The sequence below is a fragment of the Bombina bombina genome, chromosome 2 (genome assembly GCF_027579735.1).
Source record: "Bombina bombina isolate aBomBom1 chromosome 2, aBomBom1.pri, whole genome shotgun sequence".
NCBI classification, from domain to species: domain Eukaryota; kingdom Metazoa; phylum Chordata; class Amphibia; order Anura; family Bombinatoridae; genus Bombina; species Bombina bombina.
In genome coordinates, this window is record NC_069500.1 from 921277338 (window position 1) to 921349426 (window position 72089).

The window sequence follows — 72089 nt, forward strand, 5'->3', positions numbered from 1 at the left end:
GCTGGAATGCTTGAGAGAAAAAATCTTCTCACAGGTGCTCTTTCTCTGAATCCTATTCTGCATCCCTGACAAACAATACTCTGAATCCATTGATTTTGGACCGAATTGATCCAAACATCTTTGAAAAATCTCAATCTGCCCCCTACCAGCTGAGCTGGAATGAGGGCCACACCTTCATGCAGATTTGGGGGCTGGCTTTGATTTCTTAAATGGCTTGGATTTATTCCAATTTGAGGAAGGCTTCCAATTGGAAACAGATTCCTTGGGGGAAGGATTAGATTTCTGTTCCTTATTTTGTTGAAAGGAACGAAAACGGTTAGAAGCTTTAAATTTACCCTTAGGTCTTTTACCCCGAGACAAAAAACTCCCTTCCGCCCAGTGACAGTTGAAATTATTGAATCCAACTGAGAATAAAATAACTAATTACCTTGGAAAGAAAGAGATAGCAATCTGGACTTAGAAGTCATGTCAGCATTCCAAGATTTAAGCCACAAAGCTCTTCTAGCTAAAATAGCTAAAGACATAGATTTAACATCAATTTTGTTGATATCAAAAATGGCATCACAAATAAAATGATTAGCATGTTGAAGCAAGCGGACAATGCTAAACAAATCAGAATCTAATTCTTGTTGTGCTAAATGTTCCAACCAAAAATTTGATGCAGCTGCAACATCAGCCAAATAAATTGCAGGCCTGAGAAGATGACCTGAATATAAATAAGCTTTCCTTAGATAAGATTCAAGTTTCCTATCTAAAGGATCTTTAAAAGAAGTACTATCTTCTGTAGGAATAGTAGTACATTTAGCAAGAGTAGAGATAGCCTCATCAACTTTGGGGATCTTTTCCCAAAACTCTAAAGAAACTGCAGGCAAAGGATACAATTTTTTTAAACCTTGAAGAAGGAATAAAAGAAGTACCAGGCCTATTCCATTCCTTAGAAATCATATCAGAAATAGCACCAGGAACTGGAAAAACCTCTGGAATAACCACAGGAGGATTATAAACAGAATTTAAATGTTTACTAGTTTTAATATCAAGAGGACTAGTTTCCTCCATATCCAATGTAATCAACACTTCTTTTAACAAATATACGAATATACGGATATAATCCATTTTAAATAAATAAGAAGACTTGTCAGTGTCAATATCTGAGGCAGGATCTTCTGAATCAGATATATCCCCATAAGAGAAGGATAAATCAGCATGTTGCCGGTCATTTAAAATGTCATCAACTTTATGAGAACTTTTAAAAGACCTTTTACGTTTATTAGAAGGCGGGATGGCAGATAAAGCCTTTTGAATAGAATCAGAAATAAATTCTTTTAAATTTACAGGTATATCTTGTGCATTAGATGTTGAAGGAACAGGAAATGAACTACTACTGATGGATACATTCTCTGCATGTAAAAGTTTATCATGTCAACTATTACAGCAGGAGATATAACCTCCACAAGTTTACAACAAATGCACTTAGCTTTGGTAGAACTGTTATCAGGCAGCAGGGTTCCAACAGAGACTTCTGAAACAGGATCAGATTGAGACATCTTGCAAATGTAAGAGAAATAAACAACATATAAAGCAAAATTATCAATTTCCTTATATGGCAGTTTCAGGAATGGGAAAAAAATGCAAACAACATAGCCCTCTGATAGAGAAAAAAAAAGGCAAGAGTCATATAGGAATAGGGTCTTAAATAATGAAAATATTAGTGCCAAGTATGACACACAACAAACAGAAAAATATTTTTTGGTGCCAAAAACATCCGGAATGACACACTCGTGTCACGGATGGCGCAACCTTGTGAAGGACTCAGCGTCAACTAAGATGCCGGAAATTACAAATTTGCGGCAACAAACGTAACTTTGTGCCAAAAAAATATTGCGCCAAGAATGACGCAATAAACTTTGGCATTTTGCGCCCTAGTGAGCCTAATTATGCCGGCAAATTTAAAAAACAGCCAATTTGAAAAAAAAGACTAAACCCCAGGAAATATATATATATATTTTCCTAAAAAAACATTTCCCAGATATGAAACTGACAGTCTGCAAAAGGAAATATACTGAAACCTGAATCATGGCAAATATAAGTACAATACATATATTTAGAACTTTATAAAAATACATAAAGTGCCAAACATAGCTGAGAGTGTCTTAAGTAATAAAAACATACTTACCAAAAGACACCCATCCACGTATAGAAGATAGCCAAACCAGTACTGAAACTGTTATCAGTAGAGGTAATGGAATATGAGAGTATATCGTCGATCTGAAAAGGGAGGTAATCGATGAATTTCTACGACCGATAACAGAGAACCTATGAAATAGATCCCCCGTGAGGAAAACCATTGCATTCAATAGGTGATACTCCCTTCACATCCCTCTGACATTCACTGTACTCTGAGAGGAATCGGGCTTCAAAATGCTGAGAAGCGCATATCAACGTAGAAATCTTGGCACAAATTTACTTCACCACCTCCATAGGAGGCAAAGTTTGTAAAACTGAATTGTGGGTGTGGTGAGGGGTGTATTTATAGGCATTTTGAGGTTTGGGAGACTTTGCCCCTCCTGGTAGGATTGTATATCCCATACGTCACTAACTCATGGACTTTTGCCAATTACATGAAAGAAACAGAATAGGGTAAAATATAAAATTGTAGAGACAACTTTTGAATGAGATCACTGTAGTAGAATGTTTGTTGAAAGAAATGCCAAGCACAGATGAATAGGGAATAAGGCACTAAGCAATATTCTGTCAGTACATTAATGTGTCGTATGGTTTGTGTTTGGCAAAATAGACTAAAAACATAATCACTTAATGTCCTGTCATAATCATTTATCTCTGGCAACAGTAGTTCAACAGCATAGTGCTATTAGCAGTAATATAAAATGCATTAGTACCATGGGAAATCAAGGCTTTATTAGACACATATATGTAACTTTCTTTTCCATATTATTTTAGTTTAAAGTTAAATTATTTAATACTGTTGTGAAAGTAAAATGTTCTATGCATAGAACAATGTTAATTTAAAAGAAAAAAAAATTTCTTTGTCATTTATTAAGGACTATCTTTTCAAACAAACAGGAATTAGAACAATTTACTTTTAATGTTGTATATATACTGCTATTTATGTGTGTACAGATAGCCAGGAACATGGGGTAATACAATATCTAATACATGGGTATATCTATAACTCATATAATATAATTCCAATCCACTCTCTAAGTATACTAACATTAATGTATTCCTTTATCCTGAGAGATATACTGCATAGGCAAATGTATGTTCATAATAATATAGATTGTGGTAAGTTTGAGTATATAACATTAACTGGCAAAATAGACATTAAATGTGTCAATATAATACCTGTTATAATTGATACATGTTCCTGAGAGACTTGAATCTTGCGATGCATTGTTTTTTGTTTTTACATTCTGCAGATTGTTTTTTCACGCTTGCCTGAAAGGAACGAACAAGCTAAGTCTATAGCAGCTTTTTTTTCTCCTTTCTCATTTATAAGCTCCAGGCTGGGAGTACTGTGATAAGAAACACTCGGCTAGATTACGAGTTTGGCATTAGCCATAAAAAGCAGCATTAAGGGGTCCTAACGCTGCTTTTTAACGCCCGCTGGTATTACAAGTTTGGCAGGTACAGGTGTACCGCTCACTTTTCTTCTGCAACTTTTCCATACCGCAAATCCCCTTACGTCAATTGTGTATCCTATCTTTTTATTGGGATTTTCCTAACGCTGGTAATACAAGTCTTGGAAGAAGTGAGCATTACAGCCTCTACCTCCAAGACCCCTACCGCATATAAAAGTCAGTAGTTAAGAGTTTTATGGGCTAACGCCGGAACATAAAGCTCTTAACTAAAGTGCTACAAAGTACACTAACACGCATAAACTACCTATTAACCCCTAAACCGAGGGCCCCCACATCGCAAACACTATAATAAAATGTTTTAACCCCTAATCTGCTGACCGGACATTGCTGCCACCTACATTATACCTATGAACCCCTAATCTGCTGCCCCTAACATCGCCGACACCTACATTATATTTATTAACCCCTAATCTGCCGCCCCCAACATCGCCGCCACCTAACTACAATTATTAACCCCTAATCTGCCGACTGGACATCGCTGCCACTATAATAAATGTATTAACCCCTAAACCGCCGCACTCCAGCCTCGCAAACACTATAAAATTTGTTATTAACCCCTAATCTGCCGTCCCTAACATCGCCGCCACCTACCTACAATTATTAACCCCTAAAGTGCCGCCCCCAATGTCGCCGCTACTATATTAAATGTATTAACCCCTAAACCTAAGTCTAACCCTAACCCTAACACTCCCCTAACTTAAAGGGCCATAATACCCAAATGTTTAAACACTTAAAAGTGATGCAGTATAGCTATAAAAAGCTGATTAGAAAATATCACCTGAACATCTCTATGTAAAAAAGAAAGATATTTTACCTCAAAAGTTCCTCAGTAGCCACATCCCATTGTAAAGAATTTCTAAGCAGCATTTTAGTGTGTCTGTCCTGGGAAAGCTTAGGGGATGAGCCTTGTGCACTCTCATATTATTTCCCTATTCAGCATACTATGAAATCTCATGAGAGTTAAGTCAAATCTCATGAGATCACAGTAAAAGAGTTCATGACCTCAGCACTGCTGATGCTGATTGGCTGCTGTTCATTTCTTCATTATTATTTTTTTTTTACCTGCAGCTGGGAGCAGCTGAGTATAACTTTTTAAACAGAAATTACTCTGCTGAGCTGAGGAGATTGTGAGGTAAAATATCTTCCTTTTTTACATAGAGATGCTCAGGTGATATTTTCCTGTCAGCTTTTTACAGTTATACTGCATCACTTTCAAGTGATTTAGCATATGAGTATTATGTCCCTTTAAATCGATTTTTAATAAATCTAAATAAAATTACTATAATTAAATAAATTATTCCTATTTAAAACTAAATACTTATCTATAAAATAAACCCTAATATAGCTACAATATAACTAATAGTTACATTGTAGCTATTTTAGGATTTATTTTTATTTTACAGACAACTTTGTATTTATTTTAACTAGGCACAATAGTTATTAAATAGTTATTAACTATATAATAACTACCTAGCTAAAATAAATACAAAAGTACCTGTAAAATAAACCCTAACCTAAGTTACAATTACACCTAACACTACTCTATAATTAAATTCATTTCCTAAACTACCTACAATTAAATACAATTAAATTAAATAAACTAAATTACGAAAAAAAAACCCACTAAATTACAGAAAATAAAAAAGAAATTACAATATTTTAAACTAATTACACCTAATCTAATCCCCCTAATAAAATAAAAACAAAATAATAAAATTCCCTACCCTACACTAAATTACAAATAGCCCTTAAAAGGGCCTTTTGCGGGGCATTGCCCCAAAATAATCAGCTCTTTTACCAGCCCTTAAAAGGGCTTTTTAGCTATCTTAGGGTTTATTTTATAGGTAAGTATTTAGTTTTAAATAGGAATAATTTATTTAATTATAGTAATTTTATTTAGATTTATTAAAAATAGATTTAAGTTAGGGGGTGTTAGGGTTAGACTTAGGTTTAGGGGTTAATACATTTAATATAGTAGCGGCGACGTTGGGGGCGGCAGATTAGGGTTTAATAATTGTAGTTAGGTGGCGGCGACGTTGGGGGCAGCAGATTAGGGGTTAATAAATATAATGTAGGTGTCGGCGATGTTAGGGGCAGCAGATTAGGGGTTCATAGGTATAATGTAGGTGGCGGCGGTGTCCGGAGTGGCAGATTAGGGGTTAATAATATAATGCAGGTGTCAAGGCTATTGGGGGTGGCAGATTAGGGGTTAATAAGTGTAAGGTTAGGGGTGTTTAGACTTGGGGTTCATGTTAGGGTGTAGACTTAGAAAGTATTTTCCCACAGGAAACAATGGGGCTGCGTTAGGAGCTGAACGCTGCTTTTTTGCAGGTGTTAGGTTTTTTTTCAGCCGTCTCAGACCCATTGTTTCCTATGGGGAAATCGTCCACGAGCACGTTTTGACAGCTTACCGCTACCGTAAGCAACGCTGGTATTACAGTGAGAAGTGGCGCTAAATTTGCTCAACACTCACTTTTCTGAGGCTAACGCAGCCATTCAGAAAACTTGTAATACCTGCGTTGTTTAAAGTGAGCGCTGGAAAAAAAAGGCTTGTTGGCAACGCAAGTTTTTACCGACAAAACTTGTAATCTAGCCGACTGTATCTGATGACATGTACATTTTTCTTTCTGTGTGTTTTAATTGTTGTTTTTGTTCTCATATTTAAAAGCTGTCATGTGCAGTAGAGAAAGCACGAGGACAAACACACCTGGCCTTTGAGTCCCTACCTGATCTGCTGTGCAGGCAGAAGTGGACGTGGCCGGGCGTGAGCGAGGGGCGTGAATGGGTGTGAAGGGGGTGGGGCCGGACATGAAGGGGCGTGGTTGAATACGCAAGATAGAGGGGAGAGAGATAGAGAGGAGGGAGAGATAGAGAGAGTGGGGGGAGAGATAGAGAGAGAGGGGGGGATTGATTGAGAGAGAGGGGGGATTGATAAAGAGAGAGGGTGGAGATAGAGAGAGAGGGGGGAGATAGAGAGAGAGGGGGGATAGAGAGAGTGGGGAGATAGAGAGGGGGGAGATAGAGAGAGAGAGGGGGGGGAGATAGAGAGAGAGAGGGGGGAGAGAGAGAGAGAGAGAGAGAGAGAGAGGGGGGAGACAGATTGAGAGAGGGGGGAGAGAGAGAGAGGGGAAATAGAGAGAGAGGGGGGATAGAGAGAGAGGGGGGAGATAGAGAGAGAGGGGGGAGATAGAGAGAGAGGGGGGAGATAGAGAGAGAGGGGTGGAGATAGAGAGAGAGGGGGGGAGATAGAGAGAGAGAGGGGGGAGAGCGCAAAAGAGAGGGGGAGAGAGAGAGCGCAAAAGAGAGGGGGAGAGAGAGAGCGCAAAAGAGAGGGGGGAGAGAGAGAGCACAAAAGAGAGGGGGGAGAGAGAGACCTCAAAAGAGAGGGGGGAGAGAGCGCAAAAGAGAGGGGGAGAGAGCGCAAAAGAGAGGGGGGAGAGAGAGAGCAAAAGAGAGGGTGAGGGAGAGAACGCAAGGGTTAGGACCCCTGTACTGTAAAAAATGGCCTGTGTGAACGGACTTTAGGACTATTATATATATATTATTCCAGTATTGTGAACCACATGCTGTGAGGTCTAACACTTTATAATGATTCATTGTTGTTAGCACTGCTAGGTGTTGGTATTTTCTATATAATCCATATAGGTGATAATGCACTGACGAATTCAAATAGAGGTGCAGGCAAGCCCGGGAACCCTGCATTAAGTTCCCAAATGCAGTCACATAAATAAACGAAGACTGCAGCTTACTTCAAATCCATTATTGGGTCAGAAAACATCAAACAGCAACTTTTCATGTGTTGCCCCTTAGGAATTTTCACTACTCTTGTGTTTATTCATTCTCTCTCTGACTTTGCGGGTCCTTTCCCCTATATAAATGATCCCACATGGCATTTGAGTAAAGAAACAGCAAAGTCAGTATTGCAATTGTAATGTCTCAACATGTTGAACCAGGGCCGGACTGGGACCAACCCCCCCCCCCCGTACCATTTCTTATTTAATTGTATATTTTGTCCATTGGTTGGTATGAAAAATTAAGTAAAATATAAATAAAAAAAACACAACAAAAACAAAAATAAAGTGCTACTTTTTTTTAAAAAAAATAATATTTTTATTGAGAACAAGAACAAGAGTTACAAGCAAGTGAGTACATACAAATTTCAAACTCACAGATACGTAAATGACAGATGTAGAATTCAACAAGTACATGTGTAGTTGCAATAGGTAGTACAATAGCACTCTGAATCAGATTCTTAATCCACCCTTCCCTGTCCTCTTTTCATCCTCCCCTAGTGGGGGTGCATTATATATTTTACTATAACACCAAACATCATCTGATTAACTGTTATAAACTATTCAACCAATTATTGGTTGGGTCTCCGGAGTGAATTGTAGTAGTCTTGTTACATGCTCTATGGTATGGGGAAAAAAAAAAGGGAAAAAGGGGGGGAGAAAGGGGAGAGGAGAGAAGGGGGGAAGGTTGTAGGGGACAGGATCCAAGACTCCCATGCTAGTGTTTATATGGTAATGTTTTCCCTCCCTCTCCCATCACCGCTGTGTGGTTGATACAAGAATCCCCACTTGCCCCTCAAGGATGCTGTCAGCATGTATTCAGTATGTGCAAAGGGGGTTAGAATTTGTCTCTGGGAGTCTAGGCTCAGTGATTCAATGTACCGCCGCCATTTGTTTATGAATTGTTTGAGTCTCCTATTAGTGTCCAGTTTAGTGTCTAGTTGCTCAATGAGCAGCTGTTTGTGTAGGCAATGTCTAAATGTGCTGAAGGTAGGAGCAGTGTTCTCCATCCAGACACCCAGAATGACCTTCTAAGCGATTAAAATGATAGTGTTAAGTAAGGGGGTATCTCTGAAACAGAGGTCACGCCACTCCAAGAAGCATATCTGTTCCACTTCTAGTTGGGCCCTTAGCTTAATGACACTCGCAATGCAAAAGGCAATCTTACCCCAAAACTGTTTAACCTTTGGACAGGTGTAGAAAAAGTGGAGGAAATCCGGATCACTCAATTTGCACTTGCTACATTCATTCACCGTCCCGGATCTCCACTTAGCTAATCTTCGAGGTATAATGTAATCCTTGTGTAACATTCTAATCTGAGATTCTCTTAGGGACATGGACAAAGTCGCTCTCCGAGCACTCACCACACTTTGCTGGATTAGCTCCGCAAGGTCATCCCTATCCACACTCCTGCTCCACTTACCCACCAACAGGGTTAAGTTTTTAGATTCAATGTGGCTTAAAGCGTTCTATATATTACCGAGATGGTGAAGTTGCCCAATTCAAATGAGGACACCGTCATGGCAAATGCATGTGGTTCCCAAAATTGTGGGTCTCCTCTTATCAGTTGGTCCACATAATGCCTCAGTTGTAGGTAGGCATAGAATTGGGCCCGTGGTAGTCCAAATTGAGTCTGAAGATCAGTGAAAGATTTAATGCACTTTCTAGAGAGGTCCAGAGCGTCTCCAACAGAGCACAGCCCCTTGGAGTCCCACATGACAAAGGGAGAGGAGTCTGTTCCAGGGGGGAAGCTAGCGTTGTTTCGCAATGGAATCATTCTAGATGCCACGCAGCAGCGACCAATGTGATTGAGGGCTAGTCGCCAAGCCCTCAGTGTGTCCTTATAGAGGAAGCTATCCTTAAGCGCCGCGTGAGGGCTATTGGACACGGTGAAAGGTAGGACTGAGAGGTCGAGCCCTCCCAGGGCTTGTCCCTCTAATTCAGGGGAGTAGAAGTGCATTGTTTTTAGTTGCCAATCAATCATGAGGTGGTTAAGTGATGCCCAGTTATACAATTTTAGATTGGGTAGGCCCAGCCCTCCGATTGAGGAGTGTACATACAACTTCGCAAGAGCTATTCTCGGCTTACCTCCCCTCCACAAGAATTTTGAAAGGGCCCGATTGTACCCGCCATATCCTTCCTAGTAACTAGGAATGGTAGCATTAGCAGTGGGTATAGCAGCCGTGGTAAAATTACCATCTTAACTAGATTTATGCGCCCGGAAAGGGAGACTGGCAGATTCCTCCATCCCTCCATCGTACTCGCAGCATCACGACGTGCTTGCGTGATATTATTGTGGTACAGGGCTTGACTGCTGGTGGACAAATGAATACCCAAGTAGGTCAAGGTGGGTCTAGCCTCCTGAAATGGGTAGGGGAACAGTCGGTTTTTACGCTTCCGGAGCCACAGAATTTCCGTCTTGGTTTCGTTTACTCTGTAGCCTGAGAAAGACCCGAAAGCTTCAATTGTCGCCAATATCTTTGAGATATATTTTGCTGGATGCTCTACAAACAAGAGCATGTCGTCCGCATACAATGCGAGGTGTAGTCTCTCTTTTCCAAGCCGAATGCCTGGGTATGTCGAGCGCAGCTTTATGGCCAGTGGCTCTAAGGCCATGTTAAAAAGGAGGGGGGATAAAGGGCACCCCTGGTGCGTGCCTCTTTGCAGTGATATGCGTGGTGAGAACAGGCCGTTAGCCATAATGTGGATCCACGGGGCTGTATAAATATTCCTGATATAAGTAAGGAATGAACCTGCAAAGCCAAAACGCTGTAATGTATCTATAAGATGACTCCACTCCACTCTATCAAAGGCCTTCTCTGCATCCAGGGATAGCAGGAAGGCCTCCGAATTCCCTCTCATCTCTGGGGCTTCAGGACTCGTTGCAAAGTGCGTAATGGTGTGCAACACTCTCCGCACGTTCGTCACTGATGTTCTATGGCACATAAATCCGGTTTGATCCGGATGAATAATGTCTGTCAGGATTACTTTTAATCTGTCAGCCAAGATTTTCATGAGTATCTTGTAATCTGAATTGAGAAGGGAGATGGGGTGGTATGATTCAGGGAGACCGGGTCTTTCCCTGGTTTCAATATCAGTGATACATGTGCCATCGTGAATGTCTTGGAAGGAGCAACCATCTCTTTATAATACAGGTTATAGAGCCTAGTTAAAGTAGGGGTAATTTGGGGTTTCAACAATTTGAAGAACTCAATGGGAAGGCCGTCAGGACCCGCCTCCTTCCCATTGGATATGGAGGAGATTGTTTTTTGAATCTCTTCTGGGGTTATCGGGGAGTTTAGAGCCTCAAGTTGCTCGTCCTTGAGCAGAGGAAGCGCAAGGCCTTTCCAAAAGTCTGATATACTCTCCTGAGGAGGTTTCTTTTGGCTAGCGTACAGGTTGGAGTAATAGAGTGCCAGGGCCTCCACAATGGACTCCGGGGTCCTGTGTGTTTTGTTATAGTACTTAATGGCTGCTATGGGCCTACGGGCCGTCTGTTTATTTATCAGCAAGGCCAATAGTCTTCCGGACCTGACTCCTTCTCTATAGTACTTGGCACTGGTTCGAAGGAGTTGCCCTATCACTTGGTGGTTAAGGAACACATCTAATTCGCCCTTGCTGGTGAGGTATCTGTCCTTAGAGGTCTGGCATGGTTTGCCACAGTAAGCCTGGTAGGATTCCATTATGGCTTCTTGTAGTGTCTGTAATTTGGCCTGAGCCTTTTTCCGTAGGGCGGCCACATAAGAGATGATATCACCCGTCAGGACTGCTTTCGCCGTATTCCAGAACAGCTCTGGATTGTCCTGATGGGCTTGATTATCCGTGTAAAAGTCATTCCAGGCGTGCGTTAAGTGCTTCAAGAAAGCATCTGAGGTGTATAAGAAGCCTGGGAATCGCAGTGTCTGCTTATTAGCAGTCACAGCCCCCAATGAGATCACAAGTTCTACTGGTGCATGGTCAGAGACTACCACTGGATGTATCTTGGCCTTAGTAACCCTTGAGATTATATTAGAGGAAATCATAAATAGATCTATCCGCGACACTGTGGGCGACGCCCTGGAGATACACGTGAAGTCTTTGCTTTCCGCATTCCGCAGCCTCCACACATCTACTAATTGCAAGGAGTTCGATGACCTAGAGAAAGTCTTCTTTTCGAAAGTACCAATATCTCTAGGCTGGTTGCTCCCTGTCGCACGCTCCGGATCTCGCAACCTGTCACAGACAGGGTTTGGTGCTAAATTAAAGTCTCCCCCGAGTATGATATCTAGACCAAGATAAGGGGACAGTGTTTGAATGAGTCTGGTCCAGAAAGCTGTGGATTTACAGTTCGGGGCATATATGTTGCAGATTACCAAGATCCTTTGATTTATTCTAACTTTAACTATTAGAAAACGTCCCTCTTTGTCTTTGTGAGTGTTTAAAATCTCCGTATTCCCCCTCTTCCCGAACAGGATAGCTATGCCTTTGCTAGAGTTGGTGTATGAGACGTGTTCTACTGCTCCCACCCAGTCCCGTCTAAGTTTTTCGTGTTCCACCTCTGAGAGGTGTGTCTATTGCACTAAGGCAATGTCAGCCCCCAGCCGCCGTAAGTGTGTCAGTATGGTACTTCTCTTAGCGGGTGAATTAATCCCCCCCACGTTCCATGTCACTAATCTCACAGCCATTTAAATAGCTTTGTGCAATATACGTCTAAGACGGCCCTTCGCAGGAAAGAATTGGGGGGGGACATGGAGAGCAGCAAGCGGGGGAGAGAGGGGAAAGGAGTAAAAAGGCAGGGAGAACAAAAGAGAGAAGGAGAGAGAGAGAAGGAAAAAAAAAATATATATGATACTACACTGATAGTGTGGGTTCTCTAGAATGGGGATGTCTTTTTTCCCATCAGAATTGTCATGAGTATTTAAGCTAATGAGGTCCGCCACTCCCAGGAACAGAGCCTGTGTCCCATTCTTTGGAGAGACCAGTGAATGTGCAATAGCAGTATGTATAAAAACTAAACAGATCCAATAGAGCATAGAAATACATCTAAACAAAATTAGTGCTGTGTCAGAAATGTCAATTCGGTTCCCGTAGACCCACCAATCAGTTAACACATTCTGTCTATTATATTGTAACATTAATACCATAGAAAAGAAAATAAGATACTTTACAATATGGGGTTTCTTTTCCACTTTAACATTGCTCTGAGTATTGGAGCAAAAGTAGCCCCCTTGCTCCAGTCTTGGTGTCCGGATTTCTGTCCCAGACCTATGAAAACTATATCTCAAGAATAAGAACGTTATCAATACATAGAGTAAAATTGGATCACACATAAACATAACAATAAAACTTTTTATGCAAAAAGCAGACATCACAACCTGTTAGTAGGGCTATATGACATTTCCACTGCAAATGAAAACCTAGACCTACTCAAGGCCAGTAATCCAAACCCTATCAACCCGGGTCTGAGTGTGATGGGCAAGATGGGCTACCCACTCTTCCATTTTGTTCTCTTCCCAGGTACTCCGTAACCTCTTGCGGGGAGTCAAAGAATCTAGGGCCTGAGGGAGTTAGTAGTTTAAGTCTGGCAGGGTACAGAAGGTATACCTGTCTACCCTCTGCATTAAGTCGCGAGCACATCAGGGAGAATTCTTTATGCTTCCTCATTAATTCTGAGGAATAATCTTGAAAAATAAGCAATTTAGAGCCTTCATACATTATGGGGGACATTTTCCTATATGCGTGCAGCAATTCTACCTTCAATTGGAAATGTAGCAGCTTGACCATCACTTGTCTGGGCTGCATATTATCCCGCTCTTGCTGCCTTTTAGGTCCCACCTGATGTGCCCTTTCCACACTACCTTTGAAAATATTGGGGATGAGTTTAAGCACTAGGGGCAGGGTGTTTTCTATAAAGTGAATAAGATCTCTGGGGGATCCCTAATATGCGCAAGTTGTTACGGCGGGATCTATTTTCCAAATCCTCAAGCCTCTGGTGCAATACAATGTTTTCCTTCACTAGTACATCTATCTGGGTGCCATGAGTAACTGCTGTGTCTTCAAGCCCTGACACCCTGTTCTCCACTTCTGTAAAGCGGACCGAAAATTGCTTCATCTCTCCTGCTAGGTGATCTAAGCCTTTCTGTAAGCTATCAATTCTGGGGAGAAAGATGGAGGAGAGCTGCTGCACCACAATATGCGATTCGGAAGGCAACCCATTAAAGTCCTGCACAGCAGAGGATGTATCCTGTGAGTGGTCAGCAGCCCCTCTGTTCTTTCCTGAGGACTTGTTTTTCCCTGACATTTTGCCCCCAGTCAAACAGAAATATACAGAAAGTCCGTGCAATGCAGCACTAGCTGTGTTCTTATTCAGCTGGGCACAGAAGCTCAACACAGTCTATACAGAGTCTTAGTTATAGGTTCTTCCCTGTGTGCACCCAGAAAGTATTCAGGCAAGAAACATATAGAAGAGAGTCTTTTTTAAAGCACAGCTGATTAACTTAGGTGTATGAATAAATGTGTTTGTTTTCACAGTGTGAGGCTACACCCATTGTGTTGTGGGTGAGTCAGCCAAGGAGAGTCTCTGTTGCTTGTAGAAAGTCTTTGACAGTTCCCCACTATGCGTATCAGAAGGGCTATAAAGCAAGACCCATGGGGTGGGCAAAACCGGTTGTCATGAAAAGAGTTCTCTGCTGGCTAGGCCTTTTGTGGCCTATACTGTGACTCCCCGCTGCTATTATGTCTTCTGGGCCTTACTATAACGCTGCCCAGGCCCAAATGTTGCCACCAAAGTCAGTTCTAAGGCCCCTTGTGTAAGTTATGTTCTTGTGCCTTATGTATAACAAATCTTTGTCCCACTCCGTGAGGTTTCTCCCAGTGTGAGTGTACAGGGATCTAAGATTACCTTTTCTGGCGGTCACAGGTTACGTGCTGTGGGGGCCTTGAGGTACGGCTGATTCTGCTCTTGAGCGATCCGTTGCAAGGTGTGAGACGACCTCGCTCTCAGGAGAGCTAGTCTGGTGCTCCTTACTATTTGGCCTTTGACCGCATGGTCTTAGTTTGAGTCTTTCTCTGCGGCCTGTGGTACTCAATATGGCTCCTTTTCGTGCCTTTTATTTGTGGCCTTGATGATCTGCTAGCCTCCTTTCGCAAACAGCCCCGTACACCTCAGCAGCTTCCGTAGCCGCTTCACGGTCAGATTCCCACAGGTCAGCACTTTCCGCCGGCTGTTTGAACTTCTTACCGCTGGCAATTGTGTGTGGGCTTTCCTCGGGGCCGGTGTTGTATCCCGCTACGTTTCAGGCAGGGGACTCAGTCACTGTGGCCACCCCGATTGGGTGAGGGTAGCAACCTGCTCTCCTCTAGCAGCGACCGGGTCGTGAAAGTCAGTCCGGTAGATTACGACCTCTCTCTCTCACTTAAGATGGCGCACCTGCATGTGTTGTCTATCAGCGGTGGGGGCGAGATGTCCGTCACCAGTGCTTTAAGTGCCGAACACCTTGTGTGTTAAGGCTATGCTACACTTGGGTTTAGCCAGGAATAGTTGTAGGCAAGCTGCGTGGAGCAAAATCCCAAATAAATCTTATTAAGGTTGTGACAGCTCCGGAGCTCTGAACTTCAGCTGCCTGTTCCTTGGCCCGCCCACCGGAAGTCTAAAGTGCTACTTTTTAATGACAAAGACGTTTAAAGTACTCATTTGCAACACAAGGTACTTTAAATAAACGCAGTCCCCTTCTCACCCTCCTCTCTCTCACACAGTCAACTTCTCACCCTCCTCTCTATCACACAGCCCCTTCTCACCCTCCTTTCCCTCACACAGCCCCTTCTCACCCTCCTCTCCCTCACACAGTCCCCTTCTCACCCTCCTCTCTCTCACACAGTCCCCTTCTAACCCTCCTCTCTCTCACACAGTCCCCTTCTCACCCTCCTCTCTATCACACAGCCCCTTCTCACCCTCCTTTCTATCACACAGCCCCTTCTCACCCTCCTCTCCCTCACACAGCCCTTTCTCACCCTCCTTTCCCTCGCACAGCCCCCTTCTCACCCTCCTCTTTCACACAGCCCCTTCTCACCCTCCTCTCCCTCACACAATCTCCTTCTCACCCTCCTCTCTCACACAGCCCCTTCTCACCCTCCTCTCTATCACACATCCCCTTTTCACCCTCCTCTCTATCACACAGCCCCTTCTCACCCTCCTCTCTCTCACACAGTCCCCTTCTCACCCTCCTCTCTATCACACAGCCCCTTCTCACCCTCATCTCCCTCACACAGCCCCTTCTCACCCTCCTCTCTATCACACAGCCCCTTCTCACCCTCCTCTCCCTCACACAATCTCCTTCTCACCCTCCTCTCTCTCACACAGCCCCTTCTCACCCTCCTCTCACTCACACAGCCCCTTCTCACCCTTCTCTCCCTCACACAGCCCCTTCTCACCCTCCTCTCCCTCACACAGTCCCCTTCTCACTCTCCTCTCCCTCACACAGTCCCCTTCTCACCCTCCTCTCTCTCACACAGTCCCCTTCTCATCCTCCTCTCCCTCACACAGCCCCTTCTCACCCTCCTCTCCCTCACACAGCCCCTTCTCACCCTCCTTCCCTCACACAGTCCCCTTCTGACCCTCCTCTCCCTCACACAGTCCCCTTCTCACCCTTCTCTCTCTCACACAGTCCCCTTCTCACCCTCCTCTTTATCACACAGCCCCTCACTGCAGACTCAGCTGTACAGTGTTACACAGATGTCACAGAGATAGACACTGCCAGTCTGCCAGCCCAGCCAGGCCTAGTTAGTACTGCTGACTGAGTCTGAGATCACTTACTAAGCTAAAGCTGTAGTGTAAACTAAAATCATACTACTGTATAAGTGTAAATATAATAAATAATAATAATATTAATATATTAATTGTATATATATAATATTAAGGTCCTCTGAGACTGAGACCACATCACCAGACCTGACGGTCACCTACCTGCCCTGCTGCCGGCCACCTGCTGAGTAGCAGCCTCCTCAGTCCTGACAACCTCCTCCTCATTAAATTCATCGCTGGTCCCAGCCCAAATACACACCATGATTAATATTAATATTGTATATATATATATATATATAAATATATTAATTTAAGGTCCTCTGAGACCAGACCATCTATCACCATTCACCAGACCTCGGTCACCTACCTGCCCTACTGCCGAGTGCCGGCCACCTGCTGAGTCGCAGCCTCCTCAGTCCTGACGAGTCGACGTCCTCCTCAATCCTCAACATCATGATTAGATTCATGATAGCGACGCTGGCGCTGCAGTGCTCACTGCTCTCCCCCGCCGACCTCATGGAATATGTAATGTGAATGCGGCCCGGCCGGGCCATCCCCAATCCAAACCATGATGGAGGTCAGTTCTTGCATATTGGGTAAGTTTAACTCAGGACCCAGCCCAGGGCAACATTATTTTCGGCCTGCCCTCGTTGCCACCTGCTCCAGGCAGCATCTCCCTGCCCTCCGCCTCCAACCTGACACAGACACGTGGTGGACCCGGCACGTGGCATGAGTGTGTAGCCGCGTGCAGGGCGTGTGTCTATCAATCTGCGCGCCATCTCCAAACGTTCAATCCAGATTTCATGGGCCTCCCCCCCATTCTGATTGGCCGCACTGTCCGCACATGTGCACTGCTTCCAGCCCCTGTAAGTGATGTCAGACTCTGATGTCACTCACAGGGGCCGGAAGCAGTGCGCATGTGCGGACAGTGTGTGGCCAATCAGACTGGGGGGGAGGCCCATCATGAAATCTGGATCGGAATGTTTGTAGATGGGCGGCAGCCGCGCCGGCGGCCCTGAAGGAATCTTGATTGCGGGCTGATCATCTGATTCTGACAATTTGCAATTTCACAGGCACAGCCAGAGAGGCTTATATATAATGTTAATGTAACATTTCAATAATTATTTATTAAATACTACAACAACAAAAAAGTTGTCAATTTTTTTTTCTATGATGTGGCGTGACGTCTCAGTGGGCGGGGCTAAACTACCATGCGGCCTACGCGGGGCTAAACTACCATGCGGCCTACCGGGCAAATGCCCGGTATGCCCGACGGCCAGTCCGGGTCTGTGTTGAACGTGTTTCCTGTTTTTGGATGAAAAAAATATCCCCTGACTAAGGGTCCGATTACAAGTGGATTGGTATTTAACGCTCCCGCTCGAGGGCTAGCGCTGCTAGGAGTAAGATTTTGGGCGTGTCGTGTAGCAATAAAAAAACAGTTTTCTATTGCGCGCTAACCCGACGCATAAAAAGCCGAACTTAGAATACCGCACGGGATAACCTATTCACCCATAAAAGTCAAAGGAGCAAAAAAGGTGAATAAAACCCTAACACCCTACTCGTGCGCAAACATGATTGCATATTCAGAAGTGCACTACCCCGGCATGAAAATATTAATTTCGCATTCCAATGTTCTTGACATACAAGAATATGTTCTATTTATTCATAAATACTTATTTCTACATATTTCTGATGATTTTCTGCACAAAATATATTTATAGCTATATACAGTATATATACTGTATATATATATATATATATATATATATATATATATATATATATATATATATATATATATATATATACACTGTATATATACACACACTTGATTATATATAGGTATATGTCAAATATTTACAGTAAATACCCACTATAACATTTTATTAAAAAAGAATATTGCATACATATGTTTTTAAGTTTTCATCTACTTAACTGCAACATTTATATGTATGTCTATATGTGTGTACATCTGTATTTATGTGTTTATATGTGTATATATGTCTATAAATACATATATATACACATATAAATACATAACCATATATGTACACACATATAAACATATATATATATATATATATATATATATATATATATATATATATATATACTGTATATATATATATATATATATATATACTGTATATGTATATATATATATATATACACACACACAGACACATACAGTATGCATAAGCCCTTATAATTTTTTGTGCAATATTTTTTTAAATATGTTTTATTAGCTAGTAATATTATGAGTGTAACTATAATTTTAAATGTATTTTTTATGTGTTTTGTGCCACTTTTTTTGTTTCTCAAAACAGTTTACCTGAGCTCTGAGGTCACTCTAACACAATGTGTGTTATTTTCAATTGCTCTTAACCGATCGCGTTTAGTTTCAACTTGTTATACAAGTGAAAAACTAACACGATAAACCCCTTTTCGCTTGCGCATAACAATTTAGCTCTCCACACGAAATCTAGCCCTATATTGCTGAAATTCATACATTCCAAACAAGGAAATGTGCCACAATTTTTAGTAGTCAAAAATCGCTGCACAGATAATTTCTTACTCCCCACATCTGCTTGAATAAGTTGATCACTAATTCTAAGGTCTCTTATATGCAGGCATTGGAAACTCCTGAAAATGGGGAACATTGGGATTACAAGATCTTAATATGTCCCAGTGCTTGTGAATAATTTCCAACAGGACTATAAGGGTACTCTAAATTGTTTCTTTTCACTTGTTTTCTGTTTAACACTGGAAAGCAATATATCTCTAGACATTTCCAATGTAGCTCTCATATTCATCTCTATTAAGTCTCGTGGAAAACTTTTAAAGGTGAAACAATTTCTCATTTGATTTAACCTTTTCACATCCAAAGCTTCATCAGAGACTACACGTCTTACCCTTACAAATTGACTTTTTGGTAATGAACTTAATTAAGAAGGGGCATGAAAACTCTCAAAGTGCAATAGAGAATTTCAATCATTTTTTTTTATTTTAAATAAATCAAGTAACAGGTCCATACCATTCTTCTTAATAGTGGTATCCAAAAAGTCAAGAAATTTGACAATCTCTATTTGTCACTTTTTACTAACATATAGTCACTGAACCTTGCCACCCAGACTAATATTTCACCAAAACAATATCTTCATATTTTTCTTCATCCAGCACTTACACAAAGAAAATCTCAGAAACTCACCATTACTGCTCTTCATAATTGAGTATGGAAACTAGAATAAAAGTGACCATACTGGGAAAATAGGACACCCCCAACTGTATAGCTCCATCTGTGGTTACCATGGTAACCTCATAAAAAAACTAATCTCACATCACAATGCCTTAGTATCCATCATCTATTAAACTAGACAAATTGTTTCCTTACCAACATTATGTCATTTAAATGCAAATATCATACATATTAGATATTATAAGTTAAAATTATATTCAACAACCTATTGGCCTAGGATTTTACACACTAACCAGGTTGCCAAGGCACCTCTTTGGTATTGAAAGATGATGTTGTGCATTGCTTATTTTACAATCTTCTGATCTTTTCCAATGTTTAATTACTGGGTTTTCTACCATTAAAACCTATAGTTGCGTTATGTGCCCAATACATTATATATCGTACATTGAATGATGGCAAAACAATAATTACAACTGCAAAACATGGAAAACTCACTTGCAAAAATGGTTTATGTAACTGTTTTTATTGTTAAATATTTGCATGTCATTTTGTTATGGTAAAGTAGCAGGGATAGGCAAGGTGTCCGTACACGGACACTGGTGTCCGTGACTGGCCCTTGCAGTGTCCGCCGCCCATTTTGCTGTGGGGAGGGAGGAGTAAGACAGATTAATACTGGTCCTGACTCCTCCTTAACACACGCAGCGCCCCATTTTGCAGGGTTGTGGCCACTCCCACATGATGCCACTTAGTACCAGAAAATGACTCTGAGTGAGACAGAGAGAGAGGGAAGATTCAAGAAGCAAACTGCCACTGTGTCCCTGGAGCTTTATATGCAAAGGTAAAGCACTTTAACCAGCACCTGAGGTTTATTATAAGTAGTATTTAAATAGAAAGAAAAGATATAGTAAGGTTGTGAATCATAACCTTAGTATATCTTTTCTTTCTGATAAAATAATAGGAAAGGGAAAATATTTAGTGTGAATAAAATTACTGGCTTGTCAAGAGACTGCTAGCAATATTGGGTAATAAGTTATGGAATAAATAAAGCCTGAGTGAAATACTGGATCTGTATCTTCTGCATCTGTATAATAACACCCAGCTCTATACAAAGACACAGAAGTGACACTGGCACATGTGTATAGCCAGACAAGGGCTGGTTATAGAATCAGTAGTATCTGCATCAGTATAATAAAATTCAGCACTATAAAATAATAGTTTTAATTGTAAATGTACCTTGGTGTCCTTCACTAAAGATTTTTACTTTAGAAAATGTCCGCCACAGCCTAGGCTCCTGCCTATCCCTGTAAAGTAGTCTTGCTGGAGAGAATGAAATATTACTCCAGAGGTTGGCTGTGAGCATTCAAGAGCATGCTAGTGGGTTGGTCAAAATGAATCACCTAAACATTCGTCTCGTTCAATGTGATAAGTGATTGGTTACGAGATAGATACGTCTTCCTTGATTGTAATGAAGCTTAAAGGGACATAATACTCATATGCTAAATTACTTGAAACTGATGCAGTATAACTGTAAAAAGCTGACAGGAAAATATCACCTGAGCATCTCTATGTAAAAAAGGAAGATATTTTACCTCACAATTTCCTCAGCTCACCAGAGTAAGTTCTGTGTAAAAAGTTATACTCAGCTGCTCCCAGCTGCAGGTAAAAAAAATTAAAAAATTAAGAAATGAACAGCAGCCAATCAGCATCAGCAGTGCTGAGGTCATGAACTCTTACTGTGATCTCATGAGATTTGACTTAACTCTCATGAGATTTCATAGTAAGCTTCCTTTACCTGATTGCTGAAATAATATGAGAGTGCACGAAGCTCATCCTTTCAGTTGTCCCGGGACAGACATACTAATATGCTGCTTAGAAGTCCTTTACAATGGGAGGTGGCTACTGAGGAACTTTTGAGGTAAAATATCTTTCTTTTTTACATAGAGATGTTCAGGTGATATTTTCTAATCAGCTTTTTACAGCTATGCTGCATCACTTTCAGGTGTTTAAACATTTGGGTATTATGGCCCTTTAATGCTCATTTTGCGGAAATGAAGAGGGACAAACATTGATCTTTATCAAGTCCTGGCTGTGTGATAAATTCTGGATTTATTCTTATGCCAAGTTATCAATAAGGTTATTGAGGTAGGACATTGATGCTTTTCAAACGGTCTAGTTATGGATACACTATTTCCAGCTAACTCTCACATTTATTCATTTATATTTTTTACGTATGACTGGGTTGTCAAAGGCACATGTATTTTTTAAGTTAAGGGCATTTTATGTAATTAATAAATAGAGAAACTAAATAGTAAAATTCTTCAATTAAAATCTGAATCCCCATGAAATTAATTAGCAGCTCTGGTAATATTGTTTGCAACATTTTTTAATCCATCATAAGAGATGTGATTTGGACTAATAAAACTGCTTAAATGAGTAAACAATATAGCAGGGAATTGTATTAAAGTTAAAATGAAAAACAGGAGTTTTCCAGTCTTTTTTTTTTTTTAGTTCCATCTAAAAGATAATGTTTCAGTGTGTATTACAAAAATAAAATATACCTGTACTGAATAAATCATTGCTTTTCTCTGCATGAGCTCTCCACGTCAGCCAGAGAGCAGTAAATTTATAGGACTCAGTTGTACATAATCATGCACTGTTAGTTTTGCCTTAAAGTTAAACAGATTTTACTTTATGCTTTTTATGCAAAACACATTTTAACCAATACTCTTTTGATATTCTTGAAAAAACTGAATAATATATCACTTTAACCAATAATGGACTAGATTACAAGTGGAGTGCAAATTAGCACTCCCGCTCACACGTTAACTTCACTAGAAGTAACCTTTTTGCATGTGCCGGGTAGCATGGTATTACAAGTTAAAAGTAAAAAAATTTGCAAAAATCCGGACTTCGAATATCAAAAATGTCCTAACTTATTCCCCCATAGACTTAAGTAGAGCGCGAAAAGTGGAAAAAACACCCATACTCACGCACAAACTTGATCACATTCTCTATTTATTCTTAAAAACATATTTGTACATATATCTGATGGTAATATATATATATATATATATATATATATATATATATATATATATACAGGTGGCCCTTGTTTTACAACGGTTCAATTTACACAGTTTCAGAATAACAATCTTTTTTTCCAGTCATGTGACTGCTATTGAGAAGCAGTGCATTTTTAAAATAGTCAGTAGGTGGAGCTGTCCGCTTGTGTTGCAGCAAAGCCAAGCAAGCTGAAATTAATAAGTGTGAATATGTGAAGAACATTGGAATGCAAAATATGTACAGTAAATACATAGTTAAACACTTAAAGGGACATAAAACCCAAAACATTTCTTTCAGATAGAGAATACAATTTTAAACAACTTTCTAATTTACTTCTATTATCTAATCTGTTTCGTTCTCTTGGTATCATTTGTTGAAAGAGCAGCAATGCACTACTGGTTTGTAACTGGACACGTGGGTGAGCCAATGACAATCGGTATATATATGCAGCGACCAATCAGCAGCTAGAACCTAGGTTATCTGCTGCCCCTGAGCTTTCCTAGGTAAATCTTTTAGCAAAACATAACAAGAGAAGGAAACAAATTAAATAATAGAAGTACATTGGAAAGGGGCAACAAGTAATCCAAATGTTGTGAATAATAAAATTGAAATTCCGTTTATTACGGAATACAGCATGAATAATGCACACCTCAAGAGGATTATTAGAAAACATTGTCATTTTTTTAAAAACAAAAAATTACATAATCTTGGGAGAAAAACTGAGTGAAAAACCCGATTTCATCTTTAGGAAAACAAAGAATTTAAAAATTATTCTGGCACCTAGTAAACTACCAACAACAGTAGAAATAAAAAATAAGTTGACTAAATGGATGAAAATTTAAATAGTTTCTTCCCATGTCTTTCTTTATTTTTATATCAAATTTACAGGCTTCACAAGAAAGTCATATCTCACACAAACAGACAGGTTTTTTCCCATAAAAAAAGATGATTAGATATCATGATACCATGGTCATATATATGATAGAATGTGGGTGTGGTCTACTATATATAGGCCAAACCTCACAACCCCTTAGAGACCGCATACGGGAACACCTTCTACAAATAACAGATCACAGGGATGACTTCCCCATATACAGACACTTTAGAGATAATTATAATAATAGTACAAAACATATGTGGTTTTGTGGCCTTCAGAAGGTTGAAAAAGATTGGAAGGGAGGTAACTATGAAAAGAAGCTCCTACAAGTAGAATCAAATTTTAATACTATTCTTTTCTTTTATTTTTATTTTCATTTTTTAAGTATTTTTATAACATTCATTCTCATTATGATTTTGGTGATAGTTTTATACTGAGGTTAACTCACTGGATGGTCAGCGTGTGTATATATGTATTTACACATAGGTTTAAATGTATAAGTTAATGTTCTTTCTTATATATGTATACCTTTAGCCACGCTTTATACAAATATCTAGAGTTGGGGGCCTATTTAAGAAGGTGCGAGTGGACATGATCCGATATTGCGAATAATGTCCTCTGCACATCGATAAATGCAGACAGCATACACTCTCGGTATTTATCAGTGCACCAGCAGTTCTGGTGAACTGCTGGTGCAATACCGCCCCCTGCAGATTTGCGGCCAATCGGCCTCTAGCAGGGGGTGTCAATCAACCCGATCGTATTGGATCTAGTTGATTGCCGGCGATGTCTGTCCGCCGCCGCCTCAGAGCAGGCGGACAGGTTATGGAGCAGCGGTCTTTAAAAGGCTCACCAGAAACACGGGGCATCAAGCTCCATATGGAGCTTGATAAATATGCCCCTTCTACTTATTTTATGCTTATATTTTATGCTTGGTTGTAATTGTTTGTACACACATTTTTTTTTATTTTTTATTTTTGTTCATTTTCTATCACAATCAGATACACTTTATTTTATATGTGATCATTTTCATTAGCATAATTATTTTACTTATAGCTATCCCTGCAAATAAGAAACATACCAAACTCTTATATAAGCCTACAATGTAGCTGACTCAGTTTTCAATTAAATTATATGTCCCATAACTCTTAGTCATTTATGCCAGAAGTAAACAATCAACACACCGGACATGATGTCACAGAAGGTCGATCGAAACCCGACGTCTGACCGAAACTGGATGTGACATCTGGCTGAAACCGGAAGTGACATTTGGCCGAAACTGGAAGTGAGCCACGTTTGTTGCCAAAACGCCATAATTGATACTGAATTAACATTAACACCAGGGATTATTTAAGGTGATTTACCAGATAGCCCAATAGAGCCTTGAGAAAGACCCAATAAGGTTGAAACACGTAGGCTGTCTATTGGACTATCCAGTAAGTGTTTTAACCTCAGTTTTGATATTTGTTTATCAGTGTTGCACTTGTTTTTGTTTGGAATTATATTCCGCAGGTCAGTTTTGCAGGTACCAAGGTGAGGATACTTATTTCCTGGGCATCCACTAAATGTAATTGTCTCTGGATTTCGAGGATAGGATTTTGCCCCCTCTAAGGAAGAGATTATGGAACTTTATTTGAACTCTGTACTGAGCTATTAGTGCCAGCACTTAGTTTCTTAGAGGTATCTGAGCAGGTTGTATCTACAGTATATTTGTGGGGGGTTTGTATTTATATTTATGTATAATTAAATATTTTTATGTGACACAGTATGATGTATAACCCTTTTTATATATATACTTATGCATTTTTTGTCTACCCCTTTTGGCACAGAAGGGGTTTTGGTAGTTTACAACATTTTAGACTCTTTGGGGTATTCAATACTTCTTGTTTTACTTGTATTTGAATACAAGATTCATAGTTTAAAATTGAAATCTGAGCAATCATTTCTGGATCATCCAAATGCTCTCTAGCATACTTCAGACGGGCCCGGGAATGTACTGGCTTAAGCAGGGGGACACGTCTGGCACTGCAGGATCTGAGTCCCTGGCAGCGTAGTGTGTTACTGATGGTAGCCTTTGTTACATTGGTCCCAGCTCTCTGCAGGTCATTCACTAGGTCCCCCCGTGTGGTTCTGGGATGTTTGATCACCATTCTTGTGATCATTTTGATGCCACGGGATGAGATCTTGCGTAGAGCCTAGTTCTGGCAAATACATATAAGAGGGTAACTACCACCTAATTCATACTCAAATAGATTCTATTTATATTTACTGATCTAGCTAATATTTACCCCACACAATTTTTCTACTCTTAATCCCATTAAAATAAATACAGTCATGGCCCCCCGAAGCTAGGCTATAGCCTAACTCAAGGTAACCACAAATAAATATATATGCCAGTTTTGTTTTGAATCTTATAGTGCTGTTCAATCTATAAATCTTTACCTCCTTATAGATATAACTTACTAGGTAAGCAGTGGAAACCGCATCCTTAGATAAATCTAATCTTGCTTAATCCCTCTGACAATCCCCATAGTTGACTATAACAATTCAGAGGCCCACGGATGACTTGTATATACTACACAGAGACAACAATTCATTAGCTGTCTATTTATCTTAGAGGGGATATAGTATGATAATATAGAGATCTCATTAAGGATTCTGATGTCATTGCAGCCTGCATAGATTTATACAGTAACTTCCATTAAGTTTGACTAATTGTTAGGTATGAGATATACTAAATATGACTGATAAATTATGCCATTATTGTTATTCATTGTTTGTTTATTATCTGTTTATATGCTCACTACATATAAGAATGTGGAATTAAGGTTTATTTTCAAGAAGGGTAATATCTGCAACTCCTCTAATCCCTTACACTTTGATTAATACCCTACCCCTTGCAGGTTTGATAACTCCCCTGAGACACTAACTGTTTTCATCAGATTTAATCTTATTTTTGGCCCTCCGGGGAGATAGGCTCCCCCTGCTCTATATTGCTTTTTATAGCCATAACCTCATCCTTCTCCCATAAATCCCAAATAAAACCCCGTAAACTTCTGCTGGCTCTGCCCTCCCCCCCCCCCCCCCCCTTTTTACCCTTCTTTTCCCTTCTCCACCTCTTTCAATCTCCCTCAAACTCCAGAAATTACTTAAAGACCACTAGAAATTGTACTTTACTACCAGACCATGCCCGTACTCCCTATCCCTTCTCTACGCCTTGGAGCTTACTACGTAAGCAGCGGAAAATATATCCTATAGAAAACTCCACTTTTGTTGTTCATGTATGTCTATAATCTTCATCATCCATTAATATTGTATTTAAATGATGTTTGTGGTAGATTTTTAGTTTAATCTTTTATTTGTATCAAAATATTCATGACAATAAAACAGTTTCAAACAATAATTATTACACTCCAATGGTCAAAACATATTACATGGTAGGTTCTTTAGCATATTGCATGGTTGAGTTTTTTAACAGTCCCGCAGAGTCCAAATTTTGAAAGTCCATATGAAAAATTGCGTGTTCACCTGAGGCGATTCTATAAAAGGTAGGGACTGATTCTATAATGCTAAAATCTTATTTCACACATTTCGACAACAATATTTAATATATTTAAACTCTAAGAATCAAAGTAGATTACACATAAGGTTCTCCGATAAGTTTGCAGAGTTCATCTGGTCGGGGTACATATAGTGAGATCTATGCTCATACACCGATAATGCAATAGCAATTTCTTGTATGTAACTCCTAAGCCATCACTGATTATGAGGTAAAGTTGGGTGGTTAGGTGGTTGTGTCTGAGATGTGTAGTTGGTAATGGAGTTATGTTATTTTAGTTCTGGTACAGTCTACTTGCTGTGTTCGGCTACCACTCAGTTCTGGCTGTTACTTATGTGCCTAGAGAGGTATATAGTGTGTTGGGAAGTTGGGTGGTGTGTGTCTTCTTGTTGGAGAGGAATTTCCCATGCACAGCCTTGTAATTTGTCAATAGAGAGGAGCGTTACAAGAAAGACTTAGTTCTGTTTTGTATAGTAGTATGATTCCCAAAAATATAGCATCTCGGCATAGAACTCCAATCTTCCAGTTTTATAGTAAAAGAATCTCTCCATGGATAGATTCGTTTCCATTTGTGTTTTCCACATTAATAGGGTTGGTGTGGACTCGGATTTCCACAGCCTCGGGATTATTTGTTTGGCACTGCATATGGCTAAGTGGAATAGAGATGCATACTGCTTAAACTGGAATTTGGGCAGGATATGAAATAAATATATCAAGGGGTCTAAGGCAATCTCAAGATTTAATAACCTGCTCATTTCTTGGTTAATATCTATCCAAAATTTTGAAATCTTAGGGCATTCCCACCAGATATGGTAAGGTGTACCTACTCCTGAACATTTCCTCCAGCATCTATCCGATGCTTCTGGGAATATATATTTTAATCTATGGGGAGTGAGATACCACCGGAGCAAGAATTTGTAATTGGTTTCCAATAAAGTGGCTGAATGTGCGGATTTGCTGGTATGTCGAAAGATATCGAGCCACTCTTCTTCGGAGAGAGTGTATGGAAGTTCTCTATGCCAAGATATTATTGTGGAAGTTTGTTTGGGGTCTGATGGCGTGAGTAGGATTTGATATAAGGTGGATATAGCATGAGTTGGGGGTGAGCTGGAAGTGCAGAGTTTTTCGAAAGTGGTGCAATCTCTTGTCATGTGATGTTTGAGTTTATGGGTGTGTGCAAAGTGTTTAAGTTGTAGATATTTAAACCAATCAGTGAATTGTGTGATTCCTAGATCTACTAATTGTTGTTTAGGTATCAGTTTGTTCTCCTCTTATAGTGTATACAGTGGGAGGAGGTTGTCAAGAGTGCTCTGTGATTTAGGCGTGGCTAACATCCCTGTTGGGAAGTCTGGGTTAGACAAGACAGTCGTCAGTCCTTTACAATGGGAGGTGGCTACTGAGGAACTTTTGAGGTAAAATATCTTTCTTTTTTACATAGAGATGTTCAGGTGATATTTTCTAATCAGCTTTTTACAGCTATGCTGCATCACTTTCAGGTGTTTAAACATTTGGGTATTATGGCCCTTTAATGCTCATTTTGCGGAAATGAAGAGGGACAAACATTGATCTTTATCAAGTCCTGGCTGTGTGATAAATTCTGGATTTATTCTTATGCCAAGTTATCAATAAGGTTATTGAGGTAGGACATTGATGCTTTTCAAACGGTCTAGTTATGGATACACTATTATATATATATATATATATTGCAGATATGTGGGTTTCCAGCTATAGTCCGAGACCAGATGTTGAATGTTTCTCGTATTATAGGGTAGAGTTTGATCAAGGCTGGATGGTTCCCAATCGGTTGCCAACAGTATGCACCGAGTTGGGGGGACCCGGTCAAGTCGTGTTCTAACATCAACCAAATCTTCTCGTGTTTGTTATGGGTCGTGCACCAGTCTATCAGTCTCTTTAAAAAAACAGCAGTTCGATATTTATTTTAAAATACTTTTAATTGAATATTTTTGTAATATACATACAAAGAAAGAAGTACTTTTATCATGACATTCTCATCCCTTCTGGCATATAAGTATTTGGGGCCAATCAACCGTCCTTATGCCCACCTGTATACCTTACCACAAAACAGAGTGCAAATCTCTAGCTTGGGCTAACATTCCTTAGTAAATTTTCCCTTTGATCTTAACCCATCTTATATAACCAAAAAGATGGGTCACGTAATTGTGGGATGAGTAGTATTCGTTGCAAACATAATAAAGTCAATTAGTAAAGTACTAGTTGTAAACAAACCAAACAATTCAAACAATTTCTCCCTCCATTCATATATAAAACAGTGTCTCTTTTTAAGAATAGTATAGTACCTGAGGGTTGGAGACACTTCTTCCCATGGCGCACTCCCGTCAACCCCATATCAGCTCATGTGAGTTTCAGACTTTAGACGTCTGTTCCTGTCTACCTATCCAATATAGCCATACTTTTTGTACTGTTTCCCTATTGTTTAGAATTCCTGCTGCTTCCTCGTACATGGTGTAGGTAAATTGTATTTTATTATATATTTCTGTCCATGTTGGTGCGCCTACCTTCCAGTATCTTGCGATACATATTCTTGTGATTGTGCATAGAATTCTAATGAAGGTGTTCATGTGTCTGTGATAAGTCTCTATGGGTTCATGTAGTAGTGCTTGTTGTATGGTGAGGGTCACCTCCTCATCTATCAACTGGCCTATAAACGAAGATAGTTTATTCCATATTTCTTGCACAGTTATGCAATCCCACCACATGTGTCTGTATGTGCCTTTTTGTCCACATCCTCTGTAGCACAAGTTACTCCCCTGGGGCTTGAAGTGTGCCGACCTAACTGGGGTCAAATACCACCTGAAGGCTGTTTTTAGTGTGTTCTCTTTTAAGTCAACGCTTAGTAACCCCTTATCTCCCGATTGAAAAATTAACTCCCGCTCCTGTTTATGTTTTACTATATCCAGCTCCCTCTCCCATGCTAGCATTACTTGTGTTTTTGGTTCAGAAGGGGGGGATTGGATAGATACATATAGCTTGGATATTGAGCGTTTGAGTCTATGTGGGCAAACACTAGAAATTTCTAACGGAGTGGATACCTTACTAGGTGCATTTTTGAGGAACTCTCGGAGAGAAGATTGCAGTTGTAAATAAATGAACCATTGTACCTTGAGGTGGGCGATCTTCTCTTGTAGGTGAGAGAAAGGTATCAGTGTGTTCTTCTCTATAATGTCCGCTACCCTGTAGAGACCTTTGTTTTCCCATTTTTCTAGATGTTTATGTGTATCTCCCTGCAATAGGTATCTAATTGGCATTAGCAATGAGTTTTTAGGGAAGATGTCCTCTCTTTTCCTAGTTGTTGACCATACCTTAATGGTAAGGTTTCTTGTATGTGAGTCTGAATGATAGCTATCAACCTTATTCTGTTGTGTGGCCCAAAGAATGAAGTCTGGGTATGACCTCCCCTCTAATTCCGCTTCTAGGTTAATCCAAACAGCTTCTCCCTCTCTTTTCAGTATCATTGCATCTTGTGCTAATCTCTCTGCTCTATAGTAGTCCATTAAATTAGGTCCCCTGACCCCTCCTAGTGATCTATGCCTATGTATTAGGTGTCTAGAAATTCTTGCCATTTTAGTACCTCTTATGAAGGCTGAGAGATCTGTCTGTAGTCTTTCGATGTCTGCATTGACAATCTTTATTGGTAGCGCTCTAAATAGGTAGAGCAATCGGGGTAATATGGTCATTTTGACGGCAGCCAGTCTTCCCATCCAAGAGAAGTTATATTTACGCCATTTTGCTATATCTTGTCTGATTTTTTGAAACAGAGGTAGGTAGTTGTATTTATATAGGTGTTGTGTTTGTTGTGAAAGATGAATCCCTAGGTACTTAAGTGTGTGCTTAACCCATCGAAAATCAAAGTTTAGCTCCAGTAGCTTCTTAGTCTGGTGAGGAATAGCAATAGGGAGGACCTCACATTTGTCCGAATTAATTTTGTAACCTGAGATGGTCGAAAAGGATGTTAAAACTGCATATAGGTTGGGTAAGGAGATGAGAGGTTTTGTAATGGTCAATAGGATGTCGTCTGCGAATAGGGTCAGTTTGTATTCTGATTGTGCTATCTTAACTCCCTCTATGTCTGGGTGCGTTCTAATTCTTGCTGCCAGAGGTTCAATACAGAGCGCGAAAAGCAGGGGTGACAGGGGGCACCCCTGCCTCGTGCCATTAAGTATGGGGAATATAGCAGATCTGTATCCTCCCGCAGTCACCTGGGCTTGGGGTTGCGAGTAGATAGCCTGGATAGCTGTCATGAAGGTGCCCTCAAAGCCCATTCTCAGTAAAACCTTGGTCATATACTGCCAGTCAATCCTGTCGAACGCCTTCTCCGCATCCAGCGATAATAGCAGAGAAGGCGTCCTCTGTCTTTCTAGATGGTAAATAATATTAGTAATTCTGCGTAGGTTATCTGGGGCTTCCCTATCTTTCACGAATCCCACCTGGTCTGGGTGGACCAAACTGGGGAGAATCTCCTTAAGGCGATTCGCTAATATCTTAGTAAACAGTTTCAGATCCTGATTTATCAATGAGATTGGGCGATAGTTCTTACATCTTTTGTGATCTCTTTTGGGTTTGGGGATCACCACTATTTTGGCTAGGAGCAGCTCACTCGGGATAGAATTCCCTTCTAATATATAGTTACAGAATTTGGTTAGGTGTGGTATTAAAGTGCCACGGAACAATTTATAATATTCTCCCGTGAAACCATCGGGGCCTGCTGCTTTACCAGGCTTAAGGTCTTTTACTGCTTTCACCACTTCTAAGGCAGTTATTGGGACATTTAGGGTATCCTTTTGTTCTTTAGTAAGAACTTTTAATGGGCTGTTTGCCAAGAATGCATCAGTGTGTTTATCTGTCTCCGTGTTATGTAAGACTTTTTTCCCATCATACAATTTGCTATAGAAGGTGGTGAATGTGTCAACTATATCTTGTGGGTTCGAAGTCAGTGTTCCCTGTTCCGTTTCTATCGCAGGAATGAATGTAGCTTTGCCTCTTTCCCTAATCTTGTGTGCCATAAATTTATCTGGTTTGTTGGCATAGATGAAATAATGTGCCTTCAATTTTTGGATTGCTCTTGCAGCTTGGGAGTTTAAAATTTTTGCTAGCATGGTTTTCTTGGTTTGGAGGGTCTGCAATGTTGTCTTTTTCCCTGTTAATTTATGTTGTCTTTCTAAAGTTTCTATCTCCTTTTGTAATTGTTCTAATAGATGCCTATTTTGGTGAGTTAGTCTGGCTTTCTCTTGTATCAGTTGTCCCCTGACCACTGCCTTGTGTGCTGCCCATGTGTTTATAGGGTTATTTGTGGTGTCTATATTTATTCCCCAGTACTCCACCAGTGACTGCAGAATTTTGTCATATCTCTGCGGGTGTTTCATAAGAGTCGGGTCAAAAGTCCACGATCTTTTTCTATTGCTATCTATCATCCCACTTAACTCTAATAATAGAATAGAGTGGTCTGACCAAACATGTGTGAATAGTTGAGTTCTGCAGTAACGGGTGGAGCGCCTGACTAACATAGATGTAATCCAATCGTGTATAGGTTTTATGAGCCGTGGAGAAAAAAGTGGTGTCATTTGTTGCTCCGTATAGCGTGTGCCAAGAGTCCATCAGGGAGTGTGGTGTAAGAGAATCCTGTATCGATTTAACTAATCTATTGTGTCTGTGTTGTTTGTTGGATAAGGGAATATGTTTAGTTCCCACTAGTGGGGCCATAGATATATTAAAATCCCCCGCTAGTATAATTTTAGTTTGGGACCATTGAGTTAAGAGATTGGAAACGTGTCTGAAGAAATCATGTTGGTTTTCGTTGGGGGCGTAAATGTTACATAATGTAACCTCAGTATCTAGCATCTTTCCTCTGACTATTAGGTATCGGCCCTCCGGGTCTGCCGAGATGCTTTCAAGGGTAAAGTCAATAGAGGAATGTATAAGGATTGAAACTCCTCTTTTTTTTGCGGCTGCAGTGGCGTGAAAGTGGGTGCAGAAATGTTTTGACCAGTATTTTGGGATATTGGTTTTGAGGAAGTGTGTTTCCTGAAGAAACAAGATATTGGCCTTTAGGCGTGTATATTGGGACATAGCTACCTTTCTTTTGGTATCAGTGTTGAGCCCTCTGACATTGTGTGAAACTATATGTATATTAGTAGGCATTATGAATTCCCCTGTCCCCTATGTGCGCCCTGAAAGTGTCATGCGTGTCCATGATTACCTTCAGATGTAAAGTCTTACTTGCAGTGATGTTTTGTTTCAGAGCTTGGGGTCCACAGGAGTGCGCCATGGAGGTTTCACTAGAAGGAGAAAAAACAACAAGGGGGGGAAACAAGTCCCATTATTGGGGGTAATAACTAAAACTTTATCCCTAACTTTGGGATTGAACATTTGATATAAATAGCTGGTTAACTGTTGTGAGTTCCCTGTTTATCCCTTGATTAGAGGGAAGGGCTGGGAGGGCCCATCTAGACATATCAGCTTTATCTTATTAATTAAAGAAAAGAGAGGGAAGGTATTACAAAACAATAGACCTAGAACAATAACATTAACATAACCCTAGCGTCTCATGGGTCCTGCAACTGTGTAGAACTTTTCTTGTAACTTTTAAAATGTCAAACATGAATGATACATAGCCTGTACTTTTTGTCAGCTACTTCTGTCACTTAGGCATCCTGTTGCAGGAGATACCCAGAAAAAGTCTTGCTGTCCCTCTTTTAATTGTTATGCTTCAAAATTCCTTGTCTCATAAGGTTGAAAACTGAGATCATTGTCAAAGTTCTTTATCTCTGAGTTCCTTTGTCCTCCGTTTCTTGTATTTTGATGTGTGCCATTTAGATTGGTCCTCTGTCCGCATAGATGGTGGTTTAGATATTAGGGTTGATTCTCTCTCAGGTAGCGAAGGTGTATCCAGGCCTAGCACCTCACATACTTCGGGGATATCTTCTGGTTCCTTAATAGTTATGACTTTAGTGTCTTTTGTTATAAGTAATGCGAAGGGGAAGCCCCATCTGTATGGGATCTGCTTTTGTCTCAACAAGGAGGTAAGTGGACGTAGGGCGCTTCGCCTCTGCAAGGTCTGAAGGCTTAAATCTTGATAGAATTGGATCACATTGCCTTGGAATTTGAAAGTGGGTTGTTTTCTAGCAGCCTGGAGAATCTTCTCTTTGTCTGGAAAGAAGGTCATTTTGATCACGACATCTCTGGGAGGAAGGCCCATCTTCGGTTTAGCTTTCAATGCTCTATGAGCTCTTTCGACATGGAAGGTGTAGTCAGAGGGAGAATTTGTGATCTGGGTGAAAAGCTGTGTTAGGTAGGCCAAAAGTTCTCCCCCTGTTATTTCCTCTGGGACTCCTTTCAGTCTGAGATTGTTTCTTCTGCTCCTGTTTTCCAGGTCATCTAGTTTATCCTGGAATTCTAGAAGTTGTTGTTGCTGTGATGAGACCGCTTGAGATATTTCATCCACATTCTCAACCATAGCATCTTTCTGGTCTTCGAGCGTGTCTATCCTATTCCCCATATCTGTGAGGTCTGATTTAATCTCTGAGAGACTGCTAGTGACCGAAGAGTGGATGGAGTCGATTTTCTCCCAGAGTTTCTCAAAGTTGTCGGTGATGTCTTTTTTTGAAACTAAGGTCTGTAGGTCTGCCTTAGTTAGTGGGGTGTTATCCTCTGGTGGTTGTATGGAATCAAGATCTGAATCCTCCTCTTCCTCCATGTCTTTATTGGGTTTGGCTGGTTGTGATGATTTAAAGAAGGAAGATACTGTAGAGGGTTTAGAGACCTGTTTATCACCTTTTGTCACCCTCCTCGAAGACATTGTGTTATTAAGAGGCGTGTACAATTCTGTTGTATTGGGTGGTATATTCCCACCTATGGGAAGTCGTGTTTAGTATCTTGATTGTCTGGACCTTTACTTGTGGCAATGCTGCAGTGTTATGGAGGACAAATGAATATTAACATCTCATAGGATCAAAGGGCTACGCTTCCCCCATGCATTACTGTGCTAGATGGACCCTCTCTTGTGAGGTTATCATATGGATTACATGTCAATGGTTAAAGCACAGACAAATGAGTAAAGTACAATCATGTAGCGCCCTTTATTTATAGGAATAGTATGTAAGATATGTAGAGGCTTCTAATCTGGTGTGGCTTTTCCTCCTGTTCCCCTTCTCCAGAGGGCCTTGCTTTCAGAGAGAGTCCTTCTCCCCGGGGTGGTTGTCCTCACAGGACGATCACGGGAAAGGGTATAGGGGGTATGACCTGCCACCTGTTTAGGATGGCAGGAAAGGGAGGGGGAGAAGGCACTGAGGGTTTCTGCAGTCCAAGTAATGTTAGGCTGTATTGTAACCAGTATAGTGGCTGTGAGAGATTCTGTGGGGCTGCGTTAAGCTGTGATGCTGCCTGTGTTGCAGTACTTTGTCCTTCTGGGCTCCAAAGTGCAGCCGTGTATAGGAGGAATCTAGTATATTGTTTGTGTAGGTTTTACTATGCTTGACTGTAACACCAAGTTCCTAACCCCGCTGGCAGAACTGAATAACAGCAGAGGAAGTAATTCGTGGCCAGAGTAATCTCATGTGTAGAGGCTGGTGTTCTGTTACAAATTACAGGGGACAAATGTTTTTAATTACTAGGTAGTTTATAAGTCCTTTTTGTCAACCCTGCTACTTGGATCTCCTTGCAGCTTCGAGGTGACTCCCTCTAAGGAAAAAGGGCAGAGTGACTGGGTGCAGGGCCCTGTCTCCAGTTCCAAATGTAAGAGGGGTAAGACCAAAAGAGCTCTGCGCTTAGATCTACAAGGCTGCTCAGGGATGAAATGAGAACAAAAAGTCTTGTTATGGCTCCCAGTGAAAGATGGGTTATAATAAGGCCTGAAATCACTCCTCAAATAGCACCTAGTACATGCTTAAGTGTGACCCCAAAGATTATGTTGTAATAGGCTAAGGTGTGGGGAGACCGGGAGGGGCCAGCCAAACACAAACACTTCAGGTGGTATATTATATACTGCTATGGTATCAAATAGGCAGCAAGTTCTGAGTGCAGCTTCTGATGCAGGGAAAGAAGCCTGTGTTAAGTAAAATAGGCTGAGCTAGGGAGCACTTAAAATACAAAAATGGTTAGGTCTCACCCGTATCCTTGTGGCTGCCTGCAACACTGACCTGGACCTGTAGCGCTTTTAGGGTCAAGCCTGTCTTGCTAAGGGGATCCAACCTTGCACCAGACCTCCACCACAGTGCTCACAGGGACACAGACAGACTCCTAGTGTCTGAGGGAGTTGGGCACAGCTTCTTCGCTGTGAGGTGAGTTCGGCTCTGACACAGTTGCAGTTCCTAGAGCCTCTGGTCGCGGTCTGTGTCGCAGTTCGATATTTAACTACTTCTGGTACTCCCAAACCTCCATATGTTTTTGATAGATAAAGAGTTGTTCTAGCTATTCTAGGGGGTTTCTTTTTCCAGATATATGAGTTCATCACAGACTGGAGTCTGTTAAGGTAGGTGTCTGAAAGCGGTATGGGGACTGTTTGGAACAAGTAGAGGATCTTGGGGAGGATGGTCATTTTGGCTACCCCTATCCTGCCCAACCAGGATATATTTTTATTTAGCCAGGCAGATGTATCTCTGGTTAGGGAGTTTAAGAGTGGTTCATAATTCAGTTCAAATACTTGTTGAACAGTACTGGCGAGGTGAACACCTAAATACTTCAGAAAATAAGATTGAAATCCAGCACTCAGACCCAAGGTGTGTGCAAGCTAGCATAGGATCACTGCAAGGATCCAAACAGTATCCAAAATCTTCAAAGAATGCAGCAGCACCACTTCTCATATAAAAAGTTCCTTTATTAAACACATAGTAGGAGCAGGTAAAATAGAACGACGTTTCGGGTGGTTATCCCTTAGTCATGTTCACATACTGTTTGTTAGACTTAATCACCTTTAAATAGCCATCAGTCAGGTGAGACCACACCTTTCACCTTAATTACTTAGATATACATTTTTCTTAGCCTCTATTGCCATCTAGTGGTCTAACCCATATCAAACATATAATTTTATTATACAAAAAAATATTTTTAAAAAAAAAGAGAACAATCACATTTGTTGAAGAGCAGATATCAAAAATGTCAAAATTTAAAATTATAAAATTAAATGCCAGAAAAGGAATCGTATAAAGATAAAGATCTTTTACTTTACAGGAATACACTTAAATCCAGTTCCCTATTCATACCATTGGGGATTAAGCAATCTAATTTATTGATCCAAAATGCCTCACGTTTTTTGAGAAGCAGTTCTCTATTGCCGCCACGTCTAGGGCTCTGTATATGGTCTATTATTTGAAATCTTAGTTGTGCAATAGAGTGACCTTTACTCAAAAAATGGTGGGCAACTGGGGCCTTTAAATCTCCTGTCCTAATATTGGATTTATGTTGAATTATTCTGTCTCTCACCCTCTGGGTCGTCTCTCCGATATAAATTAACCCACACGGACATTTAATTAGATATATAACAAAATTAGCATTACAATTGTAGTAACCCTTTATTTTAAATTTCTGTCCCGTAAGGGAGTGGATGAATATATCAGATTTTATCATGTTATTGCAACTGGAGCAATTAAGACAAGGGAAACAGCCATTTCTCTCTGAAGTAATGTACCCCAATTTGGATTTCTTACTAGAACCCACGTCAGCCTTAACAATTTTGTCTTTTAGACTAGGAAGTCTAGTGTAGGCTGGCATAGGTGGTTGGCGGAATGCTAGTACCTCAGGATTACACTCACTCAAAACATGCCAGTGTTTCCTAATGATCCTTTGTATTTCTGAACTGCAAGAATTGTATTCAGACACAAATACCATCCTATCAGGGTCCTTTCTCTTATTGGTATTTCCAGTATTGACCCTTTCGTCAGGTAGTTGTATCACCTTATCAATAGTCTCCTGAATCAAACCAGGGGGATAACCACCTAAATACTTCAGTGAGGACCTCTTTATTTGATATGGTACCTGTGAGCCGAGTGTTTGGATGTCAGTCTCGTTTAAATTTATGGGGAGTAATTCGGATTTATGTTTATTAACTAAATAATTAGAATGGAGGCCAAACTCCTCCAGTGTGCTCCGTGCCGCAGGTAGAGCCATAGTCGGTTGAGTTAATGTCAGTAGTAGGTCGTCTGCATAAAGTGCCAATTTATGATGGGTGGAGTTTATAAGTTTATAGTAAGTCCAGTTATTGCTGGATTGTCACGTAGTTTAGTAGCAAGAACTTCCATTGAGAGAACAAATAATAAGGGTGACAGAGGGCATCCTTGTCTGGTACCATTTAGGATAGGGAAAGAGTTTGAAAGTGTACCATTAATTTTAATCTTGGCGGTGGGGTTAGTATAAAGGGCTAGAATTTTTTGGATAAAACTGTCTGGGAAGCCAAATTTCTGTAGAGTAACTTTTAAAAAGGTCCAGTCTAGTCTGTCAAAAGCTTTTTCAGCGTCAGTCGAAAGTAAAATAAAGGGAATGTCATGTATAGTTGCATATTGCATTAAGTGCAAGATTTTTTACAGTGTTGTCTTTAGCTTCTCTCTGCGGCACGAAGCCCACCTGATCTGGATGGATCAACGAAGGGAGTACTTTATTAATTCTGGTGGATAGAATTTTAGCATATAGCTTAATATCTATATTCAGGAGAGATATTGGTCGATAGTTTGATGCAATAGTCGGGTCTTTACCTGGTTTCGGTATGAGTGTAACTACTGCCTCAAGCATAGAGGAGGGTAGGCCATGAGATTCATCTATATAATTAAAAACTGAAAGTAGATGTGGGATCAAAAGATGTTTGAATTTTTTGTAATAGCCGCTAGTGAAGCCATCCGGCCCGGGGCTTTTCCCCTGTTTTAATGAATTTATAGCATTGGTGATTTCTTCAGCTGTTATTGCTGAGTTAAAGGGGCTAAGATCTTCTGTTGGCAGTTTAGGTAGTGTAACAGTGTCCAAATACTTGCAGCAGTCAGTAAAATGTGTCTTAGTGTTCCTGTGTGGCGTCAAATTATATAACATTGTGTAGTAATCTCTGAAGATTTCTGTCATCCTCTTAGTCTCCACTGTTAATCTACCAGAAGGGTCTTGTAACATAGGAATGTAGTGGGCTGATTGTTTGGTTTTAAGTGCTCTCGCTAGGAGTTTCCCGGGCCTGTTTCCTTCTAGAAAAAATTTCTGTTGCAATTTTAGTGCTTGTTTCTGGGCAGCTAAATCTAGAAATTCTTGAAGTTTCTGCTTAGCCTGATCTCTTGTTGATTTTAGGGAGTCATCGCATAGATTGTTCTTATATAAATTCTCTGCGCTTTGGTAAGAAGCAGTAAGGTCTGCTTGTTGTGATCTATTAATTTTATTTTGCAAAGCCTTCATTTTTATCATTTCACCCCTAATGACACACTTATGAGCCTCCCAAAGTGAGAATGGGTTTATGCTTGGGTTGCTGTTGTGTTCAAAGTAGTCCACTATCGACTTCTCTACTTGTTGTAAAAGTGGTAGTTCTTTAAGTATAGTGTCGTCAAATCGCCATTGAAATGGTTTAAAAGGGAGTGAGGACCAGTGTAACCGGCACACAACTGCCGAGTGGTCAGACCAGCTGGTCGGTGTGAGGTCAGATGAGGTCACTGAGGAGATAGTGTTATGGTCTGTGAATATGTAATCTATACGGGAGTGAGTGTTCTGTGGTGCTGAGTAATAGGTAAATTTCTTATTATTCGGGTGCTGGACTCGCCAAACATCATGGATTCCCAGTAGTGTCAGGTCCTCTCTAATGGACCTAAGTGACTTTTTCGACACTAGTGATTGTGCAGTAGAACTATCCAACATTGGGTTCAGTGGGGTGTTTAAGTCGCAGCCTACAATGAGGGACCCTTTGTAAAAAGCTAAAATGTTATTAGTTATCTTGCGAAAGAAGGGAGCTTGGTGCGTGTTAGGGGCGTAAATATTGACCAATGTAATTGGTTTCCCTTGAAGTAATCCCCTTAGGGCTAAATATCTCCCCTCACTGTCCCCATCTGTTTGTTGGACGTGGAACTGTAATGAGTTATGAAGTAGGATACTGACTCCTGAGATTTTTTTGGATGGGTGACTGCTGTGATAGTGTCTGGTGTATGTGGAGGTGAAAAATCCTGGTTCTTGTCCTGCTATGTAGTGTGTCTCCTGTAAGAATAAGATGTCTGCTTGTCTATGTTTAATGTCAGTGAATGCCATGCGTCTTTTATGAGGTATGTTGAACCCTCTTACATTTTGTGTCATACATACAATTGTTGTTTTGTCAGCCATTACCTGTTTAATGGGTCAATATCTGTCTGAATGCTAAATCTATCCATGAGACTCTAAGAGCCATTTAAGAATGTAGTGGAAGGTGCATATACCTGGAGTTTGTTAATTAAGGGTAGGTAGAGTGTAAACAAAAGTATCAATATAAATAGTGTTGAATCAAACTGAAACCGTGTAAACAGTAACCCAAACAATAACAAGAGTAAAAACAAGAACAAAAACAATAACAAATAACAAATGGTTTGACATAACATGTCCCAATTCAGGGGGAAATTAGTTTGCCCCTAATAAAGAAAAATCTTATAAGTACATTTATGAACAATTACAAGGACATTGTGTCGTTTATCGACTATTAATATAGGACTGTGTCAAATCTTTATGTACACATATTCAGTCTCTTTACTTGAGAGTCCAACAGATGAAAGGATGCTAATGTTCATAGTGAAAGGAAGGAAAAGGTAATTTAACATATAAACAAAATGTATTTATCTCACCCATGCAGATCCTATCAGCGTCATCCTGGATTGTCCACAGGTGCAAGATCTTGGGATTTCTTCGGTCTTTTAATTTTATGCTGCTGCCATTGTGCTTTAGGAGGTCTCGCTGGTTTGAGTGTCACTTCTGATTCTTCATCTTCTCTTGATATTGTTGGTTGAGGGGGGTCTATCCCTAGTGCCACACATAATTCTGGGATATCGTCCAAAGATTTACATGACAGCTTATTGCCGCCATGGGAGATGTTAATAGAACATGGAAAGCCCCATCGGTATGGTATTCCTTTGGCTCTGAGAAGCGTTGTTAAATGTTGGTATTCTTTTCGCCTTTGCAGAGTACGAGGGGCCAGATCTGTGAATATTTGCAGGTGGCAGTTCTGGAAGTTGATATCCTTAATTCGTCTGGCAGCTTTCATGATGTCTTCTTTTGCTTGGAAGTGTGTCATCTTGAGAATTACATCTCTTGGGGGTGCTTGATCTGGAGGCTTTGGTCTTAGAGCCCTATCCATTGATAGATCTGTAGAAGAAGTGGGGCCCAGTAGAAAAGAGAAGAGGCCTTTAAGGAATTCAGGAATGATGTTGGGCAGAGTTGTTTCTGGGATCCCTCTAACACGAAGATTTTGCCGTCGCTCTCTATTCTTTAAGTCTTCTAGTTTGTCTTGCAGTTGCGAAAGCATTGTGTCGTTTATATTAGCTGTAGTTTGCAAATTGGAGAGTTCGTGACTCATAAACTCGTTATCTTCCTCTAGGGCTTCTACCCTACTACTAATTTCTGACATATCTTTTCTTTGATTGGCTAATTCCTCTTTTATACAATCTCTAACCTTGACAACTATGTTATCCAGATCGTGTTTAGTTGGTATAGTTGCCAGGAAGGATTTAGTTATTTGCACAGAGTCTTCCATGTCACTGTCCTCACTGTCTGAGGGTGACATCTCAGGTCTCTGTGGTGTGGCTTGTTCAGATAGGATAGACTGTGAGGTTTCTGCAGGTCTAAAGAAAGAGCTCACTGAGTGTTTTGTTGCAGCAGGTTTTTTTGTATCTCTGCCCGGTTTAACTATCTTTTTTTGGTGACATTTTCATGCAGTATTATAACCTGATTCCTTTCCTTTAATTTGTTATCACTTTCATTCAATAAGAATTAGGCCAAGATGGAGGATCAGTTCGTATAATGATGCTTGGAGAGAAAGTTAGAAAGCTCCCCAAGCAATTGTGAGTTGTGATTGTATTAAATGAGGCAGTATGCTAGCATGGCCAGTATTGTGCTCCCTTTCAGTACTTAGGCAGTTTCCATGTGCTGTATAGTGTGTTTAGTCAAGCAGCCAGGCCATCTGTAGTTGCTGTAAATAAAGGATATCGAAACCTTTCTTGTTTCCAAACCATGCTTTCTTTTCCAGATCCCAGTTTCTGTTGTGAAGTGTGTCTACGATGCTGCTGCCTGTTATGTCACAGATCATATGAGCCTAGTCATTGACAAATACATATCAATAGCGAATATATTCGATTAGTTTAGTATAATGCCTGTGGAGATGGAATTATGTATATTCTTATGCAGCGTGTCACGTCTCAGGGCTATGGAGATGGCGGTTATGATAAGGTTCTGTGTCTATAGTATCTCACCTGACCTGCTTTCTGCAATCAGGGATTACCTGTGTGCCATAGTCTTCTCCGGAATCCTCTGCTTCACTGTGCTGATTGAGATGGAGATCCGGAGGATTCCGGTGTTACATTTCAGCCCTAGGCTCCAAAAATGGCGGCCGCGACTTAGGCCTCAAACCTTAGTGGCATCAAAGATCTAGCTGAGGCAGTTTGGTCGCCACCCTTCAGGTCTCCATCCGTTCCGGAGGTGAATTTAGAGTCTTGTTCCTCCAATCTGTGCTCAAATGCCCTTGCAATAGCTATCTTGGGCAGTTTTGCTTGTGGTAGATTTTTATACGGGAATGGACTCTGATAACACTCTCAGTGATCTAGTTATGGACTTGTCTTTTTAAGTCTCTAGCCGGATCAACCCCACAGCCCTCTTATAGTTACCCTTCTACAAATGCTTATAGATATAGGCTACATGATGCCTACTAACCTGAGAGTATATCTAACACTGTTATATCTGAATGTACTCTAGACCCGGAAAGATTAACCCATGACCAGCTACTCCATTACTCATGTTATTAATGCTCATATTGGATTTACTGTTGGAATTGTATTGATAATATGACATACAACTAATGATTGTAATGATTGTGAGCTGTTTGTTTCAGTAAAATGTAACCATGTAATCACCCAGAAAATGTTAATTTGTTTCCAACTATGTTTATTGATTACCTGTTTAAAGATAACAACATTTCAATAAAATATTATTGAAAAAAATAATAATAACTATTTAACCTCTTTTAAAAACTTGTAAAAAACACTGGAGAAGTTTAAACATTTTTGCTATCACTCCATTTAAACAGAAATAGAGCCTTTTTTGGTTATTTAAAGGGACAGTTCACCCCCAAAAAATTTCCCCTTTAAATTATTCCCAATGATCCTTTTAACCTGCTAGAGTGTATTAAATTAGTTACAAGTCGCTCCTTTACTCCTATTTCAGTATTTAAAATAGCTGATTTAGCCTGTCGTATCGTCACCTACACTGAACAAATTAATACTGGAGTATAGGCTATTGAATAGCCTAAGTATACACAGCCAGCAGAAGAGATTACACTCTCAGTGGGATAGTTAAGTAATAAAATGATCATTTTCCATTGTTCTCCCTATGTATTGAGCTTTGGAGTTCCAGCCAAATAAAAGATAAGGAAGCAAGTCTGTTTACACAAGCTTAGAACATAATGAGATCTGATATCACCTTTAAAGGGACATAATACTCATATGCTAAATCACTTGAAACTGATGCAGTATAACTGTAAAAAGCTGACAGGAAAATATCACCTGAGCATCTCTATGTAAAAAAGGAAGATATTTTACCTCACAATTTCCTCAGCTCACCAGAGTAAATTCTGTGTAAAAAGTTATACTCAGCTGCTCCCAGCTGCAGGTAAAAAAACTAAAAAAATGAAGAAATGAACAGCAGCCAATCAGCATCAGCAGTGCTGAGGTCATGAACTCTTACTGTGATCTCATGAGATTTGACTTAACTCTCATGAGATTTCATAGTAATCTTCCTTTACCTGATTGGTGAAATAATATGAGAGTCCACGAAGCTCATCCTTTCAGTTGTCCCAGGACAGACATACTAATATGCTGCTTAGAAATCCTTTACAATGGGAGATGGCTACTGAGGAACTTTTGAGGTAAAATATCTTTCTTTTTTACATAGAGATGTTCAGGTGATATTTTCTAATCAGCTTTTTACAGCTATGCTGCATCACTTTCAAGTGTTTAAACATTTGGGTATTATGGCCCTTTAAGTTCAACCCATTGTAATAGGCTGTAGTTTCAAAGCACAAAATCAGCTACTTCATATACACAAATAAGCATGAAAATGGAATTTCTCAAATATTTTATACTCTGCAGTTGGTATAACAAGTCACTTAAAAATACATTAATGGAAAAACAATTTCACAGTGTACTGTCCCTTTAAGTATCAAAACTATATATATATATTTTTTTTAAGTAGACAACCCAAGTTATTCATTTAGGTCAATTTTGGTATATTTCCTGCCACCATTTCACCGCCAAATGCGATCATAAAAAAAAAGGTTAACTTTTTCACAAATTTTGAAATTTCTCACTAAAATTATCATCCTCTTTTAAATGGGCAGTTAAGTTGTTTTAAAGAATATTCCAAATTATTTAAAAAAAAACAAAAAAAAAAACATTTTTATTGCTTCTCAGTTTGTGGAACTTGTCCCATAAATGTCAAAGCAAAACTTAATGTTAGTTTCAAAATTAAAATAAAAAGCTTTACCATGCAAAGTATATATTTAGCATTTTAAATATTGTTCTTGTAGGTTCACGAGTCATAATTTCTTTAGTTTAATACCTTTTAATTTTACAGCAAAACATTCAAGTGAAAAAAATATAAAAGTCATTTCTTACGTATGTACTGCTCCTGCTGAATAACAAACACATTAAGCTAATAGCAAAACATCCAATTTGTTAAATATTTTCATGAACACTAAGTGCATACATCTTAATCTACATCTGCTGCTGTCACCAAGGCACTGATTATATAAAACTGCTTTATTTTCGCTGTGATATAGCATAATTTACCAGATGATGATAAATAAGATTGTACTTATTATAGAGAATATAAGCAATGTGTCGCTGGTGTTGATAAATCATTTAGAATATTTATATAGAAAACTGCAGCCACACATATCTACGTTAGCCAGATAATGTCAAAAAACTATTTAGAAAGAAATAAAAAATACTAAGCATTGCTAATTAATAGACAAGTTCTAAATCATTATGCTCTCATGGAATCGAGATACAATTCAACAAAATATACCTAGAGAAGGAAATATATTAGATCATAGAAGTGTAACGGGTTTTTTTTGTTTGTTTAATTTTGTGCTTTATCTAAATCATCCTCTAGCGCAACCTATACTTTCGATGAAGATCACAAACACGCTAACTTGAGCTCACATTACAAGTTATAGTTTGTGCTCGAGCTAAAGCCAAAACTGCAGTACAATATTTAGAGCAACTTGAGACTTGAAGTAAAGTGTAAGGGTAAAAAAAACCACATAACTATTAGGCATTTCATCAGCACCCCCATAGAAGTCTATAACGGAAAAGGAGTTAGCATGGTTGCGAGCTTGAATTTAGCACACATCAGTCTTTTGCTCGCTTGCTAAATTTTTCGTTTCAACTTTTTTACTTTGAGTGCAGTTAGCACTCAAGCGGGAGAAAAATAGTGCAAAACTTGTAATCTGACCCTTTGCATGTGTGTGTGGTTATGTGGTTATATATTTATATTTATATTTATATATTTTTATATATATATATATATATATATATATATATATATATATATATATATATATATATATATATACATACAGAAGAGAGAAGCGCTCTAACAGGAACGAACAACAGCTCATCAGCTAGTTCTCTGGCGATTTACCACCTGGAGCAGCCTCTTTTTGACCAGTGTGCCTTTCACATTAGAAAACTATCCTGAAGCATATCAGTCTGATCCGGCCAGTTAAGGTCAGTCCAGCCCCGAAATACCAGGCAATTCTCCTTTGAACAAGGAACATGACAACCCCAGACGATCGTTTTGGCCTATTGGGCCTCATCGGTGAGGTGCAGCCACATTCCTCTAACCAAGCACTGGCCAAGGAGTCCATATCTGGTTGCCCCCATCACCCATAGGGAGAGTTCCCCAGGGTCATAATTAATTTGCATACAGAAGAGAGAAGCGCTCTAACAGGAATGAACAACAGCTCATCAGCTAGTTCTCTGGCGATTTACCACCTGGAGCAGCCTCTTTTTGACCAGTGTGCCTTTCACATTGGAAAACTATCCTGAAGCATATCAGTCTGATCCCGCCAGTTAAGGTCAGTCCAGCCCCGAAATACCAGGCAATTCTCCTTTGAACAAGGAACATGACAACCCCAGACGATCATTTCGGCCTATTGGGCCTCATCGGTGAGGTGCAGCCACATTCCTCTAAGCAAGCACTGGCCAAGGAGTCCATATCTGGTTGCCCCCATCACCCATAGGGAGAGTTCCCCAGGGTCATAATTAATTTGCATACAGAAGAGAGAAGCGCTCTAACAGGAACGAACAACAGCTCATCAGCTAGTTCTCTGGCGATTTACCACCTGGAGCAGCCTCTTTTTGACCAGTGTGCCTTTCACATTGGAAAACTATCCTGAAGCATATCAGTCTGATCCCGCCAGTTAAGGTCAGTCCAGCCCTGAAATACCAGGCAATTCTCCTTTGAACAAGGAACATGACAACCCCAGACGATCATTTCGGCCTATTGGGCCTCATCGGTGAGGTGCAGCCACATTCCTCTAAGCAAGCACTGGCCAAGGAGTCCATATCTGGTTGCCCCCATCACCCATAGGGAGAGTTCCCCAGGGTCATAATTAATTTGCATACAGAAGAGAGAAGCGCTCTAACAGGAACGAACAACAGCTCATCAGCTAGTTCTCTGGCGATTTACCACCTGGAGCAGCCTCTTTTTGACCAGTGTGCCTTTCACATTGGAAAACTATCCTGAAGCATATCAGTCTGATCCCGCCAGTTAAGGTCAGTCCAGCCCCGAAATACCAGGCAATTCTCCTTTGAACAAGGAACATGACAACCCCAGACGATCGTTTCAGCCTATTGGGCCTCATCGGTGAGGTGCATCCACATTCCTCTAAGCAAGCACTGGCCAAGGAGTCCATATCTGGTTGCCCCCATCACCCATAGGGAGAGTTCCCCAGGGTCATAATTAATTTGCATACAGAAGAGAGAAGCGCTCTAACAGGAACGAACAACAGCTCATCAGCTAGTTATCTGGCGATTTACCACCTGGAGCAGCCTCTTTTTGACCAGTGTACCTTTCACATTGGAAAACTATCCTGAAGCATATCAGTCTGATCCCACCAGTTAAGGTCAGTCCAGCCCCGAAATACCAGGCAATTCTCGTTTGAACAAGGAACATGACAACCCCAAATGATCGTTTCGGCCTATTGGGCCTCATCGGTGAGGTGCATCCACATTCCTCTAAGCAAGCACTGGCCAAGGAGTCCATATCTGGTTGCCCCCATCACCATAGGGAGAGTTCCCCAGGGTCATAATTAATTTGCATACAGAAGAGAGAAGCGCTCTAACAGGAACGAACAACAGCTCATCAGCTAGTTCTCTGGCGATTTACCACCTGGAGCAGCCTCTTTTTGACCAGTGTGCCTTTCACATTGGAAAACTATCCTGAAGCATATCAGTCTGATCCCGCCAGTTAAGGTCAGTCCAGCCCCGAAATACCAGGCAATTCTCCTTTGAACAAGGAACATGACAACCTCAGATGATCGTTTTGGCCTATTGGACCTCATCGGTGAGGTGCAGCCACATTCCTATAAGCAAGCACTGGCCAAGGAGTCCATATCTGGTTGCCCCCATCACCCATAGGGAGAGTTCCCCAGGGTCATAATTAATTTGCATACAGAAGAGAGAAGCGCTCTAACAGGAACGAACAACAGCTCATCAGCTAGTTCTCTGGCGATTTACCACCTGGAGCAGCCTCTTTTTGACCAGTGTGCCTTTCACATTGGAAAACTATCCTGAAGCATATCAGTCTGATCCCGCCAGTTAAGGTCAGTCCAGCCCCGAAATACCAGGCAATTCTCCTTTGAACAAGGAACATGACAACCCCAGACAATCGTTTCGGCCTATTGGGCCTCATCGGTGAGGTGCAGCCACATTCCTCTAACCAAGCACTGGCCAAGGAGTCCATATCTGGTTGCCCCCATCACCCATAGGGAGAGTTCCCTAGGGTCATAATTAATTTGCATACAGAAGAGAGAAGCGCTCTAACAGGAACAAACAACAGCTCATCAGCTAGTTCTCTGGCGATTTACCACCTGGAGCAGCCTCTTTTTGACCAGTGTGCCTTTCACATTGGAAAACTATCCTGAAGCATATCAGTCTGATCCCGCCAGTAAAGGTCAGTCCATATAAAAAACAACATTTTAAATTAGGGGGAGATAAAAGGTGAGTTTAAAATCCTCCACTATGCACAAAATATAGAAAAATAACTCATTGTGTAGTTCATTAACAAATCTAGACAGGCCCGAAGGCTTGTTTTCCCACAGAAAACCTCTGAATTACATTGTTTCCAATGCAGCAAAGGATTCTGGGTACAATATGCAAATTAAGAACACAATGACACACCTTTTTACTTCAGTCTGCTTTTAAGCAGATTCCCTTTATGCCAAAGTATCGCTGTTCACACAGCTTATAAACTTAGCTAGGGTTAGTGCAGTGATTCATAACCATCCCAGGACAGAATGAGTTATTTTTCTATATTTTGTGCGTAGTGGAGGATTTTAAACTCACCTTTTATCTCCCCCTAATTTAAAATGTTGTTGTATTCTGCCCAGAATCAACATCACCCAGCAGTGATTCAAACCTTCTCCCAGCTGATGAGTAACAACAACTACAAAACAGTCTGTCCTGGGATGGTTATGAATCACTGCACTAACCCTAGCTAAGTTTATAAGCTGTGTGAACAGTGATGATTTGGCATAAAGGGAATCTACTGAAAAGCAGACTGAAGTAAAAAGGTGTTTCATTGTGTACTTAATTTGCATATTTTACCCAGAATCCTTTGCTGCATTGGAAACAATGTAATTCAGAGGTTTTTTGTGGGAAAACAAGCCTTCGTGCCTGTCTAGATTTGTTAATGAACTATACAATGAGTTTTATATATATATATATATATATATATATATATAAAAGGCCAAAATGATCGTCTGGGGTTGCTGTGTTCCTTGTTCAGAGAGGAATTGCCTGGTATTTCAGGCGCCGGACTGACCATAATAGGCGGGATCAGACTGATATACTACAGGAAAGTTCTACTCTGTGAAAAGCATTACTGGGCTAAAAGAAGCTGCACCCAGGTGGTAAATCACCATAGAACAGGCTAATATTTAAAGAACCATTAACTATCGCTTCAACACTGATTTTAGAGCAAAAATATACTATTTGGTAAGGAAAAAAAGTGACACCCAGAGCCTACAGATAAATCCCTAGGCTAAGTACAGAGGAATCCCTTATTCTATTATACCTGGCAAGAGTACAATGTTTAGCAAAGGGGTGGGATAGCGCTAGAAAAGGATGTACTTGATGCAGAACCCAAAAAAATGTATATACAGAATGCAGCAAATGTTAACCTGTAATTGTTAGCAAGATAACAGATGTTACAATAACCAAAAAAAAAAAAAAAAAAACATAAAAATCATACAGTTCATGTATTAATCTGATTCTTATAATTCTATCATGACGTTTTGTGTTTAGCCTGTCAGTAACGAACGTGTCTATCTACTGAATTCTGTAAAGCTAGGTTACTAACAATCCTTACTAGCTCTCTGGATCCATTTTATTATGGAAAGTGTGTTATTATTATTTGAACTGTTGCCGAACTATATAAAAGTCTTTGGTAAAGTTCGGCTGCTGAAAGATTGTTGTTGCCTGTGTGTTGTTATGGCAACCAGCGCACACTATTACCTTGTTTCTGAAATATTTGTGCTGGTTAAAAAAGGGAGAGATTGTAATTGGCTAGATCGTGACACGCCCATTGTAATATACTCCCATCAGCTGAAACAAAGCAGCATAGATAAACTGTGTTCTCTATAGTAAATAAATATAAATTAAATTCCCATATTTTACACATAAATATATGCATGTCTCTTTGATGTCATGAAAAGTGGATGGATTTTTGGTCTGGCGAGTAAAGCAAAAAGGGAGGAATATTCCTATTTGTTGCTATAGCAAATTTCCGTCACTGTTTGTGTATATCAATATACTGTATATACTGTATGTGATCTGTATCCTAAAATTACAAGTATTTTAGTGACATCGATCTCTCATGTGAATGTATTTGTCTCTGAATTTTAAAGAACATTTGCACATATATATTTGTTTTTCGATCTATTTTTTTTTTTTTAAACATTTTTTATTGAAGTTTCAAAACAACAAAAACAAATGCAATATACATAGTTCGCCCATCAGTGGTAAGTATTATAGAGCACTACATACATTATGGTGACATGATGAACAGCTTGAAAAGGAGAACTAAGAAAACAACTTTGCCTCACCTGTTTGTGCTGGAGCTATAGAGAGGCAGGGCTTACCCACCTGAATATCAAACAACATGTTTTAGGTTTAATATAATTGTATCAAGATAGGAGTAGCTGCGTGAGGCGAGCTTATATAAATGGCATCGCAGACTGTGCTCTGGTATTGTGAAGAAGACACTATGGGCTATATAAAATGAAACTTCCTTTTTTGTAATGTTAACTAGAGGAGGATCCCCACGACTATGTTGAGAGTATGCAATACTATTCTAGTGTATGAATATTTAGAAGTGGGGAACTAGCATTTGTGGCAGTCATACTTAGTTCATAGGGGATAGAGAAGAGAGGAAAAACAGCGGGCCAGAGCCGCTCATAATACAGAGAAAAGTAGAGAGATAGAGATGGTATCCTCTACAAGAGAGCAGTAGAGTAACCAGATGGGAGGGTAGATAGCGTGGGTGGAGAAGTAATTATTTCTATTGGTGGGTGTCAGGGGAAAGAGCCGTTCATTGTAGAAAACCAAAACTACATACTCCAGCATCCAGTCGGAGCATTCAATCAGGGCCGAAACTAGTATGTCACCTGACGTATGTACTTAAGTGTAAGCGTAGAGCAGAGTATGCGAACATTGATACACCAAATTTTAACCTGCTTAGCTGCAATGGTGGGAATCATATACATTGATATAGTCACCTAGTACTAGGAACCATAGTGGAGTAACCTCTTATAAAGCAAAACATATGAAAAATAGGCTTCCAAGTATCAGCATTCCCATGGTTAATTGTCCTGTAGTATGAGTAGGTGCATGCACAGCCCAACATATATAACATAAACAAGAACACATAATATGCCCTGAGATGGGTAAAATATGGAGAACAGAGCATGGTTATTGCAGGCATACCCTCATATACCACCATGTCTACAGTTATAGGTCAAAAGGGCAGACTGAAAGCTATGTTAAATGCGGCTAGAAATTATTCTACATTTCCTTCTGCCCCTGTCAAACTGTCAAACCATACGGAGAGAAAGGAAGGGCATGCAAAAATAAAGAAATAAAGAAAAGTAATCAGCAATTAGCAATTAGGCCCATAATCAGCAGGCTATACATGCGGACCAGAACCTTCATCCTATACCAGATCTTGGGCTTAGGAAGCAATATAATAGGGATTTTTCTATATCTCTAAAATGCCCTGTCAGGGAGGTGAGAGAGTTTCAGATACAGCAGTGTAATGAGCTGCAGTCCGTCTTAAGTAGAGTCAAAACCTTTATACAAATGTTCTTCGATTCCTGTCTGGGGGGCTCCTCTAGTAAAGCACTGTATGTCCCATACTTAGCTGCTCCCACGAGTGACTTCATCTTAAGGTGGTAGTTAGGACGTGCTCCACTGGTCATAGTCTCAATGTGTGGCGTTATACTTGCGATCTTTGAGGTGTGTTGTGGGGTGCTAAGATCTCTTACTCTCATGTGGTGTCTTCTAACTGGTTCTAGGAGGGCCACAACACGCCTCTGTTGCGGGATCTCCCTGGAAGCTTGAGGCAAATGTACAGCCAGATCCCTGAGGGCTTGGAAGCTTTGCCGAAGGGCAATGTAATGGGCCGCCGATCTTTGCAGTGTCCTGTCCTCTTCTGTTATCTCAAGCGCCATATCTCCAGTGGGAGTAAGGGGAGAATGTGCAGACAGCGTCTGGGCAGTGTGACAGTCTACAGGGGCTATCACCTATTGCTGCTCTTTAGTAAGTCACAGACCCCGACACCTGATGTAAAGTGAGTGGGGGGGGAGTAGGGCAAAAGAGGGGGGGTTCCACAGCTCTGAGCGCAGGAGGCGGAAAAAAAGAGTCGCTATGCCAGGCAGGTGCGGTAGGGATTAGACTAGAGAAAGTCTGGTTACCGGTCCGAATCTTGAGACGTTGATTTGTAGGCATGGGGCCTGCAATACGATCATGGTTTGGAGTAATCCACCTTAGTAGGTGCGAAGATAGGGTTTAAGATAGCGGCTTGGTTCCTCCGTGGCTCAGAGATGATTCATACCGGAGCTCTATGCTGAAGCAATCTCCCTCCAATCTCTGCCATATGAGCTGGATCAAGTACTTCTTTGTAAAGTATATACAGATCAGCTTAATATGATATTAGCTTGGAGAGCTCAGTGTAGATGCGTCTGCTCTGCTCTGGGGTTGGCTCCGCCCCCGTTTTTCAATCTATTTCTATGGTATCTCCAAGTCAAATTTTTGGAAACCAAAAGGAAACAAACGTTCATATATAAAAAATGTTCATATATAAAATGTTGTCCTAAGTATGAAAAGTGGTAGATTCCATTTCTTTTTACTCGTTCTATATGTAGGGTTGCTGCTAACTTGGTGTATGTTGCTATCACCTATCTACAAAAAATTAACTTGGTATTTTTTAAAAAAAAAAAAATAAAACAGCAGAAGAAAAAAATCCAAAAAAAAACAAAAAAATACAATATATATTAAGGATAGTGGTGTTGATAATCTTCACTCAAGTGAGTGTATATGATCTATACTAGATGATTCAATTGGTAGAAAAGGAAGGATGTAAATGTATCCATATGTGTTTGTGTTAAAATGCCTACACTAAAAAAACTGCTAGGTCTAAACAGAGGCCTAAACAAAGATATAGACCTAGCAGCTTTTTTAGTGTAGGCATTTTAACACAAACACATATGGATACATTTACATCCTTCCTTTTCCACCAATTGAATCATCTAGTATAGATCATATACACTTGTTTGAGTGAAGATTATCAACACCACTATCCTTAAAATATATATATATATATATATATATATATATATATATATATATATATATATATATATATATATATATATATATATATATATATATATATATATATATATATACATAAATATATATACATATATATATTTATATATATATATTTTGGATTTCTTGCATTTTTTTCTCCTGCTGTTTTAAAAAAATTACCAAGTTCATTTTTTGTAAATAGGTGATAGCAACATACACCAAGTTAGCAGCAACCGTACATATAGAACGAGTAAAAAGAAATGGAAACTACCACTTTTCATACTTAGGACAACATTTTATATATGAACTTTTTATATATGAACGTTTGTTTCCTTTTGGTTTCCAAAAAATTGACTTGGAGATACCATAGAAATAGATCGAAAAACAAATATATATGTGCAAATGTTCTTTAAAATTCAGAGACAAATACATTCACATGAAAGTTCGATGTCACTAAAATACTTGTAATTTTAGGATACAGATCACATACAGTATATACTATATACAGTATATTGATATACACAAACAGTGACGGAAATTTGCTATAGCAACAAATAGGAATATTCCTCCCTTTTTGATTTACTCCCCAGACCAAAAATCTATCCACTTCTCATGACATCAAAGAGACATGCATATATATTTATGTGTAAAATATGGGAATTTCATTTATATTTATTTACTATAGAGAACACAGTTTATCTATGCTGCTTTGTTTCAGCTGATGGGAATATATTACAATGGGCGTGTCACGATCTAGCCAATTACAATCTCTCCCTTTTTTAACCAGCACAAATATTTCAGAAACAAGGTAATAGCGTGCACTTGTTGCCATAATAACACACAGGCAACAACAATCCTGCAGCAGCCAAACTTTACCGAAGACTTTTATATACTTCGGCAACAGTTTAAATAATAATAACACACCTTCCATAAGAAACTGGATCCAGAAAGAATTGTTAGTAACCTCGCTTTACAGAATTCAGTAGATAGACATGATCGTTACTGACAGGCTAAACACAAAACGTGATGATAGAATTATAAGAATCAGATTAATTTTCACTTAGTCACGTAACTTGTGACCGCAAACAACCAATAGTAAACTTTGTCTTGCAGGAGGCTTGTCACTATCTCAGGTTTAAATACACGGACACTACACTTAATTTTTAACCTTTGATGACGGACAATATTGAAAAAACTCCTTTGAAACGCGTTAGGTGAACTAATCATTACTTAATGTGACCTTTGCTTTTATTTATTCTATTTATTTTCTTTTATTTAATGTTGTTTTTGTGACGGATACCTCGGCTACCCCAACTGGGTAGCTCTGCCCAACGGGTCCTGCTTCCTCCCTGCCGACTACAGCTATGTAGCTGACAAGTGACCACAGCCTGTAGCCACCCCTGATGCCCGACAGCATCAGTACCCAGGGTCCCACCCTGTGACAGACTCCAGCTACCCAGGCTGGGTAACTCTGCCTGAGAATACTTTCTCTGCCTTGAACAGGCTGCTATGTAGCCCAGGAAAAGTGATTTTAGCTGGAGCTCACCTAAAAAACTAGACAGACTAGAATATTCAGGTGAAACAAGAACTGCTTTATTGCACAGAAAACACAGCCTTTATATATTTCCAACACATGGGGGTAGTTACTACACAAATAGAAACAAATATTATACAATGAGACAAACATCAGACAATGGATAGTTAAACAGATGCTAATCACATCCTGACTTACAAAAGGACAATGAATGACTCACACAATAACAGAAAGACACTTTACACCTAGACTAGATAACAACAGGGGTAAGGTTATAGGGGGTAGGGGTTTATTACACAGAAAACACAGCTTTTAGACATTTCCAACACATGGGGTTAGTTACTACACAAATAGAAACAAATATTATACAATGAGACAAACATCAGACAATGGTTATTTAAACAGATTCTAATCACATCCTGACTTACAAAAGGACAATGGATGACTCACACAATTAACAGAAAAACACTTTACACCTAGACTAGATAACAACAGGGGGAAGGTTATAGGGAGTAGGGGTTTAACCCTTGCAGCCTGGTATCCGTGACAGTTTTTATTTAGGCCTAGATTTGGAGTTTGGCGGTAAAAGGGCTGTTAACGCTCCGCGGGCTTTTTTCTGGCCGCACCATAAAATTAACTCTGGTATCGAGAGTTCAAACAAATGCTGCGTTAGGCTCCAAAAAAGGAGCGTAGAGCATTTTTACCGCAAATGCAACTCTCGATACCAGAGTTGCTTACGGACGCGGCCGGCCTCAAAAACGTGCTCGTGCACGATTCCCCCATAGGAAACAATGGGGCTGTTTGAGCTGAAAAAAAACCTAACACCTGCAAAAAAGCCGCGTTCAGCTCCTAACGCAGCCCCATTGTTTCCTATGGGGAAACACTTCCTACGTCTGCACCTAACACTCTAACATGTACCCCGAGTCTAAACACCCCTAACCTTACACTTATTAACCCCTAATCTGCCGCCCCCGCTATCGCTGACCCCTGCATATTTTTTTTAACCCCTAATCTGCCGCTCCGTAAACCGCCGCCACCTACGTTATCCCTATGTACCCCTAATCTGCTGCCCTAACCCCGCTGACCCCTATATTATATTTATTAACCCCTAATCTGCCCCCCTCAACGTCGCCGACACCTGCCTACACTTATTAACCCCTAATCTGCCGAGCGGACCTGAGCGCTACTATAATAAAGTTATGAACCCCTAACCCGCCTCACTAACCCTATCATAAATAGTATTAACCCCTAATCTGCCCTCCCTAACATCGCCGACACCTAACTTCAATTATTAACCCCTAATCTGCCGACCGGAGCTCACCGCTATTCTAATAAATTGATTAACCCCTAAAGCTAAGTCTAACCCTAACACTAACACCCCCCTAAGTTAAATATAATTTTTATCTAGCGAAATAAATTAACTCTTATTAAATAAATGATTCCTATTTAAAGCTAAATACTTACCTGTAAAATAAATCCTAATATAGCTACAATATAAATTATAATTATATTATAGCTATTTTAGGATTAATATTTATTTTACAGGCAACTTTGTAATTATTTTAACCAGGTACAATAGCTATTAAATAGTTAAGAACTATTTAATAGTTACCTAGTTAAAATAATAACAAATTTACCTGTAAAATAAATCCTAACCTAAGATATAATTAAACCTAACACTACCCTATCAATAAAATAATTAAATAAACTACCTACAATTACCTACAATTAACCTAACACTACACTATCAATAAATTAATTAAACACAATTCCTACAAATAAATACAATTAAATAAACTAGCTAAAGTACAAAAAATAAAAAAGAACTAAGTTACAGAAAATAAAAAAATATTTACAAACATAAGAAAAATATTACAACAATTTTAAACTAATTACACCTACTCTAAGCCCCCTAATAAAATAACAAAGCCCCCCAAAATAAAAAATTCCCTACCCTATTCTAAATTAAAAAAGTTACAAGCTCTTTTACCTTACCAGCCCTGAACAGGGCCCTTTGCGGGGCATGCCCCAAGAATTTCAGCTCTTTTGCCTGTAAAAGAATAAATACAATACCCCCCCCCCAACATTACAACCCACCACCCACATACCCCTAATCTAACCCAAACCCCCCTTAAATAAACCTAACACTAAGCCCCTGAAGATCTTCCTACCTTGTCTTCACCATCCAGGTTCACCGATCCGTCCTGAAGAGCTCCTCCGATGTCCTGATCCAAGCCCAAGCGGGGGCTGAAGAGGTCCATGATCCGGTCAAAGTCTTCATCCAAGCGGGGCAGAAGAGGATCTTCCATCCGATTGAAGTCATCATCCAGGCGGCATCTTCTATGGTCTTCCATCCGGAGCGAAGCGGCAGGATCCTGAAGACCTCCAGCGCGGAACATCCATCCGGACCGACGACTGAACGACGAATGACTGTTCCTTTAAGGGACGTCATCCAAGATGGCGTCCCTCGAATTCCAATTGGCTGATAGGATTCTATCAGCCAATCGGAATTAAGGTAGGAATTTTCTGATTGGCTGATGGAATCAGCCAATCAGAATCAAGTTCAATCCGATTGGCTGATCCAATCAGCCAATCAGATTGAGCTCGCATTCTATTGGCTGTTCCGATCAGCCAATCGAACGCTGGTTTTGACGGCTACCGCCGAACTCCAAATCTAGGCCATAGTGTTTTATATCTACTTGTGTAAAAAAATACTTGTTTTGTAAATGGATTACACTATATATCCTCACTATGGACTGTATCACACCATACCCCTTGTATTTTCCTGAAGCTGCTTAATACTTCTGGTGATCAACGGAGGATTTAAACGAGAGTCAGGATTTAACTACTTGTGTGCCATACAATTAACTCATATTCTATTGATGTTGTTAAATGTGAGCATAATACCCTTTGGGTTGGTGTTGTATTGGTCTTTTTATACAACATTAAACATACAGTACAGCACTATTGTGTTTGTCTCTACTTTTTCCACATATCTACTACCATTGCATGGAGGAAAGTTTCTGGTGCTATCATACACTCCAGGAAGCACAGAAGGCAGATTACAAGTTTTTTTACTCGTATCCAGTGGCGGATATCATACAGACCCATCTGAGTCTCTCTAGGACTGCTATCCACTTACCTCATATCGATTGAGGTAAATTCCTGTAAGTAGGAATTTCACACTTTGGTTTTCCTCTTTGCATTTATAAAGACAGACCTTTCGTCATTAGGGTTTGGAACTTTTTTGCTACTATATCCAGCACCAACAAGCGTCTGTGCCAAGAATATATATCACAACCTCATTTTCTTCATATATGAACTGTATGATTTTTATGTTTTTTTTTTTTTTTTTTGTTACTGTAACATCTGTTATCTTGCTAACATTTACTGGTTAACCTTTTGTCAGGGTGCCAGGAATCCGACTGAGACGAGAAAAAAAATAGTCACACCTTTATTAATAACAAAAAAAAAAAAAAAAGCCCACAAGTCAAATAACAAGCCAGGATTCAAAACCAGAGCTGGTAGTTAGACGAGCCGAATCAGGAGCCAAAGTGAATAGTCAGACGAGCCGGAATCAGGAACAAGGAAAACAGCAGTGTCAGGAACAAGCCAGGGATCAGGAAACAGGAAGGACGTCAGGCAGCCAGGTAATACACAGGAACTCTCACAAACAAGTCTGAGATAACGCAAAGGCAAAGCGTACTGAACAGAGGCCCTTTAAATAAAAGTGATGACATCACAATTCTGAGACTGCATCCTGTCTCACATGGATGATGCACACCAGTCTGGCCATAAAAGGAAGTGCAGGAAGTGAGCAGCATCCCCCACAATGCACCATAGTCAGGAATAGAGGTAAGTAAAATGGCTGCCAGCAGCACATGGCAAACACAACAGGGAAAAAACCCTGACAGTATTCTCCCCTCAACAACCCCTCCCCCGCGGGAGGATACAAGGCTTATTGGGGAAACGGACATGGAAGGCACGGAGGAGGGCGGGATCATGAACATCAGAGGAGGGAACCCAAGAACGCTCCTCCGGCCCGTAGCCCCTCCAGTGAACCAAATACTGTACCCGGCCCCTGGACATACGAGAGTCAATAATGCTGCTGACCTCATACTCCTCATGGTTGTCAACAAAGATAGGACGGGGACGAGGCAACACAGTGGTAAACCGATTACAAACCAATGGTTTCAAGAGGGAGACATGAAAAACATTGGAGATGCGCATAGCAGGAGGAAGGTCAAGAGCGTAGGCCACAGGATTAACCCGTTGGAGTATTCGAAAAGGACCAACATAACGGGGAGCCAATTTATTGGAAGGCACACAAAGGTTCAAGTTGCGGGAGGACAGCCAAACTCTCTCATCAACCTGGTAGGAAGGTGCGGGCAGACGCCTATGATCAGCCTGGAACTTTTGGCGCTGCATAGAACGATGAAGGCAATCCTGAATCTACACCCACGTGGAACGGAGTTGCCGGAGATGCTCCTCCAAAGCCGGAATACCCTGAGACATGAATGAATCGGGCATCAAGGATGGTTGAAACCCATAATTCGCCATGAACGGGGATAACTTGGAGGAAGCATTAATAGCACTATTACGCGCAAACTCTGCCCAAGGTAACAGTTCAGACCAATTATTGTGGTGATCTGAGACATAGCAACGGAGGACCTGTTCCAGAGCTTGATTAGACCATTCCGCAGCCCCATTGGATTAAGGTTGATATGCCGAGGAGAAGGAAAGCTGGATTCCCATTTGAGCACAAAAGAAACGCCAAAATCTGGAGACAAACTGGCTACCCCAGTCCAACACTATCTCCTTGGGTAACCCATGTAAATGAAAAAAATTGAAGCAAGCTCCTGAGCAGTAGGCAGCTTCATCAAGGGAATGCAGTGTGACATTTTAGAAAAAACGGTCAACCACCATAAGGATAACTTTATTGCCATTGGAAACAGGGAGCTCGACAATGAAGTTCATGGAAAGATGTGCCCAAGGACGCTCACCATTAGCAATAGGTTGAAAAAGACCCACAGGAAGACGTCAAGGAGTCTTATTCTGTACACAAACTGAGCAGGAGGCAACATACGCAGCAACATCAGAACGAAGACCTGGCCACCAGAATTGTCAAGTGACAGACCAAATCATTTGGTTCTTGCCTGGGTGACCTGCGGCTTTAGAATAGTGGTAAGTGTGCAAAAGTTTAGTTCAAAGATTCTCAGGAACAAAACACTTACCACTAGGTTTCTCAGGAGGTGCATTGGTTTGTGCAGCCAGGATCTCCTACCCCAAGGGAGAAGTCAAATTAGTACGCATGGTAGCCAAAATATGGTCAGGAGGTATAACAGGAGTAGGTACAGACATTCTTACTACCAGGCAGGTAGAAGACCACATAATTAAACCGAGACAAAAATAGCGCCCATCTGGCCTGTCGGGGCGACAAACGTTTTGCTTCAGACAGATAAGTTAAATTCTTGTGGTCAGTAAGAATGGGCACTGGCACGCTAGTACCCTCGAGAAGATGCCTCCATTCCTTTGCCAAAATTATGGCCAGTAATTCCCTGTCACCAACTTCATAATTGCACTCCGCTGGAGACAATTTCTTAGAGAAGAAACCACACGGATGCAAGGAACCGTCAGGCGTGGGACGTTGAGACAAGAGGGCACCTACTCCAGTCTCAGACGCATCAACCTCAAGAATGAAAGGCAGGAAAGGGTTAGGATGAGCCAGAACTGGAGCGGCAGCAAAGGCAGCCTTAAGACTATCAAAGGCCTTATAGGCAGTAGGTGACCAATGGAGTGGATCATTCTCTTTACGGGTCATGTCTGTGATAGGTTTAACCAAGGAAAAAAAGTTTTTAATAAACTTTCTATAGTAATTGGCGAACCCCAAAAAGGTTGAATAGACCGAATACCAACTGGGCGAGGCCACTGCAGAACTGCAGATAACTTGTCAGGATCCATGGAGAACCCTGCAACAGAGATAACATAACCTAGGAAGGTTACTTGAGTCTGGTGGAACTCACATTTCTCGAGTTTACAAAACAGGCCGTTTTTAAAGAACCCATGTAACATCAGAACGATGAACCTCAAGTGTGGGTGAGTGTATGAGGATGTCGTCTAAGTACACCATAACACACTGTTTCAACATATCTCGTAGGACATCATTAATAGATTCCTGAAAAACAGCAGGAGCATTACATAGGCCAAATGGCATTACAAGATACTCATAATGACCGCTCCTGGTGTTAAATGCTGTTTTCCATTCGTGGCCCTCCTTAATCCTAATGAGATTGTACGCTCCTCTCAAATCAAGTTTAGTAAAGACCGTAGCTCCCTTGAGGCAGTCAAAGACCCCTATAATCAATACATGGTCTTAACTCGCCACCCTTTTTCTTCACAAAGAAGAAGCCAGCCCCTGCAGGAGAGCAGGATTTGCGGATGATCCCCCGTGACAGAGCATCGGCAACATACTCCTCCATAGCACAATTTTCTGCAACAGACAGAGGGTACACCCGGCCCCAAGGAGGAATGGCTCCGGGTTGCAGGTCTATGGCACAATCGTAAGACCAGTGAGGAGGCAACGTACTGGCACGCACCTTGTCAAACACGTCTAGGAATTTACGGTACTCATCTGGCAATTGAGATACCGAAGAAGTGCACAAGACTTTAACTGGTTTCCGAAGACAAGTGAAAATGCATTGCGGGGACCACGACAACATTTTGAACTTACACCAGTTGAGACTGGGATTGTGCTTTTGGAGCCAGGGATAACCCAGAACAACCAGAAAATGCAGAGAGTTTATCACCTGGAACTGGAGGGTTTCAAAATGGAGAGCCCCAACAGCCATGGACAACGGAGCAGTTTTGTGAGTAACGAGTGCAGGCTGAAGGGGTCTGCCGTCAATGGCCTCAATAGCAAGCGGTACGGACCGAGGCAAAACAGGAATTGAGTGCTTTGATACAAAAGCACTGTCAATGAAATAGCCCGCAGCACCAGAGTCAAAAAGAGCCTGAGTGACTATAGAGGAGTCCACCCAGGAAAGGACAACAGTGAGCAAAGGTTTCTCCTTAAGTGGTTCCAGGGACGAGGATAAACCACCCAATATCTGCCCCCGACAGGACCTTAGGTGTGAGCGTTTCCCGGCCGTGTAGGACAAGACTTCAAAAGGTGACCCTGTAACCCACAATAGAGGCAGAGCCCCTCCCTCCTCCTAAAGGCCTTCTCCGCCGCAGAGAGACGCGTGAATCCTAGCTGCATCGGCTCAGCAGTACCTGGTGACTCGGGACCAGGAGGCATGGGAGGAGAGGGAGGCATGGGTGGGAATGAACACGTAGGAGACAACGAAACAGGAGGCTTCCGCAAGCGCTCCTTGAAAGAGGGCCTCTCTCTGAGTCTGATGTCAATTAGGATCAAGAAAGACACCAATGCCTCGAGATCCTCTGGTAAATCTCTGGCAGCAACTTCATCTTTAATCGCATCGGAGAGCCCATGAAAGAAGGCAGCAACAATGGCTTCATTGTTCCAACCTACCTTTGCGGCAAGCGTACGGAACTCAATAGCATACTGAGCAACAGATCTTGTACCTTGCTGAATGGACATGAGTCATTTAGCAGCAGAGGAAGAGCAAGCCTGAACATCAAATACCCTTCGAAAGGAGGCCATAAATTCAGGGTAATTTTATACAGAACCGGATATGCTCCTGGTAGGCATAGGTGCAGCAGCGGAAACAGGAGCAGCCATAACTTGCACAACACTTTGGTCCAAATGTGCAGTGTGAGTCAGCAGGGTTTGCAGGGCTAGTGCAAATTGATCCAAGCTGTGATCCTGTTCATCCATCCTGGAAATAATAGCAGGTAAAGGTGGATTATTAGCACCATCAGGATTCATGGCCTTTGCGTAATGTCAGGGTGCCAGGAATCATACTGAGATGAGAAGTGCAAAAATAATCACACCTTTATTAATAACAAAAAATAATAAAATGTCCACAAGTCAAATAACAAGCCAGGAGTCAAAACCAGAGCTGGCAGTCAGACGAGCCGAGTCAGGAGCCAAAGCGAATAGTCAGACGAGCCGGAATCAGGAACAAGGAAAACAGCAGTGTCAGGAACAAGCCCCAGGGATAAGGAACCAGGAAGGACATCAGGCAGCCAGGTAATACACAGGAACACTCACAAACAAGTCTGAGACAACGCAAAGGCAAAGCATACTGAACAGAGGCCCTTTAAATAATAAGTGATGACATCACAATCCTGTCTCACATGGATGATGCACACCAGTCTGGCCATAAAAGGAAGTGCAGGAAGTGAGCAGCATCCCCCACAATGCACTATAGTCAGGAAGAGAGGTGAATAAAATGGCTGTCAGCAGCACATGGCAAACACAACAGGGAAAAATCCCTGACACCTTTGCTGCAATTCTGTATATACACTTTTTTTTGCAGCTATTTTGGGTCCTGCATCAAGTACATCCTTTTCTAGAACTATCTCACCTTTTACTAAACATATATATATATATATATATATATATATATATATATATATATATATATATATATGTGATATAAAATAAACCAAAGTGGGTTTATTTGAACAAAAAAGTATAAGACACATGCTCACATGCGCTTCATCAGAGATCTCTACATACATACATACATACATACATACATACATACATACATACATACATACATACATACACACATATATATATATATATATATATATATATATATATACACACACATACATACACAGGGGTTTTTTGTGGGAGCTTTTTTTGTTATATACTCACTGGTACTGAGCACCCCCAACTCTGCCAACTCATAAGAGGTAATATTTGTAATCATCATGTAAATACACTGGTTTTCACAAGAGGGGCTGCAAAATACATCAGACATTGTAAATAATCTTGTCCCTTTGCCTTTCTGAAAATTACTGAGCAGAATATATCAATCAAAAATCAATGAGTACCAGCACCTTTTTTTAGAGTACCGGCACCTTTCCTTTTACAAAAAAAGCACTATATATATATATATATATATATATATATATATATATATATATATATATATATATATATATATATATATATATATATTAATGTGTGTGTGTGTATTGGTATATATGTATGTAAATATGTATAAAGATATAATTAAATAATATATTTAAACAAAAATAACATTTTCTTTACAGTATTTAAAATATTTCTTAAAGCACCTTCGTGTTTAGTGCACTTTGGCTTAGTACACTTTCGGGTTACATCTTGAGCAAAAGCCAGAGTGAAATTTTGTATTGTGCCCTATAATAGTCTAAGAGGTGATGAAGCTACTGCAGCCGTGCTATCTGAACTAAAAATGTTAGCTTACCTGAGGCTTTTGCTCAAGCACCACCATTTTACTTTCAACTTGTAATATGAGAGCAAGAATAAGAGCACAATTGATTTAATTGAAATGGTGTTGGTGTTCAACAGTGCAAACATTTTTGTGCTCGACTTGTAATCTAGGCCTGTATTTGTTGTTAAAATGTTGAGTTTCATGGTCCTTTATATAACACTAGTACTAAAGCCCGTGTACACGGGCCATTTTTTGCAGTACAGCGGTCCCACCCCTTGCTCTCACCCCCTCTCTATTGCTCTCTCTCCCCCTCTCTTTTGCTTTCTCTCCCCCCTCTCCTTTGCACTCTACCCTCTTTTGCTCTCTCTCTCCCCTCTTTGGCTCTCTCTGCCCCCTCTTTTGTTCTCTCCCCCCTCTTTGGCTCTCTCCCCCCTCTTTGGCTCTCTCTCCCCCCTCTTTTGTTCTCTCCCCCCTCTTTGGCTCTCTCTCCCCCCTCTTTGGCTCTCTCTGCCCCCTCTTTGGCTCTCTCTGCCCCCTCTTTGGCTCTCTCTCCCCCCTCTTTGGCTCTCTCTGCCCCCTCTTTGGCTCTCTCTCCCCCCTCTTTGGCTCTCTCTCCCCCCTCTTTGGCTCTCTCTGCCCCCTCTTTGGCTCTCTCTGCCCCCTCGTTTGCTCTCTCTCTCCCCTCTTTGGCTCTCTCCACCCTTTCTTTTGCTCTCTCTGCCCCCTCTTTTGTTCTCTCCCCCCTCTTTGGCTCTCTCTCCCCCCTCTTTGGCTCTCACCACTCTTTGGCTCTCTCTGCCCCATCTTTTGTTCTCTCCCCCCTCTATTTGGCTCTCTCTGCCCCCTCTTTTGTTCTCTCCCCCCTCTATTTGGCTCTCTCCCCCATATATTTGGCTCTCTCCCCCCTTCTTTGGGCCTTCTCCCCCCTCTCTTGCTCCCTCTCTTGCCACGCCCCCATCACGGCACCCCGCCCGGCCACGCCCCCTCACACGACACCCGCACGACCACGCCCAATCGCGGCGACACCCGCATGGCCATGCCCATCACGGTGACACCCGCCCGGCCACGCCCCCATCGCGGCACTACATGGGAGGTGAGTTGAGTGACAGCTTGCCTCGCGCTCTCCAGACCTCACAGCTGTTCAGCTTGTATGCTGTGTACCTCGCGCACGCCCGCTGTCACTCACCTCCCATGTAGCGCACGGCCGCTTCTCACAGCTGTTACTGGCCTCGCTGTACCTCGCGCATGCCCGCTGTCACATGGGAGCGAGGCCGCTTCTCACAGCTGTTACTGGCCTCGCTCCAAGCCGACACTGATCAAGGCCAGGTATGTTTGTCACGTGCAGTCTCTACTGCGCATGACTGCATCTGACAAACATACTTGGCCAATTATTATATAGGATGTAGAATGTATGTGTATGTATTGGGTACTTGTAAAGCACGGCTAATCACCATTAAGGGTCTCAATGTGCTGCTCATTTTATCGGCCTCGGAAGGATGAAAGGCTGAGTGAACCTCGCCGGGGATCGAACCTGCAACCCTTGGGTTGCTACAGAGCTCAGCCACAGTGCCTTAGCATGCTGAGCTATCTGTCCTGCATAATAACAGGTAGGGTAGCGTTTGCTTGTAAATGTTTATCGTTTGTATGTTTTATTTTTGTTTTTTGTTTTTGTATAATATAAACTATTATACATTCCTTTTAGTCATATAGTACAATTTTTTTTTCTTTCACCTTAACACAGATATTTCTTATTACAATGTCTCTATAAACTTGGTATGTTTCCATTGCAAAAAATGACTTAAACAATCCAGACCATGGGGCCAATTTATCAAATGACAGGAGGACATGATTCGCTGTAGCGAAACATGTCCGACCGGCATCGCTAAATGCTGACAGCATATGCTGTCGGCATTTATCATTGCACAAGCATTTCTGGTGAAATTCTTGTGCAATGTCGTCCCCTGCCCATTTGTGGCCAATATATTTTTAGAAAAAATCCTATTGGCTGATGCAATCAACCAATAGGATTGAGCTTTCATTCTATTGGCTGATTGGAACAGCCAATAGAGTGCAAGCTCAATCCTTTTGGCTGATTGCATCAGCCAATAGGATTTTTTCTACCTTAATTCTGATTGGCTGATAGAATTCTATCAGCCAATCGGAATTGAAGGGACGCCATCTTGGATAACCGTCATTTAGTAAGAGGACTCAAGATGAAGAGGATGCTCCGTGTCGGATGTCTTGAAGATGGACCCGCTCAGCGCAAGATGTATGAAGATAGAAGATGCCGTCTGGATGAAGACTTCTGCCCGTCTGGAGGACCACTTCTGCCCATCTTGGATGAATAATCTTGGATGAATAATTCTGCCTGTCTTTAGGACCACTTCTGACTATTTAATAACTATTGTACCTAGATAAAATAAATACAAAGTTGCCTGTAAAATAAAAATAAACCCTAAGCTAGATACAATGTAACTATAAGTTATATTGTAGCTAGCTTAGGGTTTATTTTATAGATAAGTATTTAGTTTTAAATAGGAATAATTTAGTTAATGATAGTAATTTTATTTATATTTATTTAAATTATATTTAAGTTAGGGGGTGTTAGGGTTAGGGTTAGACTTAGGTTTAGGGGTTAATAACTTTAATATAGTGGCGCAACATTGGGGGCGGCAGATTAGGGGTTAATAAGTGTAGGTAGGTTGCGGCGACATTGGGGGTGGCAGATTAGGGGTTAATAAATATAATGTAGGTGTCGGCGATGTTGGGGGCAGCAGATTAGGGGTTCATAAGTATAATGTAGGTGGCGGCGGTGTCCGGAGCAGCAGATTAGGGGTTAATAATATAATGTAGGTGTCATCGATGTCGGGGACGGCAGATAGGGGTTAATAAGTGTAAGATTAGGGGTGTTTAGACTCAGGGTTCATGTTACGGTGTTAGGTGTAGACATTAATGTATTTTCCTCATAGGAATCAATGGGGCTGCGTTAGGAGCTTAACACTGCTTTTTTGCAGGGGTTTTTTCAGCCGGCTCTGCCCCATTGATTCCGATGGGGAAATCGTGCACAAGCACGTTCAACCAGATCACCGCTAATGTAAGCAGCGCTGGTATTGAGGTGAGATGTGGAGCAAAATTTTGTTCTACGATCACTTTTTTGCGGTTAACACCGGGTTTGTAAAAACCCGTAATACCAGTGCTGTCTGTAAGTGAGCAGTGAGTGAAAACTGCTCGTTAGCATAGCATAGCCTCTAACGCAAAACTTGTAATCTAGCCGAGTATTAAAATGAGTGTAACTACTTTGCAATGTATTTTTTAACGGCTAGATTTAGAGTTTTGTCGGTAAGGACCCGCGTAGCTAACGCTGGCTTTTTTCTGGCCGCACCTTTAAAATAACTCTGGTATTGAGAGTCCACAGAATGGCTGCGTTAGGCTCCAAAAAAGGAGCGTACAGCATATTTAACGCCACTGGAACTCTCGATACCAGAGTTGCTTACGGAAGCGGCCAGCTTCAAAAACGTGCTTGTGCAGGATTCCCCCATAGGAAACAATGGGGCTGTTTGAGCTGAAAAAAAACCTAACACCTGCAAAAAAGCTGCGTTCAGCTCCTAACGCAGCCCCATTGTTTGCTATGGGGAAACACTTCCTACGTCTGCACCTAACACTCTAACATGTACCCCGAGTCTAAACACCCCTAACCTTACACTTATTAACCCCTATTCTGCTGCCCCCGCTATCGCTGACCCCTGTATATTATTTTTAACCCCTAATCTGCCGCTCCGTAAACCACCGCTACTTACATTATCCCTATGTACCCCTAATCTGCTGCACCTAACACCACCGACCCCTATATTATATTTATTAACCCCTAATCTGCCCCCCACAACGTCGCATCCACCTGCCTACACTTATTAACCCCTAATCTGCTGAGCGGACCGCACCGCTATTATTAAAAAGTTATTAACCCCTAATCCGCCTCACTAACCCTATAATAAATAGTATTAACCCCTAATCTGCCCTCCCTAACATCGCTGACACCTAATTTCAATTATTAACCCCTAATCTGCCGACCAAATCTCGCCGCTACTGTAATAAATGGATTAACCCCTAAAGCTAAGTCTAACCCTAACACTAACACCCCCCTAAGTTAAATATTATTTTAATCTAACGAAATTAATTAACTCTTCTTAAATAAATTATTCCTATTTAAAGCTAAATACTTACCTGTAAAATAAATCCTAATATAGCTACAATATAAATTATAATTATATTATAGCTATTTTAGGATTAATATTTATTTTACAGGTAACTTTGTATTTATTTCAACCAGGTACAATAGCTATTAAATAGTTAAGAACTATTTAATAGCTAAAATAGTTAAAATAATTACAAATTTACCTGTAAAATAAATCCTAACCTAAGTTACAATTAAACCTAACACTACACTATCAATAAATAAATTAAATAAAATACCTATAATTATCTACAATTAAACCTAACACTATACTATCAATAAATAAATTAAATACAATTCCTACAAATAAATACAAGGAAATAAACTAACTAAAGTACAAAAAATAAAAAAGAACTAAGTTACAAAAAATAAAAAAATATTTACAAACATTAGAAAAATATTACAACAATTTTAAACTAATTACACCTACTCTAAGCCCCCTAATAAAATAACAAAGCCCCCCAAAATAAAAAAATGCCCTACCCTATTCTAAATAACTAAAGTTCAAAGCTCTTTTACCTTACCAGCCCTGAACAGGGCCCTTTGCGGGGCATGCCCCAAGAAGTTCAGCTCTTTTGCCTGTAAAAAAAAACATACAATACCCCCCCCAACATTACAACCCACCACCCACATACCACTAATCTAACCCAAACCCCCCTTAAATAAACCTAACACTAAGCCCCTGAAGTTCTTCCTACCTTATCTTCACCATACCAGGTTCACCGATCGATCCAGAAGAGCTTCTCCGATGTCCTGATCCAAGCCCAAGCGGGGGGCTGAAGAGGTCCATGATCGGGCTGAAGTCATCATCCAAGCGGGAGCTGAAGAGGTCCATGATCCGGCTGAAGTCTTCATCCAAGCGGGAGCTGAAGAGGTCCATGATCCGTATGATGGAATCAGCCAATCAGAATCAAGTTCAATCCGATTGGTTGCTGGTCCGGATCTACTCTTGATGATGGATCTACTCTTGATGATGGTTGCCGGTCCGGATCTGCTCTTCTTCCCGTATAGGATGAAGACTTTGGAGCCTCTTCTGGACTTCTTCAGCCGTCGGATGATGGATGTCTAGCCCCCGCTTGGGCTTAGATGAAGATTTTGGAGCCAGGACCGATCGGTGATACCCGGTGAGGTGAAGATAAGGTAGGAAGATCTTCAGGGGCTTAGTGTTAGGTTTATTTAAGGGGGGTTTGGGTTAGATTAGGGGTATGTGGGTGGTGGGTTGTAATGTTGGGGGGGTAGTGTATGTTTTTTTTACAGGCAAAAGAGCTGAATTCTTTGGGGCATGCCCTGCAAAGGGCCCTGTTCAGGGCTGGTAAGGTAAAAGAGCTTTGAACTTTTTTAATTTAGAATAGGGTAGGGCATTTTTTATTTTGGGGGGCATTGTTATTTTATTAGGGGGCTTAGAGTAGGTGTAATTAGTTTAAAATTGTTGTAATATTTTTCTTATGTTTGTAAATATTTTTTTATTTTTTGTAACTTAGTTCTTTTTTATTTTTTGTACTTTAGTTAGTTTATTTCATTGTAGTTATTTGTAGGTATTGTATTTAATTAATTTATTGATAGTGTAGTGTTAGGTTTAATTGTAGGTAATTGTAGGTATTGTATTTAATTAATTTATTGATAGTGTAGTGTTAGGTTTAATTGTAACTTAGGTTAGGATTTATTTTACAGGTAATTTTGTAATTATTTTAACTATTTTAGCTATTAAATAGTTCTTAACTATTTAATAGCTATTGTACCTGGTTAAAATAAATACAAAGATACCTGTAAAATAAATATTAATCCTAAAATAGCTATAATATAATTATAATTTATATTGTAGCTATATTAGGATTTATTTTACAGGTAAGTATTTAGCTTTAAATAGGAATAATTTATTTAATAAGAGTTAATAAATTTCGTTAGATTTAAATTATATTTAACTTAGGGGGTGTTAGGGTTAGACTTAGCTTTAGGGGTTAATACATTTATTAGAATAGCGGCAAGATTTGGTCGGCAGATTAGGGGTTAATAATTGAAGTTAGGTGTCGGCGATGTTAGGGAGGGCAGATTAGGGGTTAATAAATATAATATAGGGGTCGGCGGTGTTAGGGGCAGCAGATTAGGGGTACATAGCTATAATGTAGGTGGCGGCGGCGTGCGGACGGCAGATTAGGGGTTAATAAGTGTAGGTAGCTGGCGGCGACGTTGTGGGGGGCAGATTAGGGGTTAATAAATATAATATAGGGGTCGGCAGTGTAAGGGGCAGCAGATTAGGGGTACATAAGGATAACGTAGGTGGCGGTCGGCAGATTAGGGGTTAAAAAAATGTAATTGAGTGTCGGCGATGTGGGGGGACCTCGGTTTAGGAGTACATAGGTAGTTTATGGGTGTTAGTGTACTTTAGGGCACAGTAGTTAAGAGCTTTATGAACCGGCGTTAGCCCAGAAAGCTCTTAACTCCTGACTTTTTTCTGCGGCTGGAGTTTTGTCGTTAGATTTCTAACGCTCACTTCAGCCACGACTCTAAATACCGGAGTTAGAAAGATCCCATTGAAAAGATAGGATACGCAATTGACGTAAGGGGATCTGCGGTATGGAAAAGTCGCGGCTGAAAAGTGAGCGCTAGACCCTTTTTTGAATGACTCCAAATACCGGCGGTAGCCTAAAACCAGCGTTAGGAGCCTCTAACGCTGGTTTTCACGGCTACCGCCAAACTCCAAATCTAGTATTTTGTGCAACTTTCTAGTTGCGGTAAGGCGTAAATGGCGATTGCGCTGGTGCAATCGTTATTTCACTCCACTTGTAATATCAGTGTAATGAAAATGGCTTGCAAAAACACTATTATGCTAGCGTAAAACCATTTGCACCTCACTTGTAATATAGCGCTATATCTTTACTGAAGCTGTTGTTGTGGGTGAAAAAGTAATTATTACATTTTGTTCCTGATTTACCAACAGACAGTAATAGTACAGTTAGGCTTACAATAAATTACTTTGCTTTTATCGTTTTGCAGTGTTTTACATGTCATTAAAATTGTAGTGTTTTACATCTCGTTCAATTTTAAATGTATTAAATCGTTTTGGATTTTTGTTTTTATTTCTAATATAAAATACATGTGATTCTAAACTTCAAATACATTTCATGTAGTAAAAAAACATTTATATCTCTATTTTACGTAAGAAATGAGACAGATAAAAAGCAACTATCACCAAAGATGGTGTATATTTAAGTGATTAAAAGAAAGAAACCCAAGAAATCATTTATTAGTTAACTTAAAAAATCATAAACACATGATTTTTATTATTATATTTAATTAAACTAAAATGAATATCATATAATTTATGCTTGATATTTAGAGTACATATTTAATTTACATCCTTTATCAAGACTTCTAAACATTGATTTTAATATATTCTACTGTTTGCCTGAATGTATCAGTCAGTTCCCAAGGTATCGTTCTTTTTTCAATATATTAAATCTATTATAATTAGCTTGGCTATTTTACTATGGTATATAAATGCTGTAATTGCAACTAAATATTTCTGGTTAAATCTTCCTTTCTTACTGACAATACATAAACAATTTTTTAAATTCTTAAAGTTCAATAACTGACCAAATACTGTATGTACAAAGCAAAATACTGTGGGCTAGATTACAAGTTGAACCCATGACCTGTTACATATGGGATATACATTCCTACCAGAAGGAGGCGAAGTTTCCCAAACTCCAAAAAAGCTTATAAACCCCTCCCACCTCACTCATACCTTAGTTTAAC